The sequence below is a fragment of the Lonchura striata genome, chromosome 3 (assembly GCF_046129695.1).
Source record: "Lonchura striata isolate bLonStr1 chromosome 3, bLonStr1.mat, whole genome shotgun sequence".
NCBI classification, from domain to species: domain Eukaryota; kingdom Metazoa; phylum Chordata; class Aves; order Passeriformes; family Estrildidae; genus Lonchura; species Lonchura striata.
The window spans coordinates 43,252,820-43,324,293 of record NC_134605.1 but is presented as its reverse complement, the minus strand read 5'-3'; the positions used below and the strand labels follow the sequence as shown (position 1 = coordinate 43,324,293).

Here is a 71,474-nt window from a genome sequence, read left to right as displayed (position 1 = left end):
GCTGGTGTTTTGGGTTGCTGGTGGGAACAGCTTGGGAACAAGTGGGAGGTCTGGGCTCACAGCAAGGCAAAAGACCTGCAGCAGGCACAGCCAGAGATTCTCAGAACCACCTGTGGCTACTGCAGCCTCTATCTTGTGGCTGCAATTGGAAAATGTTCAGATTTCAAGACTTTCTCTGGTATTTGTGCCAGGAAACTGGGCTGCATGACTTTCACAGCTAAATTTAGGATCACAAGTATTTCACATTCCCCAAACACCTTCTATGACAACATCACAAAACCCTTCATGGGCATTAGCTATTCTTCTTTATCTTCCTTTGAGATGGAAAATAAGAAGGCCACTTCAATGGCAACAAACAGAGCTATGAATGTTGACTTGCTCATGGTCACAGAGGAAAACTGTGATGGAGGCTTGGTATGGGAAAGGAGAAAGAAAGGAGAAAGGAGAAAGGAGAAAGGAGAAAGGAGAAAGGAGAAAGGAGAGAGGAGAGGAGAGAGGAGAAAGGAGAAAGGAGAAAGTAGAAAGGAGAAAGGAGAAAGGAGAAAGGAGAAAGGAGAAAGAAAGTCAACTTTTCACCTGAACTGCTTGGTTCCTGCAGTCACAGAAACATGACCTGTCACCTGCTGCAGTGCTGCTGGGATTAAGTAGGAATAACACCACCACTACTTCACAATGATTGGGATAAGGAATTTCTGGTAGCTCTTAGTAGATTTTTTTTGTTTTAAAATTTTTCTAGTGTTGAGGATAAGGGCTTCCAGGACAAGAAATTCCTATAGAGAAAACACCCTGCCTTTGGAAATGTGCCTCAGTTCCCCCACACCACTCCGAAAAACCTGTGGCAAGAAAGTAAGCAGCTTTAGCACCTGGACTTCCTGATTTTCAGCACAGAATGTAGTGCAGAACAGGCAGACCCCCCCCAGGGTGCCCTTTGGTTGTGCTCTGCAGGCAGGTAGCCCAGTGACAGAATTGTTCAATGCTAGCAAACTCAAAACCAGTTTAGACTCTTATGCCTCTGCTATTGTAACTATTTCCCGTGATTATTGTTGCTAAAGGGAATTTAAAAGCCTTACAGAAGCAGATACGGTTGCCCTGGGAAACCTTGTGGGCTTCTTTTGGGTTGATCAGCTTCAGATCTCCTTCCTTTCCTCTGCAGGCAGCCGCAGGGAGGTTTGGCAAGGGCAGGACCGTCCTGCCCTTGCCTCCTGCTCCCTCAGCGCGGCTGGCAGCCCTGTGCCTCTCGCATCGCCCCGGCCCCTTCCCCCTTGCCAGCGATGACCTGCCCACGCAGCAGCAGCAGCTCAGCGCTGGCCCTCGCGAACAGCAGCGCAAACTCCCTTTGTTTTGCTCTCAGATTAAATAGTGTCTGCGTCCAGGGGGTTTGAGGAAGCAGCGGTGTGAGATGAAGAGTGAGTCTCCTGTCACTACCATCGATCTGCCCGTGGGAGCGCCTTTGTCCCTGCCCGCATGCAGCAGGGCAGCTCTTCCCCCGGGAAAAGAGCAGAGCTACATCCGTACAGAGATCTCCTTACACACCTGCCCCTGAAGCCACACAGCACTTCTGCTTTGGAGACAGGACAGCCCAGCAGGAGTGCGACTTCCACTGCAGCCACAGCCCAGCTCCTCGTGTTCCGGGAGCCAGGCTCAAGGGCTGATGCCTGCTGATGCTGACTTTGGGCTGCTCATCTCTCAGCGTGTGCCAGAGTCTTCTTACAAGGTGATCTTCCCCCTTTTCCCTCCTCCCTCCAGCAGTAGATTTCTCAACTTCAAAGCCTTGTTTACCCTGGAAGAGAGAGAAGCAGCTGGAAGCCAAGCAGTGAGGGCACAGGGGAGCAGGGAGTGTTTGTTTGGAGCGAGTTATGGGTGGGAGTGGTGTGCCAAGGAAGAAAACTGCTTCCAGGGATCTATATATATGCAGCTCCCCGAGGTGGGGTTACACAGAGGCTCATTCCCGGGCTGCCTGTGGCACTCCCTGAACATCAACAGCCAGAACTGCCTCCAAGCTGCAGCTTTATTTTCAGAGCGTGGCCTTGAGCAGCCGAGACAAGACCGGGTTTGGCCCTGGTCCCTGCAAACATAGAGGATGAACTGCCCAGAGTCACCACAGTGCAGGGTGTGCACACTGCTGGCCCCAGCTCTGCACAGGGCAGGGGAGTTTCAAGGTTAACAGGGTGCCCTGGAGGGGGGAAGAAGGAGGCAAGTGAGGAAATGAAAGATTTCTCCAACATCTGCTCATCCCCATCACACACAGCCCATAGCCCAAGTGGGAGCCAGCAATGCTCCAGCTTTCCCTGCCACATAGCAATCAGCCGCTGCTTTATTTTTTAAATCCTGGACAAATGAAAACCAGTCTTTGCAAGCTGCAAATACAACTACTTCCCAAAGCCTGCAGCCCGAACATTTCTGTCCCTCCAAAATATGTTCTGGCCATGAGGGTCTGAAGAGGATTCCCAAACCTACCAGCAATTCCCAGGAAAGTGTGCAAGGCTGGGGAATATTTCCAGTGGTCCTGTTGCTAAAGCAGCCCACACTGGCTGGCATCTGTCCCATGTGAGATCCCTGCACACCAGCACTGCCTGCAGTTATCCACTGGCTGATCAATAGGTTACAGTCACCCTTATGGACTCCATTTTCCAGCCCCTGGAGAGGAGCCATGAAAATATATAAAACTGCATAGCTCTTTTTTTTTCTTTTTTTTCTTTTTTTTTTCTCTTTTCTCTCTCTCTCTCTCTTTTTTTTTTTTTTTTTTTTTTTTTTTAAAGAAAAAGATCCTGCCTGGTTCAAAAATAAATAAATAAACAAATAAACCCTAACAAGAAATGTTCCATTCAATTCTTCTTTTTCCTGTGGATTAATGAAATAGAAACAGCACAAAATTTTCCTATAAAATAAAATTGTTTGAATCTTTGAAGGTCTTCATTTTAATGCCTTACTTTAGGAGTTTCCTGTGAAAAGCGATGATAATTTTCAAGTGTCCCTTTAGTAAAACTCATTGGATAAATCTAACTGGCCAAATGTCCATGGGAGGCACACAGAGTACACAGTGGGGCTGCACTGATGTCAGGTCTGCGGGGGTGCTCAGGTCCTCCCAGTGAAGCCAAGCCCAGTAAATACTGTGGGTCAAAGTGCTTTTTATTTCTGCAGTTTTGGGACCCAAGGGGAAAAGCATGTTGGGGTGCCAGTTCCCTTTGCACAAAGCCATCACCTTTGTGGGAGGGTAACCCATCCTGGGCCATGTTCTGCTCTCTATGCAGATTTCACTTCAGCAAAATCTGTATCAAAATAAAATTAGGAAACCCCTCCAGTGTGCTCATTGTCTCCAGGATACCCTTTGCTGTTTTGTTCAGAGGCTCCCTCAAGACCTTCCCTCAGAACTCAGGTTTTCCCTTAGCTCCTTATATAATTGAGGCAATGGCCCAGGCATCTGCAGATCTGGGAGAAGCTTGCATCAAAATCCACTTATGACCGTGCCTCCCAAGCTCATCTAAGCAGCCCCACAAAATTTATATTCTTTCAAGGACTCTTCCTCTCTCGAGATTTTCCATCCCTTGGTGATATTTGGACTGAGGGCAGCTTCTTGCATTGCCCACTGGATGTAGACTGAAGTTATGGAGGGTTGTCCAGCACTGGTCCAGCTCTGGATCCAGATGGCTGTGGTGGAGCAAGCAGCGAGCTGCAGCCCCAGAGGATATTTTTGGTGCAGGCAAGAGCCATTCCCCTTTGTTACCCTACCTCCCACAGTACATGAGTGTGCTGCATCCTTCTTTCTATCCCCTTCTACTCTTCTGATGCTCCATTTATCCCTTTGCCTTTCTCAAAACAGAGGATGCTGGTCTTGGGGATCCTCTGGGTCCTGGGGATCCTTTGCCTGATGCCAACAGCACTGTTAGAGGTGCAGGGAGGATAATGAAATTACAGAGAACTCCACAATAAAGACCAAATCCAGACTGCTGTGCACAAGCAAAATTTCCAAACCACCTTCCCAACAATGGGACTTGTGAGCCATATGAAAACCCAGCTCACCTGTTTCCAAACAATCTGTGTCTTCAATTGCTAAAAATATTGAGGAAAACCCCAAGCCCAAATAAAAGGCTGGTATCAGGATAAAGAGAGTGTTTAAGTTGGAAATTAAAACCTGAATGGGATGGTTTCATATGCTGAAGACTCATGGCATCCCTGTTCACTGATTAAGCAACAAAACCAACAAACCAATCATTTCTTTTCAGCTGTAAGAATGTACTTTTGGTCATTTATCTGCAATTGGATGAAATTGGCACAGTGGCTGTGGAGAATACCTGATGCTGTGGGTTAGTGAGACCAAATGCTGCTGCTAGAGGCAGCAGACAATGACATGCCAGTGGCAGCATCAGCCTTTCAGTGCAAGGCAGTCTGACCACCCAAGGACTCATCTCTGTCCACAGCTGTGCTCATGAGGGGTCCTAAACCCAAGTTTGGCACTGCAAAATATAGGTCTTCATTCAGAAGGAGTAAGCATCTCCTGATCCCTTTGATTTTGATCAGTCTGGAGATGAGAGAGAGCTCAGCATCATTCCCCCTTTCAAAAATCTGCCTATTCCGTTGTGGGTTTCAGGCCATAAATGAATATGATATGTGAAAATGTGGAGTCTGTGAATGCTGTCTAACTAATGAGGCTACTATTCTAAGCTAACTTTTAGCTGTGCTTTTAAAACAATCTTTAATTAAATAACAGAAGCAGGTCCTAAAATCCATCTCATCACCTAAGCCACAACTGAACCTGAGATCAAGGGTCAAGTACTGATGTTAATGCTAAGTGCCTCCCAAAATCCTAGCAGGGAACTGACAGATAGAGTATGTGCCACTACACAAAAGTTCGGTTTTGGTTTTTGGGAAGCAACTGTTTTTAGGGAAGCCACTAGTTTCCAGTCTATCCCCAGTCACTGAGAGCCCTTAGGGCTGCCCTGTGGCTCTCCCTGCTCTCAGGCACCAGGGAAGGACCAGGGCACCTCCTCCCACAAGATTTTGCTGTGGGATAGTGCTAAACAAAAGTGAACTCATGGATGGGTTTCACTTTAATGCAAGCAAAACCAGCCAAAATGCAAAACAAAAGCACCCTTAGCATAGCCACAGTAGATCAAAAAGCCTTACTGGGCTGGAAGTTCATCTGAAAATAATCTCTTTTTTTTTCCCCTAGTACTGCTGTCTTCCACGGCAAAAGGACACCCCAAAACTCAGGCACTGCTTTCATGACAGGGTCCTGTGCTCCCGGAGTCCTCTCCCTTAAAGGCTGATGGCTCCTGAACATGTGTTCTGACCCAGGAACATGTGCCAAGCCTGGCAGGGCTTTAGGATGGCTCTAGAGGGAGTGGGGCTCCCAGAGGGAACACCTGGGGGGTGTGTTTGTGTACATGTGTGTGCACAAATGCTGGAAATAAAGGGGGGGGGGGGTGTCTCAGAGCCCACTCGCCCCAGTGAGAGAGAAGCGAGACATGCCAGGAGCATCTTTCCCTTCTCCCAGTCTGCTCTGCCTCCTCATCGGCAAACAGGGCAGACAAACGCCCGCGGCAAGGGGAAGCCCCTGGGGTTTTCCTTCGGGCTCCTGGGGAGTTCCAGAGTACAGGATGTCATCCCGGGAAGGGGTGGTTCAAGGGGGCAGAGGAGGGGGTGGTCCCTTCTCAGGCAGCTCCTCATGCGTGACCACTGGCAAGGGCAAGCGTGTCAGGCAGGGTGAGGAAGTGGCCCTGGCTGCCCTCAGCCCCCCAGGGACAACACGATGGCAGGTGGGTTTCCCATAAGTGGAGTGGAAAGCTCTTTATTTAACCTGCACCCGCCACCTGCCCTCAGCCCCGGCCTTGCCTTCCTCGGGAGCATGCCAGGGCTACTTTTTTGGCAGGCTGAGCCAAAAGGAATGTTTTGCAAGCAAAGGCTGCAGGTAACCCTTTCCGGCCCGGGACTGGCACACTGCAGAGTGCCAGGGCAGCCCCTTGCAGCAGAGTGGTGTGACATGTGGCCACCCCGCACTGCCCTCAGTGCCACCGAACAGCACCTGGAAGGCTGCAGGCAGCCACAGAGCTGGCTCCTCTGGCTGCCGTCCTGTCCCCTCCTAGTCCCGCTCCTATCTGGGAACTGCCCCACCGCCCCCAGGCTACGTCCACAGGTGATGGAAGAACCCGAGGAGCAAATGACGACAAACAACAGCATTAGGGGTGTGACAGAATGACTGATGATTTAATGCTTCTTGAAGTTTTTTGTTTCCTTCCACAGGGCGTTGGTTTTAAAAACAAACAAAACGAGATAAAATAAATTAATTTATGTACACTTTACATACACTGTGTCACATGGAGCTTTGCGGCAACAGTAACCAGAAATCGTTACAAAATAGAAAGTTATATGGCTGTTGCAGGCCCTCGGCTGCCTGCAACCTTGAAGGTTGTCATCCTGAGCGTGGTTGGCAAAGTGATCATGTAAACATGTTTAGAAGCATTTACGGTGGACAATGGATGGGCCAGCTTCATCATATTCCTGCTTTGTGATCCACATCTGCTGGAAGGTGGACAGGGAGGCCAGGATGGAGCCACCGATCCAGACGGAGTACTTACGCTCAGGTGGGGCAATGATCTGGAAAGCACCGGGAGAGCTGAGATCAGTACACAGGACTCTGCTGCGGGGGGCAGGCACGGGGCTGTGCACAGCCCCATGCAGGGCGGCGAGAGGAGGCTGCTCCCAGGAGCTTCCTGCTCCAGCCTTACCTTGATCTTCATCGTGCTGGGGGCCAGGGCTGTGATCTCCTTTTGCATGCGGTCAGCAATACCTGGGTACATGGTGGTACCCCCAGACATGACGTTGTTGGCGTACAGGTCCTTCCTGATGTCAATGTCACACTTCATGATGCTGTTGTAGGTGGTCTCATGGATACCTGCAGACTCCATACCTGGGGGCAGCAGGGGGAAAGAGGCAGGCGCAGGTTAAGTGCAAAGTGAGAGCTCTGTGTGGCGACTCTGGAGAGAGGGAGAGCTGCCAAGGAAAGAGAGAGGGAGGGGGGCACACACCAATGAAGGAAGGCTGGAAGAGGGTTTCTGGGCAGCGGAAACGCTCATTGCCAATGGTGATGACCTGCCCATCAGGCAGCTCATAGCTCTTTTCCAGGGAGGAGGAAGAGGCAGCAGTGGCCATCTCGTTCTCAAAGTCCAGCGCCACATAGCACAGCTTCTCCTTGATGTCACGGACAATCTCGCGTTCAGCTGTCAGGGGAAAGCAAAGGCATCAGTGTTTGCAGAGGATGAACACTTGCACAGGGAGAACTTGCACAGCCTCCATAGGTCTGCTGGGACTCCAGACCCCCAACCACACATAAACTCCCCCTGGGGACTCTTTTTGGAGCTTGCAACGGGGTGAGAGCATCTCTAGAAGTGCAAGGGTTGGAAGTGAGAGGGAACATTTTGGAGGAGAGAATGGTGCTTACCTGTGGTGACAAAGGAATAGCCACGCTCAGTCAGGATCTTCATCAGGTAGTCTGTGAGGTCCCGGCCGGCCAGATCCAAGCGCATGATGGCGTGGGGCAGGGCATACCCTTCATAGATGGGGACATTGTGTGTCACACCATCGCCGGAGTCCAGCACGATACCTGGGGAGACAAGGAGCAGCTGTATGAGAGATATGGCCCACAGAGGGCCCTGCCCTGGGGGGCAGAGCGCTTGTCAGACGTAAGGGACCAGTTCTGGGCGTCCTTGCTTGGGGAAGAGGAGCCAGCAGGACTTTGCACTCACCAGTGGTACGGCCAGAGGCATACAGGGACAGCACAGCCTGGATGGCCACATACATGGCAGGGACGTTGAAGGTCTCAAACATGATTTGGGTCATCTTTTCACGGTTGGCTTTGGGGTTAAGGGGTGCCTCAGTGAGCAGAGTGGGGTGCTCCTCTGGGGCTACACGCAGCTCATTGTAGAAGGTGTGGTGCCAGATCTTCTCCATATCGTCCCAGTTTGTGATGATGCCATGTTCAATGGGGTACTTCAGGGTCAGGATACCTCTCTTGCTCTGGGCTTCATCTCCTACGTAGGAGTCCTTCTGACCCATACCCACCATGACGCCCTGCAGGGGAGGAAAGCGGGGGCTCAGCAACCCCTCCACGGGCAGCAGCACGGCGCTCCCCAGCAAGACAGGAGGGTGCGGAGGGCTGCAAGGCAGCAGGGATCGGCAGCCACGGCTGCGGCAGGGCGTGCGGGGAGGCTCGGAAGGGGAGTGCGCCGTACCTGATGGCGGGGGCGGCCAACGATGGAGGGGAACACGGCCCTGGGGGCATCGTCCCCGGCGAAGCCAGCCTTCACCAGGCCGGAGCCGTTGTCGCACACGAGCGCGGTGGTCTCGTCCTCGTCACACATGGTCTCGGCTGTGTCTGCGGGGCACAGGGCAGCGGGGCTGAGCCTCACGGCCGGCCGGAGCCGCGGGCGGTGGCGGCGGGGCCGGGGCTTACCTGGGCTGGCTGCGGGCTCCGCGCGTCAGGCAGAGAGAGAGGCTCCCGCTCCTCGCCGGTCACTCGTGGCCGCCGCGGCCGCCGCCGAGCCTTTTATCACGGCGGGCGGCGGCAGCGACCGGCCCCCAGGAATGCGGCCCCGGCCGTCCCCATATTTGGGCGTCGGGCCCGGCGCGGCCCCGGCCCGGCGGTGCCCAAAGAAGGCGCTCCTGGCCCCGGCCCAGGTGAGCCGCGCCCGGCCGTATAAGGCGCGTCTGCCGAGCCCCCCCCGCCATCGCCTGCAGCCGGGGCCGAAATAATCCCCCGGCACCTCCGGCCCCGTTAAGGGCAAAGCAGGTGGGGGCGACCCGGAGCCCCGCGGGGCTCAGCGGGGCAGGAGAGGAGCGGCCATCGGCTCCGCGGCCACCACGTGCCGGGGCTTGCGGCTGCGAAGGGAAACGCGTCTCTCCCGGGTCTTTCCCGTGGCTGTAGGTGAGGTCAGGGGGAGAAAAGGAACTGGGAGAGAAGTGACAAGGTTGATCCCCGGTTGGCAGGGCACACGGCGATAGCCCATGCAAAACCCACAATTTTACATCAAGTTAAAGCCGTGCATCGTTTCCTTGCTGTGATTTAAAAATGGAAAATAAATGCACGGGATAAGATCTGTCAGAAAAATGCCTGAAGAGAAGCCCGGTAAAGGATTAATCCTGGTCTGATCCCAGAAGCCTGACGTAGTCGTGAATGCTGGGGCCATTACGAGTGCCCATTGCTGGCCACTGAGCTCGGCCAGGCAATACGGGAACCTCAGCTATCCCTGTGGCTCACCCTTTCCAAAAGGAGTGCGGTCTCACAGGCAAGTCATCTCTGACGAGCTGAAGGTACTATGCAAGTGAAAAGGAACAGTTCATCTCCTTCAGCTATGGGTATTTAAGCAGAGATTCCATGTGGGACACTCGGGAGATTTTACAGATACTTGGTTTCCACCGGAAAGAAACGGCAGTAATGCAAGCAGATTTGCAGCCCTGACACTATGTTGATACAAATCAACCTGCATGATCTTCTCTGAAGACACAACTGGTCAAGTGTAAATCCTTTGAAAATTTAGGGAGTCAGGAAAGAAGGAAGACAGATAGTAGGCTAGAAGCCCTGTGCTGTGAGGAGTCTCCTGCAAGTGAAGATATTTCTGCAGGTGAAGATATTTCCTTCACGCAAGGCAGAGCAGACAGCTCAACAGAGAAGCAGACAACTTTTCTTCTCCTCTGTTTAACTTCTGCATCCTCCAGGCTGGCAGCGTTCGTCTTTACCTCTGGCAGCCATCTAATTCCTTCTGCTATAGATTCTCGATTCCTGTCAAGTTGTTATCAAAAAGTACTCGCCCTGTTCCCCAACTTGTATTATTCTTCAGTTCTGTCATCAACAACTGGCAGCATAAAAATCAGAGGCCTGAAAGCACTTAAAGGCATCACAGCCACCAAATCTATTTACAAAACTGTAGTGCTTCATCGTGGTTTCCAATATATGGTTGCTTGTGTTGAATCCGAAATCAAGTAACAGAAACCCGAATGTCGCTGAAAGATAAACATCCTTAATCCTGCAATGAAATATGATGCAAGCATAAACCCACTCTATCCCTTCTGTTCCCTTTTATTTTCTCTCTACCCCAATCGAGTTTACAGCAAAGTGCCCAAATGGCAATGTTAAATTCTCCCTCCCACTTCTGTGTAAAATATCATTTTCTGCAGGTAGATCTGATGGTTATCTGGATTCACTAAATGAATGTGGTTTTGTCTCAAGTCAGAAAGGAGTTGGAGTTACTTTCCAGTACAAGGCACAAAGAACTCACTATCCACCATGCATAGCTTCTGAAATTGATCATAAATGACAACTGATAAACTTTCCTGCTGCTCTGGCAACAACAAAGGATTCAAATGTGTACCTCCGTACTTGGCGTGCTCTCCATTACTGAGAAAATAACTAAGAAACAACATATATCCTTATTCAAGAGGAGCTATCCATCCCCCTCAGGCAGTTTTAACCCTCATCTTTTTGTGACAAGCTTGTTTTTGTTATGCTTAGAAACAAGCTAGAGCTGTGGCATTTGCCACCTTCCATATGAAGTGGTAAATGAAGGCATCCTCCTGGAGCAGTAATCTGAGACACGAGTTCTGCACCAGCACAGTTTATTACATAATGAAGCCGAGGACAGAGAGAAGGAATAACCCTGAGTCCCAGCCTCTTCAAACTTTCCAACAGAATAGAGAACCAGTTCAACATTACTAATACAAGAACATTAAACATCTGCTTAGACATGGAAGTTATTTTAATGAGGCTTTGTTTAAGTAAACTCATTGTAAGTAGCCTTCTGTTTTGGCAATAGTCAGATGGAAAGCCATTGTATAAACGCCAACTGCCTCCCAACCCAGCAGTGCAGCAAAACAGTTGAAAACCCTACACAGCTCATCCTTTCCCAAATACCTGGATAAGACTTTTACACCAACCATGATAAACAATGAAACGATGGATAAGGGTGATCAGAACCGCTTTCACCTGGAGCGAGCTTTCCAGGGCTTGCCCTGCCACTCCTGACAGAACACTGGCCAACAGTCTAGGAAGATACAAGAGATCCCCAAACTGATATATGGTGGACAGTCAAAGAGATTGCTCTTCAAGCAAAATTCAGGAGTTTAGGAAAAGGTAAGGCAGAACATATTTTGGCAGGGGCAAGCAATCACATCTTCCATTAGTCTCTCTCCCAAAACCCTGCTATGCTTATCGATGTGAAACCACCCTCAAAGTGACATTCAGGCGAACACGTGGAATTCTTCCAAGGCTTTAAACGAGCAACTCCTTTGAAGCCGGAGCTGGGAGTTACACTCACACTTCTCAGCCATGCAAGACTGCAGAAGAGCAAAGTTCGCTGCTTAGAACAATCTTAGAAGATGACTGCTAGTGCATTTCTTTCCCATATTAGTTTGAACCTCTCTACATAAATCTATTCTTCCAAACATGTTCAGACTCTCAGCCCAGCTTACTGTATTAGTACAGGGTGGAGGGGAAGCCACGGAAGGGGAGCTGTGCTTTTAAAACTAGAAACTGGATTCTCTTCAACCAATTTAACTTCTGACCTTCTCAGCTGTTAGATCAAGTTGTTGCAGCAGGCATGGAGCCAGACAAGTAAAACATGAGGGAGTGCAAGTCGCTCTGCAGTCAGTTTCTGGCTCTCAAGCTACATGCAAAATAAAGGTGCAACACATCTGATTCCAGTTACTTTTATTGAAAGACTAAATTTTGCTGTTAATCACAATAATTGAGAAATCAGGTTTTTTCAAAATTATTCCCATGTCAGAGATAACTAACTGGGGTTAAAAAGGAAAAAAGGAAATTTGTAGTGCCTACCAGTAAAGACCAAGGCATGGAAGTACAGAAGGTCATGCTGTACTCCCACACTTTCATGACTGCTTTCGAGGTTTCTTCTGAGCCTAGGCACAACCAGTTACTGTGAATGACTGCATTGTGAGCTGCTAATACCATTTTACATGTATGCTAGAAATAGCTTAAAGGGAAATTAAATGAACAGAATACTAAAATGTTTGGAAAAAGTTTACTTCAACAGATATGAACTGAAAGAATGGAATATTTACTGGACCAGAAGGCTTTGAATGAGAACTGTGTTTTATTCCTTTGACACAGACAAACTGAGTGATCAGTGACAAGCCAGTTATCCTTTTGTGCAAGTAACCTTTAATGCAAAACTGAAAATACTGAAATTACCTAGTTTCTATAGCAAAAAGTGTTGTACAAAGGAAGAGTGGCGTTATCTGAGAGAATAACCTGTGGTTTCTTAAGTAATGTATGCAGTCACCCAACATTAATGTGTTCAGCATTTTCTCTGAACTGAAATCACAGCCCCAGTGGTGACAACTCAAGTTTCCCACCTCCTGCAGTGGGTTCCTGAGTTTCACCCTGCATGTTTATGTATGTATCCTTGAGTCTCAGACAGGACATGTTCCAATAAAATACAGAACAAAACAGCAAATTTATGAAAGACACCGAAAATGAAAACTTTATTTTTATTTCACCTGAAAACACAATTCTGCATCCCCTGACTAAAGCATTAATATCTATACATTTAAGACCAAGTATGTTACTCATACAGACTTTATCACAAAGCTTTAGCAAAAAACCAAACAGAATATAAAAAAGTAAATATGAATTCAGGAGTTCTTTAGAAAAAATATTTTAAAATCCCAGTGAGAATCATTCTTGTCCCTGAACATAGAGTTCATAGTTTGCTTTTAACACATATTCAAAGTAAGAGCTGTATTTCAAGTTGCCGAGTTCGTTTGCTTGAAGCAAGTCCTTCACCTCTGGCAAATACTCACTTAACTGAACTCCTACAAAACAAAACCATTTATTACAATTAAAGTATTTTGCATTAGCAGCTAATATAATTTTTAAGTAAACACCCATGCCTTCCTCAGAGCTAAATTACTGTTTTGGAATTGGGAAGCTCTGATTTCTATTAGACATGTCAAGAAATACAATAAAGCTTAAGTAGCTTGTAAAACAGATTTAATTTTTTTTTAATCCAGTGTTCAGTATTGTAATGATTAAATGTAAAATCCAAGTCTTTATGTAACACTTCACCAAAATAAAAATAGATAATAAAAGAAAAGACAAGAGAAAAGAAGGCTCAGTCATACAATAACTATGTATCAGATGCAACAGTTCCAGTGTAGGGTGTGCAAGTCTTAAAAATGCAAGGGAATTGACAGGATTGAACACACAAAACTGAAACTTTTCTGAAGTACTTAAGTTTTGTCTTTTTCACATGAAGCCTTATGTGTTCTGCAGAAGTTCCTATGCAGTAATATTTAAAACAGACTTTGACTTCTCTCAGAAGTCTCTCATACTGAAAACAGACTTTGCTTCCCTTCTCTCCCTCCCTCCTCCAGCTGTAAATTCCATGACCATAACCTCCTATAGTCAGCTTTAAGTGGGTATGGGAGGTGTATTTTTTTGTTTTGGCTTTTGCAGAGAAAAAACAAAAGCAAAAAAAAAATTTGGCTAAAATAGATTTTTACCAAGTGACAGTCAATTAATTACTATCCTGTATCTTATAGAAAAACCATATTTACCTCCAGAAGATCTACTTTACTGTGCAGTAAGCAATAGCTAAATCTGTTGAGTGCTCTATTGAGCAAATAACTTAAAGATACTAAGATTATAACCAAGAAATCTGCTCATCTCTTACCCCCTGAACAGTTTACAGAGATAGAATTAGCTCAGAATGATTTTAACTGCCTAGTGGAATGAATTTGCTATTACTCTGAGAATTTAATAATGCCACTTTTTACAGATTGATCTTAAGCAGCTTTTGAAACAACAGTTTCAAGACATTCAATTTATTTAAGTACACTTTACCTTCTTTCAACAGCTTTTGTAGTATTTTCACAAATATACTGTCTTTAGACGCTTCAATTGGATCTCCTCTACCATCTGAACAGGACCATCTGCAAGTCAAAGAGTAATTTTGGGAAAGAATTACAAAGACAAAATAATAAGAACACTAACAAGAAAAAAAAAAAAAAAACCACAGGAAAATTAGATAAATTATCAAAAGTGATTAATACTGGTCCATATAGAAGCATTATGTGCTTGGTTATAGCTCAAAACAAGAGGTTTTTTTTCTACCCCATGCTAACTAGTAAAACTGTAATGAAACTGCACTACTATAATGTAGTCTAGTGAGGAGGAGAACAGAAATGTTTCCCACATCTAAACCATTAAAATCCTAACCAAACAACATTATTTCTTTGATAAAATAAAAGTATTATCCATTGAGATAAGAACTACCTATTCTCAGTAATTGTATTTTACAACAGAGGTGATGAAAGTGTAGATTTTTTTTTGGTAGAATAAAGCAAGAGAAGTAATTCTCTAACATGAAAAAAAATAAAAAGAAAACAAATACCAAACACTGAGAAAAGAAATTGCAAGGCCTACAACAGCACACACAGTCACAGAACAGCTTATCTGCTCTGCGATTAAACTGAAAGACTCATGAAATACAAGTCTCATCTATGATACAAAATATTGTTTTAAATGACAATTTTTCATCCTTGCAGAGCTTTACATGAACCAGTTTAAAGTCAACACCAACCCAACTTGTTTTGCTGTGATTCTAACCTTTCAGTTGTTAAAATTTCCTGTTCCATGTGCTAAGCTGTCAGACAAAACTGGTTCTCATATCACTCCCTAAACTACCACAGGCCTGTGGGATGTGCTTGTAACAGATCTGAACCTGGATCCAGAAGCTATTATTAACAAATCCTCTGTACTTCACTGGTTTTACCCTGGATGAATCTTCAGCTCCTAAATGTCTAGGATTACATCTTTAATTCCTCTGGGAAGAATGTGTGGAAAGGAGGGAGGGAAGGGGGATTCTCTCCCCTTGGGAACAGAGGAGAATAGTGAGAACACAAGCAGGGCATCAGGAGCCTACCCAGCAAAGCTCTCCATCCTACCCAAGAATCTTATTACCCAAGAACCTTATCACCATCTGTAACCCTCAGGTTAGAAAAAAACAAGCCATCCTTAAAAATAGGAACTGTCACATCTTGAATGTTCACTTTTGCACACAGGTGAAAGTTAACACCACCTCTCTGTAAGCCTTTGGGAGTCTTGCTGGACTGGAAAGTCAGCTGGGACATTAAGTTTTCTACACACTATTCAGTGTAAAGTCTGCATCTCAAATTGCCTCTGGTTAGCTGTCAGAGTGGCCAAAATTTTGTCAGCATTGTACGTGTTTGAACTGTTAAAATACCACATTCAAAACCCCGTGCTTGTCCAGGGTAGATAGATCATAAACCAATAACTGCACTGGTGCCATGAAGGAGCTCTGAATTCTTCTGTCTTTAAAATAACAGGAATGGAAAACACTTGGAATATTGTGAACCTCTCTCTGCTTATGATTTGTGTTATATATGGACATAACTTATCCATGCAATTAGGAATTATTTCCTTGGCACCACTGCCATTTGGAATCTATCCTATGCATAAGTGTGAATCCAAATGCTCCTTATTTCCGTTTTAATCACAAATGGCACAGTGCATTTGGAATGTATTCTTTCCTCATCTTTTCTTCCTTAGGTTCCTCTTGGAATACTGGTGGGAGTTAGGAAAGTCAGAAGACTTCTGAGAGTTGGAAAGGAAAGGGAGGAAATGCCATTTGCGTTACTTAACCTGGGAAAGAACAGCACCGCTGTTTGATGAGAAGATCCCTGTGACCAACTGGATTCTGCCTGCATTTGGTTTTGAACATCCACAGGAGTGGCTCTTCTAAGCACTGGTTAGGCTTTGATCTTTTACAACCAAAAATGTAGTTTTAATCCAAAAAGGTAATGAAATTGCCAGTGTGATTCAATGGCAAAACCCAAGTAAATAAAAGCTTACAGGAGTGACCTCTGACAATGTTATCTTATTAAAAAGCTTCTACTTGAGATGCTTAAAAAAAAAAAAAAAAACAAACTTTAAAAAGTTCAGCATTGGTCACTTCTTTTACTTCAGGAAGAGATTAAGGAACAAAAGCTGCATGGGTTCATTTCTGCATCAGGTGCCAGGACTGCACAGAAGGTTGCCAGTGAGATAAAACAACAAAGTACTGCAGATTTCTTTTGCTGTGGTTTCACTTTACAAATAAGAATACATGTTCTGATCAAACACATTATCAAACTTTATCCTGTGAAATTAAATATTTTTTGTGAATTAGAGAATAGTACACTAAAATATAATTCTGGAAAAGTTGTGTTTCAGGAACTTACATTTATACTTACCCATCTCTTTGGAGAGCCTTACAGAGAATTTTAAGTTTAAGATCATTTACATCCACTTCTTCTTCCTTCAGTTCATATAAGGAGAAAATACAGGCATATTAAAATTCTAGGGTTTTTTGCAAAGAAATAATCACGCTGTTACACAGATTGAACTGATGAATTAGATTCTCCAATCACCAAACACAATTTTTAACATATGCTGTTCTAAAAGATGATCTGTTTGGATTGTTGAAACACCAAACACTGTTTGTTTCCATTTGAAATCATGGATTCAGACTTTCTACAGTACCACTTGACTGCTGATGACCAACTAACACAGCTTGTAAAAGGGCACAAAAAAAACAAATTGTAAAACATGGTATTCTAGGCAAATTTTATTTTACCATGTGCTAAATGATGAGTGGAGTCAAAGCTCTTTTTTCAGTATGGCCAAGCTAACTAACATGCACTAGTGGCCACATTAAGATATATGTTATATAAACACATTAATAAATGTTTTCAAAGATATAAATTTGATTTGAGAAGGGCAGTTCCTTCATTGCACTGAAACCACCACCTCCAATTTGTGCTGAATGGTTCTATACAAGTTGTTAGGAATTTTAATATCTGTGGGGAAAAAAATTGAAATTTTATGGGTTTAGCATAACATTTATTTTATTGAGATGAAATAAAAAAAAAAACAACTGGAAAAAAAGCAGATGGCAAATTTGTGGTTCAAAGCTATTTACATGTTAGAAAATGGTGACTATCCCACATTACCTTGTGACAATCAGTGAAACTGTCAAGAGGGAAGACACAAGAACTAAACTACTAAAAACAGTTCATCTTTGTCCTGCTTGGAGATAACCTGTAGGGAAACAGGGCTCTTAAAAGAAACTATAGACTATAAATGGAAAGTGAAGATGAAGAGTGTAATTTTTCTTAAATTATCTAAACCACATTTGGCATTATGTCTCCAGTGACTTAAAAACAAACTGAAAAAAACACATCAGGGGTTCCTTTAATTACTACAGACTAAGCTAATGTGTTAATTAACTACAGATGTACCATCTGTAGTTAATAAATAATAATAAAGAAGTCTCTAGGTTAGAAATCGTTCAAAAAGTTTTCCTACCTCATCAATATATTCCAGCAGATCAAGTGCTTTCTTGAAGTCATACTCATTGGCTCTTCTGTTCTCATCACATATGAACAACTATGAAATCAGAGATTAACATGGAGAATTATTTTTAGCTTACAAACTAACGTAACTGGTATCAGGGACAACCCACTGTAGGAAGACCACCACATATTTTCTACTTACATGACCTTCTCATGAAAATATGTCTTGATTCAACCACTAGTATTTTTATAGTAAGGAATATACTTAAAGTTTTAGAGCAGCATTCCACCTACGTGACAATGGTCTGTGGATAAATGATACTGGATACAAGGCTGCTGGGTTTCAAATTTAAGTGCCATTTAAGGCTGTAACATTCCTGGACTACTGTGGCCAGAGCTCAGCTCCACAAATAAGCTCTCTGAATTATTTCAGTAATTAAGCTCAAAGCAGTACTTCAGCACATGTGCTGCCTTTCACCCCTTAAAAACAACAAGCTTCCCTCAGTATTTCCTATCACCCAATTATAAATTAGTAGTTAAAAAAAAATTAATATTAACTCTTTTAATTCAAACATTCTGAGTTCCATTTCTGCATTGCAAGCAGCAAGTCTTAACACTAGTATGACAATAAGAGAGAATTCAGAAGGAAAACTCTTGTGGTGCCAGCACTTGCCAAATCCTCACTGACACTTCCTTACCCTTCCCTAATCCCACAGACAGCCTCACTTAAAGACACGGGTAAGGACTTCACAATCTCCTATTAGCACAGTTCAAAGAAAATGATGAGAATGTAAACAAGGATGCTTGCTTACATGCTAGCTTTTGATTTTCCACAGGATTATAAAAAAAAAAAAAAAAAAATTACACCCAGACATAAGTGACTTCTTTTACAATGTATTGCTGTTATTCATGGAGTATTTTTTGTGTGCATCCCTGGATGGTAAAAAGTGTGGCAAACAAGGCAGAATCAGTAAGGCTACCGATTCCTGGCTGATCCCAGAAAGGAGTGAGAAAAAGAAGTCAGCACTATTACTTATCCCAGTACTGGAACAGTTCAAATTTTTGGTTCATTACGGGCTGGATTTTTGTAAAAGAAAGCGAAAGTAGAAAGACTTCTGGTGCCTCTTTGCAACAGGTGACCAAAAGCCTCTTCCTGCTTCTAGTACTTCCTTGTTCTATCTTGCAACGTCCTTCTCCCCTAAGGTAGAATTGTTTGTTCATTCTGCCTTCCAAGTTCTGCCCTATCAAGAATGTAAAGGAATGTAAAAACTGTCTCACATCCAAAAACTGGTTTAGACCAGTAAATCAACTTCTGGGACTCATCTGATTTGCTTTTTCTTGCAGTAGCACTTCAAAGCACACATTCAACAGAAAAAACTAGGATAAACCCATCATTCTGATGTTTGCTGGTAGAAAGTAAGCGAAGTTAAACTAATTCATACATTAGATCTTTAGGTGCTCAGCAAGTTATATAAGGGATAAAGGCAGTTGTGACCTTCTCATTTATTTTATCACAAAGGGGCAGAAAACATACTGGAAGTTTACCTGTGTAATGAAGAAAACATGGGACACTTACTTCAATGAGCTGAGATGCAGACAGCACTGGCATATCGTTGAGGTTCAACTGTTTCTCTGCCAGGAGTTGTTCGGGAAGTGTCTCCTGATGTAACAAAAAGCGCTCCTGCTCTGATATTTCTTGTAGTCATTTAAGGAAATGAATGTTTCATGTTATTAAAATGTAAAAATAAGTTTTGTGGCACAACAACAACTGTCAAGCCACAATATTATTCAAGCCTACAATCGTTTGTTATGAAGCATTCTCCTTGGACTCTCATCCATGTTCCCAAAGCACATAAATACTTCCACTTCAATTCTGCCTTCCCAGGGAACTAGTTCTTACTTTCCACTCATGCTCCCTGTGTAATTAAAATGCATAACTCTATATTTGCCCCAAAGCTTCAAAATTAGTACAGAGGATTGGATGGAAGCTGTTGCACTGCACAGGAAAATGAGTTGGCTGCAACTTGAGGGAGCTGTGCCATGGACATGTCCCATCTCATGAACTGTTCAATTTTTGACTGTTTTATATTTGCCAGTATGAGCTGCTTCAGGATGAGAAACTTGCTAGTCTGAGATGTTCAAAATGGATTAATATCAACCCTACCCTTCCTACCAACTTCCACTGCATGTTAGAATAGGGAAAATAATTCTGTGGAGCATTTTATCTGTTTAGAGGAATAAGAAAAATGTGGCAGAAATAATTAGTATTTTTTTATCGATAGGAAAGTGATAAACAAAAAGCATAAGTTTTAATAACTATATCATATGCCACACAGAAATGTGTAGCAGAATGCAGTCCAGAACAAATTTTGAGAGTCCTCTAGTCCATAGAAATAAAGCTTTGATTATCTCATTTGTAATTTTAAAATTTTCCTATTTAAAGGTGAAATTCTTCACACCAGCATAGGCATTTTCACAGTGATAAAAAACCAGATTTAAACTTCAAGGTTTCATGCAATGCTATACAACTTAAAAGGCAGTAATACATTATTATTATGAGCTAAAAATAACTTCTAAAGCCTATTTAGTTAACCTAATTATTACCAGGCTTTTTCAACAGGATTTAAGAACTATTCATTTCATAGATGGATAAATATACAGATAAACAGAAGTAAGCTTGAGCAGCAACCCTGAGCCATATTCCAAAGCTTCCCCCTGGTGGCCCACAGCACATGTGCTGCACAAACATTATCTTCCAAGGGGATAGGAACGGCAGAGCAGTGGAACCATTGCATTTGGTAATGAAGCAGGTTAGATATTTGTACTTCTCCTGTTCACATAATTTCAGATAGAGTACAGTGAAACACTGTTATGGTAACCTTCCTAGATACAGAGAGCAAAACCCTGAGAAAGCACTTCTTGATCACAACTGTATATATCTGCAATTGCATTACTGCACTACAACAGTTACAGGATTTCCCTGTATATCCTAAGAGCCTCAGGACTTGAGAAGAATTCAAAACTGAAAGCCATGCTATAAACGGGCTCTAAGAAATTAATTATTTTTTACATTACATCTGAAATATAAAATGCAGATTCATTAAAATATGTTCAGTGTGAATGATTGACAACTTTCAGCCACTTCTCAAAGTGCAGGTCCAGCTTGTTATTTTTGCCAATATTATATGTTAGTAGAAAAAGTGGAAAGGTACAGATTTGCCATGCTCATAGTCCTAACTCGCAGATGAAAGTGAGCGCTGAGGTTAGTGTCTCTTGCTGTGTTCCTTATGCTTCCTAAAATGAGCAAAATCATCAGCCCATTTATCCTTACCACACTAAGTCAGCACCCTCAACATAAAAACCAACAATCTCCAAAATTAATGGGATTCTAATTCAATAATTTAGTAAGTCTTTTCTTCACTTTGCCCTGTTTCTATTCCTTACCTTCTATTTTCTCTTGTAGCACGTCTTCTGAGAAGTCCGATGCTAGTGCGGCTAATTTGCTCAAGCCAAGAAGTGTTTTCTTCTTTGCAAAATATCTTGTCTCCATATTTGCTAAAGTCTGCAATGTTCTGTGAGCCTAAAATTAATAGAAACTGTTAGAAATCAGTTTTGTAAATTAGGATCATAAGGTTAACAGACAAGAATTTTATCTGAACAGAAATCTTGCAGTTATTGTTTGTAATACTATAATCCTTAAAAGTTGTACAATTTGTACAGTGAAACTTTGCATTACACTCTTCAAGATGCTCTCTCTTTCAACAAACTATTTTTAAAATCTTTTAATCATTAATAAAAATACTACCACATTCTCAGATGATAAATTGCAACTTCACACATTGTATCTTTAGGATCTAATTTAGTATTTTCCAATAAAAGCCAGGCAAATATGTTTTGACAGAACACTTTTGCATGCAGTGTTTTACCTCTTAATTTGGGAATTTGAAAAACCAGAACTGTGTATAACTTATGCAATAACTAAATACAGAGGCAGGAATTTGTTTATCACACAAAGGAAGAGTTTCTGAGCACTTACTCAGAAATAAACTATTTACACAGAATGTACTGTATGTTTAAGAATCCTTATCCCCTCTTCAAAGTGCTTTGCCATGACATAGAAAATCTCAATTGACACAAATGGAATATTACACTTTTTTCAGAGTGATTTTTATTTGTTTTGGTTGGGGTTGGTGGGTGGGACTTTTTTGTTTGTTTAAGAGGGATATGGCATTACAAACCTAGAATTTGCATTAGGATAAATGTTTCTGTGGTTTTCATGCTTAACAAATGCGCATGTGGACTGAAAGAAGCCATTTTTGATTTGAAATAGTTTTAACTGTTAAATGAAATGCATTTTTAAGTCTAGCAGAATGATGGAAAGACTGACCAGCAAGAAGAGGGGATGTAACTTGAAAGTCTAGAAGGCAACAAATGATCATGTCTAAAAACAATGTCACATTAATCTAGCCACATGCATATTTGCTATTAAAATTACTTTAAACTATGAATGTAAGTGATTAAAGTTACCAACAGCTTTTTTACTTTCATGATAATTCCAAATTCCTTAGCTTTAAGATAGTAGTCTTAAAAGAGAAGTTTCAGTTTTTCCCTGGCTGGATAACATTACAATGCTATTGAAATTCAGTATAAATCCCCAATTCCATCAAAGTCGTGATTGTGTAGCCAAACCAAACTTCCTCAGTAAAAAGTACTAGCCACCAGCCAGGGATGAAAAGCAGCTCTAATTTCCATTACATGGTGCAGTGGCTTACATGAGATACTAGATGGTGCCTGAAGGGAGGCTTTTGGTACTCAGAAAGTACCTAATTAGTTATCTGCCATCTTTCCCATAACTCACCTGGATAAGCTGTCTTTTGACGGGGAAGAGTCATAATTCGGTAAATTACCTACTTGACCTGTTTAACATGTGGTATTTCCATTTGGCTGTATTTAAGAAACCCTACCTTCTGCAAATCCTGGCTATTGATGTCATGTAACCAGCTCAGATGTTCATGTGCTTGCAAGAAACTGGCCAGCTGTCCATGCTGAGCAACAGGCTGAGATAACAGCTTTCCTCGCTTTCCTTTTTCCAGATACCAGCGAAACAGGAAATCTGAAAAGTTCTGAACATAACAGAAATATGAATGTATTTTAAAAGTTACATTTCATATCTGGTTTGCCTTCTAAGCACTTTATAAAATACAATTGGTAAAAAAAATAGTAAGAACCTTCTTGATAAAACCAGACACATACACACATGACACAAAACAGTGTTGATAAAAATGCCTCTAAGAGTCCTGATATAAAGTGTTTAAAGCATTCATGAGCTCTCTCCAACAGATGCTGATAAACACAGACTCCTTCAATTAAAGTGGTGGAAGTGCCAAAACTACATTCTTCACATTAATACACAAGAACAGCAATCGCATCAATCACAATTCTTGTCTCATTTTCAGACCTGTTTCTTTGCCCCCTTCAAAACTCCATACTTACTATTTCCTTTCATAGACAAGTTTACTTCAGCTGTCACTGTTTTTGAAACATTCCTTCCTACCTACAAATTATACTGTAACCATCCATCTCTCGGGCATAGTTTAAAAACACCTCTCTTTTTCTAAAAGAAAAACCACCTTATTTTATCCTCAAGAACTTGAACATGAAAAAACTAATCAGGATTTCTGTTTGAGATTTAATTTAGTCTTTTCAGGACAATATTAGAGTAATGTTAAATTTAAATTGCATTAACGATTTAAAAATGAAGTCTGAAGAGGCCATCAGTCTATCCATTAGACTTATCTATTCAGCTCTACATTTGTTACAGTAACTTCTTTTCCAGAAGTTTTACATTTCCTCTTTAAAATAAAGCATATGAAGAGGAAAAAAAAAGTAATTTATCCCCTTTGACAGTCAGGCTGAGTATTTAAGATACACTATTTAAAAAGTTTGCTATAATTTCTGTCTATTACTGATACTTCTAGTTTTTGTTATTTAAACAAATTCTATGTACTCTCTTTCCCCAAGAGTTGTGGAAAGCTAAAAAAATGAATCTATCAATTCTCAAATTAACACCTCTTTGTTCCAGTCCAACACTTTTCAAGTAATCTCTACCACCTTTTCCTTAATCTTTCTAGTATTTAAGCACACTTAATTTTTACACTAGATGGCGGAAAAACCATCCAACAAATATGTAGCAGGACACTGCAAAAACCCCCAAAGCAACAGCCCTACCTTCCTACTCTTCCTAAATACTTTTATATTTACATATTAATTACTTTTCCATTTATACATTTAACAATTTCATCTCTTTTGGAAATTATCCTCCATTTTATATTAGATTAGTTTAATAAAACAACAGTGTAATGACAACAGCACCTGAGTGAAGAAATCCCAACATGCTGAAAAATGGTAAGAATGAGAAAACATGTCTGGGACACAAAAAGATCCCATGATAAGGTACACGTAGTACCTTTATTTCTGCTGGCTAGTTTTGCCTGTCCAGTGTAAAATACTCCATTGAATATTTTACAGTGAATATTGACTTCAATATTTTCCCCATTACCCCTGTATGTATACATAATTACAAAACCATTAAAAAAAACAGGGTAAGAAACCCCCAAAGAAATACTAAATTTTGCAACATTTCAGGTGCAAGCTTAATATAAAATGCTACCTAAAGGAAATAGAAGAGACTTGCCTGATCTGCAAACTGAGTCATGTAGCGTTGTAATCTGGTCTGGTTGTCTGTCTGCTCACACATTTGCACCAGGATATCAAAGTCGCAGTATTTCTCTGCTAAAGCAGCTGCCAACTGGTACTGTCCCAGGGAAACTAAGTAACCAAGAAAAATAAGTTTTTATCAAACAAGCTCACCTTTGTCCGAAACCAGAAAAATGAAAACAATTTCAAGTGTTGCCATCAAGGAGATACATATTCCCAAAGGAACATTCCCTGTCTGCATAAATCTCCTGTGCACACGTATGCACACAGACCTACCACCTCTGTCCCACAGCACAAGAGGGAAAAAGGGAATACTAAATGGCATCATGTCTACTATTTCCTCTGGAAGTTAGCATTATCTGCTTTCTGCACTGGGGGAGGAAATTCTACCCATGACTTAACATCTACAATAACAGCCACTTAAATACACAAAGTAAAAAAGCAGCAGCCATGGGCTTCTGACAAATAAGGATAATTGGGCTTGCATTAAAGAGAAACTACTTGGAATATTTCTTTTTGTTCAGTTAAATATGTAAGAGTCAGCAGAAGACTTAGCTCTGTTTGTAAGGAAATATGGACCTTAGACTGAACATAATGTTATAAAATGTATTTATAAGCTAACAGAGCCCATGAATGTGGGCAATGATAATTTTATGAAGCTTTTTCTAAGAATGCTCAAAAATTATCATTAGATTGTTCTATTTATATAATTTACTTCAATTAAAAAAATTAAACTTTTCAAAATTACTAAAATGCATTTACACCAACTTATTTCCATTTTAAAAGGCAGCTTTTCTATGGCTTACTCATTCAGGACTTGACCACATCTAACACCTTAAACAATGGGTACGATAATTAAATAATTTGGCTTCAAAAAGTAACTATTCACTGATAAACACCAAACAAGATTTCAGGCATATAGGTTTATCTCAATTTGCAACAATAGAAACATTCAAAATCCATTTATAGTCTACTTTCAGCCAGGCAGTGCAAAATAAAAACCTGCCAGATAAATGCAACAAGTTAGCAGAAGACAAAAATTCAAGCACCCAAGTACCTAATATGAAGTACACACAAGGAGCGCAGTCCTGGATACTAATTTGTAATCTGCATTTATTTTGTAATTATCTCATTAAATCACAGACCAGCCATTTGTACTCTGAAAGAAGAACAGTGTAAAGCAAGTAGAATTCATACACAGATGCCATCTACTCCGAATTGGTGTCATTTCCTCATCCAACTGACCACTTAATCTTTGCATTACAGAACACGGAGAGCACTCACGCAGAGGGGACAAGAGCTCGGATCTTTTCTGGACATATTCCATTTCCACGCTGCTGTAGCGCTCCTGATCAGCCAGACGATCCACAGACTTCAGCTGAGCAACGTAGCCATCCAGGAAGCAATCCAGGAGTGCCACCAGCTGCTCGGCCACCACGCTGCGGAGGTTGCTGTCCACCTGGGGGTACACCACCTTCAGGATGGTACCGTGCTGACGTGCTATTGCCGCACGGAGGCCACTGGAGGCTTGGGAAAAAACACAGGCAACATTAAAGCAATAATCCAATCACCGCAGCAATCTACAGCAAAGCGCAAAAAAAACCCATTACTGTGTATAATTAAAAAATACAAGGGGAAAAAAGCCAATAAATGTTTTTATTCTGAAAATCAAAGTAATACCATCATCATTCCCACCCTGCAATAAACAACTACTCCCATCTACTTTTACATATTAAACAGGGCCAGGATGTGGTAAACTAAAAGCCTGAACTATGCAGATTTATGCTGCCAACTACCAACAGCAGCTCTTTTTCCAGAAGAAGAGAATTACTTCCACTATTTCTAGAGCAAAGTAAGGGAATACACAAGGAAAAGGCAACTTCTGTTAACCTGATTTAAATATTTTGATATAATCATCAGGACACAAGATCAAGACACAAGAGTTTGCATGGGTCCTGCTTTTGTGAGGAGGAATATGGACTGCAAGACTTCTGTCTTGGAAGCACAAAACAAATGTGTTTTACATGTAGAGGCTACAAGGAAGCTTAAGCATCAATTAGAAAGTGCTTGCTTCTGAGAAGATTTGTTCTGATATTTTTTCACACTACTAAACCATCAAAACAAAACAACATTTATGCAAGTAGAGAATCATCAGTCCTTTTAAAACAGCTATGGATCATATTTTATGATTTATTTTAATGTTATGTACCCCACAGATCTGCCAACCAGAACCAATGCATTAAAAATTTTTATAAAAGTCTAAAATGTTATAAAAATTCTAAAATTTTCTTTCCCAAACTTGTGGTTTTATAGCCAAATTTGCAATGCAAGTTTTAAAAAAGCATCATCAGTATTGGACAAACTAAGAGTTCACTGATTCATCCCACTTCATTTCCCAAGTGAAAACTTCATTTTCACTTACTCTCACTGACAACCCTGTAGCAGCTTTTAACAAAAGTTTAAAACTCAGACTGAAATTCATGTGTTCTGAAACTTACGAACTTGTAATAGTATTTTCTCACCTGTCCATGGAATATATTCAGGTTCTCTTTCTGGAAGTTCTCCTGTTTTATATAAAGTGGCTCTAGACTGACGATACTGACAGGCAGCTTGTAGCATATCCTATTGAAAGGTAAAGATGTCAGTATTTCAAAGTCTACCTCAGTACACGCAGACCACAAAAGATGCTATCTTTTGTAATCCTGAAATGTTCTTTCAATATCCACATTCAATACAGCACTTTCTCAGTTGGACAGAAGGGGACATACTGACTGAGCAAGAAAATGCAGTGCAGAAACACAAGCTCTTCACTCTTTGCTACATATTCATGACTTCACAACTTCCAACGAAGCTGCAACTTCTCAAATTATCTTTAACAGTGGCTCAGGAGGAAAAGGAATGCCCCTAATTCTTCCCAAGGCTGTCTTTTCCTTCCTGCTGTATTTGGACATGTGAAAAGCACATTCATTTTTCTTCATCTCAGTAACTTGGATATGCTACACTCAACTTGTTCAGTGCTCTTCAATGTTTATCTTCCCCTCTTACAAACATCTTGGTTAAGGCAGTTTTGTACCTTAATGATGTTGTTCACATTGACAACTATCTGGGCCCACTCAATTGATTCAATAGGCATATCTTTCAGGATTTGCTCCTCCTCTTCTAATAAGCATTCAAAGATGGAATCTATCTGGGATACCTTGAAGACAGAAAGAAAAGTTACACTGAATACAAACATGTCCGCTATCAGCTGATACCTGAAAGCCAAGACATGTATAGAAAAATAAGTACATTACTATAAACCACATAGCCAAAAATATTAAAAGGTATCAACTACCCTAACGCATAATGAGGTAACCAGCTTATGGTTCATACAATACTTAAAACTACAAAAAATACCTTCTTTCTGGACTTAAATCTGAAAAGAAAAAAATCCTCATTTCTGAAGACAACTCCATACACTTCCGTTAAGCACATTCCTCCATCATCTTCTGGAATATTTAGCAGCAGAATCTTTGTTACATAAAGTACACTGGATAACATATCTGCTTTAAAATAGCAGACTATTATTTCTGTTTTCTTTCATATTTATTTTTCTCCCTTAGCAACTATTGTTCTCCGCAGTAAAAAACTTCCTAAGAATAAATGTTTTGTGCATAGTTCTTCTCAAGAAGGAAGAAAGAAATAAAGATGGAGCACTTGACTGGAATGCAGCATAAACTGAGAACTAACTTAGTTTGACTAATGCTAGAGAGGACAAAAATTGTAAGTGACTGAATTAATATAATTCCATCCAGGACAGTTCATTAAAGCAGCTCTCCTATCTGGAAAGCTTAATATGCTTCAATTCATCCTTCAAAAATGATAACTTAGCATGCATCTTCTTATGTGTCAGAGAATTTCCATTGTCTTTTTCATTGCTTATCCCTTTTGGGCAGTGGGAAATTTACTTACTTTACTTCTGCTACATAAAATATGTCAGAAATTGCATTTTAGCTGCAGCCACAAAAAAGTATACACAGCAAAGTGAGGAAAATACTACCACATTATCCCTATTTATTTAAAGGGTAGTTGTGTAAAGCTGAATTGACTTCTACAGTTTTACAGAGAGAAGTTTCAAAGTACATTTCAAAGCACTGTAATATTTACTACATTCAGGGCTACACAGTAATTCAGGAACCGCAGGTTTCTTACCTCCCTGAAGAACACATCAGCAGGGGTAAGGCTTGGTGGAACACCACAATCTCTTTTGTTTAATGCAATTAGTATAGCAGCATTCACCAGCTCAGGCAGCCTGGAGTGGTGATTCTTGAGAACAATAGCTGCTGCCAGTTTCTCTGCGTGCTCACAGAGCAACAGTCGGGTGGCCATCGGCATTCCTCGCACTGGAAAACTGCCCAGACGCTCAAACACACCAACCTTTTATTAAAAAAACAAAACAGAACACCCCATGCACTTTAAACAGTGTTCTAGAGGAATCAAGACAAAGTAATAAACTGTGTGTGCTGATACCAAAAGAACAGTAGGACTCACCTGATGAAGAAACTCAATGAAGAATGAATGTGCTTTTGTCTTATCCTCTAGCTGATGAAGAAGAATGAGAGACGTGTTGCTGAAACCAACTGCTTCTAAAAAAAGTAAAATCTTAGGTCAGATCACTTGATATCTTAATTTCTGGGTGTTTTGTGCCTCTGAGGTAAACTGATCTGTCAATTTTTATAGCAGTACTGCACTGGTACTTTTTACAGTATATGCACACACATTTATATACTGCTTACCATGCTATTTTTAATCTGTCTTTTTCAGCTCTATCATGGCTGAAAAAAAGCTTTTGGAAGAAATAAAGTATCTTTAGATCAGTACTATTCTGAAATATTCAATTAATTATGCTCCTAAAATAGCAGCTCACAAGCATATTCTAGTCTTAGTAGGATTCAGACTCATATTTTTATCCTTGTGATGGACTAGCTATTGCTAAATTTATTATGCCCTAGACCATAGCTACTAGAAGCTACAGTGTTAACAAACATTCAGCTCTAACTGACTCTGCATCCAGATTTTTTGTATAAATTAAGTGTGCTTATAACATCAAGATAAAAAGATAAAAATCTTGGAAGAACTATCACTGAGCAAACTTAGCAAGACAATTTCCAAGAAGCTATCAATTTTCATTTCTGGCTTTAGCCAGGAATAAGCACAGACAGGCTGCCAAATTAAAAATAAAGTTGGTTCAGAAAATAGTGAAGATGTGATGCCTGACAATCTCCAACTCGCTGCCCCACAAAAACAACAGGAAACATCATCCATCTGTAACTATTTACATGAACTTTCAAATTAAGCCTCTACTCTGTAACTGGCAACTACTGCTAAGAAGTTAGAAGCCACTTTCAAATGAAAACTTGTAAGAGACACCAAAGCATCAACAAAGAAATTTCTTGCTGAAAACATATCTGCTTTAATCCTTTATGTACGACAAATACTCATAAACCAATTTCTCTAGTCCTCTTTCACACAGATACAAATACCAAAGCCCCAGAGGAATACGAGCTCACTCTACCCAGGATCCAAGGTGACCAGAACTGCAGTCACACAGAGCTTATTTTTTCATTCTTAGCCCTTTTGTCATTCTCGTAACACATCTATTTTTTGGAAAATGATTCAAAACTACACAAGGAATCATGGAAATTCTAGGGTAACACCACCTGATCCTTACACAAAGTATCCTTCTCAGAAATATGTTTTCCTTGCTGTTTGTGTTTACTACATGAGAAGAACTAATCATAGCAGACTGCAAGCTTATGTGGTAATATCAAAAGATGCATCTTTAAGTCTTTTTGGAAATGTATCTAGTGGTGATAGAGGGCATATTGACTGAACAAGAAATGTACGCCTTCTTTGCAAAGCTTAAAGTATAATGTTATCTAGAATGTTATAGATACTACAGAAAAAACAACAACAACCAAACAAAAACCCAAAACAACAACAAAACAACCAACGAACCAAAACCACAAATTAAAAAGCTCAAAAACCAACATGTTATATTTACCTTCTGGTACAGATTCAGCCCATCTTGGATCAGAGGCAGGGTAATCATCCATTAAATCCACACTGATCTGAGTCACTGCTCTATCCAGTTCAGCATCAGACTCCAGATCTGCATTACTTGGAAAGAGCTCGATTACCATGCTTTGTGCATTGACTATATCTTTCCTGAAATAAATGAAACAAAGTATGCTAAATAAAATCAACCGACAGGATCACAGAAATAAACCCCCCACAGTTAGCAGGATTTTCTGATACACTTTTTGTGAAGTTCTTTAGATTATATACATCAAGCATTTTTGGAACTCTCTCTAAACTAACTGTAGATAAAAGCTACTCCAATTCTTTAAAAGCAAGTAGGCTGCACAATTTATAAATCAAAAAAGTACAAGTCAGGAGTCAAGGCACACTTTATTGCCTCTATTATTATTATTTAAGAGAAATGACTCATCACACAGAACTAAGCCTGAACGTATCTAGTAGTTAAGTCACTAAATTTCTATGGCTTGCTTTAAAATTTTCTCATTTTCTCAGTCACTCCCACTAATGGCAATAGAGAGGAAGCTTGTAAAAGCTCTCAGGAAAATGCTTCAGCAAATATAATGCATTGTTTTTATTTCCTATAATTTCAAAGAATCCTCTCTTATTCATATCAGTAAGTAAAAGAGCAAGAAGCAACCAAACACAGACCTCCAAGGTATGAAGGTGTACTTCTATGTAAGAATATACACAAAACCCAGGGATTTGATTTTGTGACTAAAATATTATAGTATTCTGACTGAGAAGGGATATTGTCAGTCAAACACTGGAAGTACTTACATTTTTCATGAAACTTTCAGTTTAAACACTTACATGACCAAGATGTCTACAAATTTAAAAAAACCAAAAAACCCAGCAGTGCATCCAGAAATTGCACAAAGGTAAACTAAACAAAGGATACTTTTGAAAAACTGGAATATACTGGATCTTCTATTAAAAAAGAAAGTCCCATCTTTACTACCCAGCAGGATGTGTTTCTAAGGAAATTACATAGGACTTTATTAGCCCCTTCAAATCATGAATTTCCCTCAAAAAGGGTCAACTTGATATTTCCACAGAACTTTCTATCCCCTCTAAACATCACTAGTTCTATAAAGCAGCCAGAGCTCACTGTACAGCTGGTACACTCTACACTTCCAGTGGCTGCACAACCTTCCATTATTAGGTCTGCATCAACTCACTGGCCATCTGGACAGGCCACCGCTACATCTGTTCTGTGGAATACTGCTCCATTCATTTTACCAGACTATTTATTTCTGGGAAAAAAATCAGAGTATCTACTATATACATAAAATTATTGTTTTCTTCTAGTTTCATAAATATAACCCAGATTTTTATTGTAATAACTTACAACTTTCATACTGTTTCACACTGTTTTCCTTACTACCTCCCATTTCCTTCTTGTTTCCAACCCCCTTGTACATGTCCTCAATGACATCATGTTTGTTAACCATGCTCTCATGACACTTCTGAACACATGCAGAATTTCTCTAAATTCTGTACCTGTTTACAGATCTTGGATTGGTATCCTTTATTCTCTAAAGGAGAATAAAGCCTAAGCCCCTTCATTACCTTTTACCTCACATGAAGTTCTACAGCAAAAGCACTTGTTATCTTGGACCTCTTCTTTCCAAGTTTTAAGACACTTTAAGATTAGTCCTAAGAGAATGTGTGGGTTGTTTGCCTTGTTTTTTAAACACAAAAATACTGACAACAATCCCCTCTACTATAATTAATCTAAGCCTACAGATCTGTTTATCTTCTTATTTTTCCTTTTCCTCCTTTGTTTACATCGCTCATCTCATATCAAACCTTTCAAAAGCACTACATGCCTTTTTACACTCCAACTGTTTTAATAAGGATAGTTTGACAAACAGGGTATTTTGTTCCACTAATTCTTCTATATCAGCCAATCGGAAAGAAAAAATCATCCTGCCCTAATTCTGCCATACTAGTTAATCTTCATAGCCAGTATATTCAAAAGTATTACTGAAAACAGCTAGGCAAATAAAAATGAGACTGAAAAAGCTTTTTCAACAAAACACCACTTACTAAAGAATAAAAAAGTCAAAATGAAAAGTTGAAAGTTGTTTCACTGGCACAAAGTTACCCATAGAATTTACACAGAGCAGGTGACAAGTGACTGAGATTACAGAAGTCTGCTCCTTTCTAGCACATAACCCTTCTTCACTAGCCCAAGGCGTATTTAATGCTTTCCTAATAAAGATGTGTGTCATTAAAAAAAGTTGCAACTAAAATAGCACAGGAATATCCTAACCAAGACAGTCTCTTACTCAAATACCAGAGTGCCTTCAAAAACAGGAAACAAAGTCTCAAAAAATGAAGTGCAATTTCTACCTGCAGTACTGTAGAAAAGCAGCTTTCAATAATTTGGTTTTATCTTCTTGGGCTATAACTTCTAGCCTACCAGTTGCATCAAATGCAGGACTCTGAAAAAGCAAAATTAAAACTTCAGCTGAAAGACAAATAATAATCTTCATTATGAAATGAAAACAGATTTTTAAGTAGCCATGCCACAGATATAAAATAAAATCACTGGAAGCAGTTGTGTTTATTATGTCAAACATAAACCTCCAAGATACATTATAATGAAATTCACACAGAGGTTTGACCAAAATTCACACTATCTGCAAAGGAACTTACACCAACTTATTCTGCCCATCAGATTTTTAATGATAAATATTTGAAAATTCAAACCCACAATTTTTGACAGGATTTAAAAGGTATTCCTAAGTACTATCATCCACAAAAGCAGTTTAACTGCAGGCAAACTTAACTAGAAACTAGTTTGTTAAGAAAAACAGTTTCATCAGCCCACAAAGGCCTTCCACTAAAATACCAGTTAATAATAACTATTGATTATAGTGTAATATTAGACCTAGTGATTGACAGCAACACACCTACAAAGAAAAAAAATGCAAATTTCATGGAAACCTCAGCTGTGAAACAAATGGAAAGAAAAAAAGCTACTCAAACTAGCAGATGTAAACATTTTTGTTTTGAAAACTGCCTTCATAACAAGTGTTTGAGTCTCTATTTAAAAAAAAAATTTTAAAACCCAAACAAGTAAGAATTTCCACAGTGCAAATTCAAAAGTGACCTAAAAGACCACTTTATTTGTACTCTGTATTCAACCAGGCAAGCAAATAACCATTACCTCACTTCTTGGTCCAGCAATAGAAGAGGACAGGGCATCTTCAAGGTCTTCAGGAAGCACAGAAATATTTTCCCTGAACAAGATAGTGAGAAGTCCACTTTTTTTGGCAAAGAAGATGGGAAGGCTATTACAGGAACCTGCTCCTAAAATACTATCTCCTAAAATAAAAAGAGGGGGAAAAAACCAAGCACATAATTACCACTTTATTTTATGGCCAAAACATAAGACCTCATTTACAATTATTGACTTTTATCATTAATCAAGCAAGAGTAATTGATAACTGCGCCTGACTTAGAAAAACTGTGGAATTATTTGCTACTCTAGATGTAGACTTCCAGATACTGCAAGTGTTAAAAAAAAAAAAAAAAAAAAAGAAGAAAAGAGAGAAACAAAGAAAAAAAATCCAGATTCAGTTAATTCAAATTCTACATAAGGATCGATGTTCCTGTTGTACTTGAAAACACCTTTGAAGGTCATGGATGACATACTTAGAGACACCTGGCACTAAGTTTACTTCAAGGGAAAAATCAATCCACAGTGAATGTTAGGAAAGAGAAAAAGCAAAGAAAAGGCCCGACAAGCAAAACCCCCCATCCTTTCATTTAACAAGAAAAGGGATCTGCTTCATTTTCATTTCAAACACTGTAGAGCAACAATACTGGGTGTCACATCAGCATTTCCCCATACACCCACGAGACATTCCCAACTCGAAACATTTAATAAAGGAGCACAAGTATGACACTGCTCTCTGCGATAGCTAAATACTGTAAAAATATTGAATTAAGAGGTACCAACAAAATGTGATTTCCCTCCACAGCAAGTTACCTTGTATGCCAAATATGATTTTTTCCTGTGGTAATGAAATTCTGCCAGTTCCAGTGGAACAAGCAAACACTTCATCTTCCTTGTAAAGGTAAGCAGCGTGGCTGAAGTAATCTGGGACTACCAGGCAGCACAACACTTCATCTTCTGACTGAAAGGGTTGAATACAAACAATATCACATATGTAATCAATCCCTTAAATATTTAAACTTTTAAACGCTAATCCATGAAGCCTGAACTTGTTTTAATTTTTAACAATGAGGTATGGATGTAACTTATAACCTAAAAAAACAAACAAAATCACTTTGAATTTGCCCTAAAATTTTAGATCCTGTGTTTTTTTCCCCTTCCATATGCATTATATTCTTGCTAATTTCACATGGAGACATAAATAAACAGATCAATTATTCAACAGTTTTCACATTCTTCTTCCACCTTTGAGCTTTAAGATGCCATTACAGGCAGTGGGGAGAGAGGGAAGAGTGGAAGATGTTTACCAAAGCAATCTAATCCCCAGGTTTATGCTTCCAGAAGACACAGCACAGACAATGTACTCCACACACAACCAATGTCTCCTCCCCTCCCAGCAAGCTAGCTGCCTAGCAACGACCAAAAACAGATCCTGTAATTCCTTGTCCCACAACAAGAGTCTCAGAGTTTGAGATCTGTTCTAAATGGATTACAAGAGCATATTATAAAATCACTCTGTAAAACTTTTTTCAAAGACAGCAAAAAAATTGAAATAAATCAGATTACACTTATTTTTGAGGGTTTCATCTTACAACTTAAAATGCAAAGCATAAACTTTTATATACAGCTAGTATTAAACATTAAGAGATGCTGGTACACATTTTCCTCAGAGTATTACAAATACATACTTCCAAGGGAAACTGATTTTCGTTTAGACAAAAACCTGACACAGAACATAATCTTAAGTCAGTATCAGAACCTCCATTAGCATACCTGAAAACATGGATTATATTGTGTGACCTCCACAACAACATCATCAGACATCTGACAGCCTTTATCTTCTACTGTTATCAGAGTGTAGTAGACAAGACATGGACGATCTCCAGGATGCCATGCTGCAGCAAGTATGACCAGTCCATCACTATTCAACAACAGATATCACACCACTGAGAGATGATTATCACATATTTTATTTGCTCAAAAATTATTACTCAAAAAAAAAAAGTTTTCTAACTACAATCTCAACTAGATATTGTTCAATCTTGTATTCTTTTAGAAAGAAAAACTACACTATTTGTTCTTCCAAATTACTTTATTAACAGTATTCATATTGCAGTACAAAACTGAACCAAGGCAGTTGTAATTTCATGTAATTAAGTCAAATGCAACAAATACTAAATTGTCTGCACCTGCTGGAACAAGTTACAGTTGCTTATTTTTTATCTTTCTAAAAATCAAGACAAAACAAATACAAAATCCTGATAAAATGACACTAAAAAAAGTAAAGAGAATTTATATATTAGGTAAAGGATTTGTAATGCTAAAAAGATGATAGCATTAAATATAGGATAACCTAACTACCTAATATAAGGTGCTTATTTAATCAACAGTTCCACTTGAGTAAAATTAAACTACAAGTACTTACATGAAGTTTTTGCAGGAAAACAGAATGGATTTATCTCATTAATGAAAGTCTTACCAGATCAAGTGTACTTCCTTACCGATTCTGTTGCAAATCCATGTATTGTATATTTACTCCTCCTTTAATATCTTCATAGTTACTTTCAGATCCCTAAAAATAAAGAAATACATCTCATCTGTTGTGTAACTGTATATAAACAGGCTATCAATTAAAACAAACACACTAACCCTTTCCAGTTGAGCTGGCTCTTACCCAAATTGCATCTGTAATATGTTCTTTCAAGATCCTGTTGATATCCCAGCTGAAAATGTAACGTTCTGATGAATCATCAATCTCCCATTTGTTTAGATTTGAACTTGTTAGCATGTAAAAGCTTGATCTCTCTCTATCCCAAAGAACACTGGAAATCTGCATTTGAAAAATGAAAAAGCTAAAAAGTTAGAGGAAAGCCTGATTATTTGGATAGAATAATCTAAACCACCCTCTGTCCACAAAAAGAGTCCTTCCCTTGGGCAATCCACAAAAGTTGCACTCAAGATGAGCATTATGATAACTTCCAAGAGGAGTCTTATTTTATAGATAAAAGAACATCTACACTACAAATATTTCTTGTACTTCCTGCCATCTTCTGTGGCGTTCATTGACAAAACTCAAGCCAATCATCAACCCTCAGCAGTGCTAAGTCAGAAAAGAATTACAGGCTGGTTTCTTCAATGAGGCTATCACTAGAAAGGGGCAGGACATGCAACCATTGCATATTCCCCAGGAAAGACTACTATTTCAAAGTTGCCTTTTATTCAGAGCTAAAGACTAAGCCAGCATTTGCCTTCACAAAACATACAAATTTATTTGGTTTCTGTTGTTGTTTCAAATTTCAAAGAAATATAAGTAACATAAATGAACTGAGCAAGTCGTGGTTTTTGTCATCACACATCCTTACACATTTTTTTTCCTTTCTTAGACACAAGCTAGAAATTACAAAGAGAAATTAAAGAAGATGAATGCTTCTCAAGCTTACCACAGCATCATTTCCAGGAGACAATATACCCAGAAAAGAAGAAACCTTTCTACCAATTCCAGAAAACATGCCCTGCCCCTGTGGCAGGGCATGTTGATGAATCTTGCCAGAACTATCAGGTATCAATCGGACTAGTTGACCTCTGGAAGATGATAAAATAAAGCTTCCCCCCTAACAAAAAGAGAAAGCAACTACATTTAAAAAAGCAACTACATTAAAAAAAAAAATCACATTCAAGAAAACTCTACTGTCAGCTAAAATTCTTTATAACAGCTCATACGGGTAAATACTGAACAAGACACAAGGCATCCTTAGAAAATGACAAACTTCTCATGGCTACTTGGCACTGGCAGAGACTCATTTTCTTAGCTTTATGTGACATTTTTATCCATGAAGCTCAATTTCAGTTAAACAACAGAACTAAACTCTCACATAATCCTTGGGATCTAATGACAAAAAATAGTGTTACCTTTGCCATATTTATTGCAGATTTAAGACTAATAAAATTGAGCACACTTTCCCATCTTTAGATTAGGAACAAAACCAGTATTTTAACATAAATCATACTGTTTTACCTTTACTGCTGTGAGGAAACTGCACAGAGAGCCTCCAAAGTCTGTGAAAGTGTCTGTATAGGATCCTTCATGTGCAAGATTGGGCCAGTAGCGCACAGAACCTTCACTGGTAACAACCATTATTGCCAGAGACTTGAAGTGAAAAGGTAATTAAGAGAACAGGCAAAATTATGATGATGATGATAATAATATTAAATCAGACTGCAGCTTTAACTTAAACAAGTTGTTTTACACATCAAGATTGTGTATGACAAAGACAAGAAAGTAGCAAATACACATGGATGCACACTGATAAACCTTGAACTGAGTCACAAAAACATTCTGCAGCAAAACTTAATTTGTGCAGGGTATGTTACATACATTTATTTTCCTAATCAACATTTTCTACTAGTTTTTGCTCCTGATAATTCAGGATCTGGTGCTGAAATGCAAACAAAACTTACAGTTGTAAAGGGCCTGTGGAGAATAGTTCAGATGCCAAGAGTGAAAAACTACTATGAAAGACTTCAAATGCAGAGTATAATTTAGCAAAGAATCTGCTCTAATGTCTTTAAAAGAAATATCAAATCACAAGGCAGCTCTTCTTTTCAAAGGCATAGGCCTACAGTGTAACTCAGGGAATCACAGATACCAAATTAAAAGTGTGAACCAAGAGAATGTTCAGGTAGAGATTTAGAAAAAAACATTGTACTTAATCTAGTGGTTGTCAAAAAAAAAAGTAAAAAATCACAAAACAGTAGAATAACTGTAGATGGGAGTTGTTATAGAGCTCCTTGGAGTTTTCGAACCAATTTTTTACTAGACACTGACTTTCAGTTCACAAGTTAAACACTTATGAAATTAAAAAATACAATAAATAAAGTATTAGAGTTAGGTGTATTACTTCCTCTTAAAATAAGTCAGAACATTTCAGGTTTCATGAGATAATCCCAAAATACTAAGACTGTATGTTATCATCTGGAAGAGTAACACAACAACAAATCAAAAGAAAAGATCATACTACATATTCTGTGCTGCAGCTTACTTCCAAGGACAGCTTCTTAGCCAGTTTTATCAGAGCATCACATATATTAACTGAAATCTAAGCTAAAAATGAGATGCTCTTTTCATGAATTATGGTAAACAGGCACATTAACACACTTTCAGAACAAAACCGATCTTTGAACTTCACACCCTCTAATACAGTAACTCAGGAAAAAAACCACTTAGGAGACCAATCAAGACAGATTAAGTCTGTCCTTCCAGTTTCAGCTTTCTTACCAAGACCAGCTGAGGGAGGGTGCTGGGGTTTGCCTCTCATCTAAGGATACTGGGAATTAATCCACTGAACAACATTTTCAGCCAGCAATTAAACTGCACTTGGTCAGACCCCATTTTTGATTGCCCTGCTGTTTGTTAACACAACACCTCTTAGTTTACTGCATTTTTGTTTGCTATGAAAGCATGTCAAGTAATCCTTAGAAAAACTATTATTTAATCTGATCCTGTAAGATGCACACGGTGCAATTTAAAAGGATTAGCAGAAGTTTATTTCAAAGGTATTTACTGCCAGCTATCAATCCTGACCTTTTGAATAGATAGCATACCACCAAATGTTTTCAAATACTTTGAATACATCCTTTTGACAAAAAAGGATATATTCAAAGTTATTCTTAAGGTGCTTTTAAACACTAAAATTTAAGATTTGGTCACCTGAAGAGAAGGTGCTTCACCTGAAGAATTGAGACAAGATATAGCTGCTAAACTAGAACTCCATTGGAAGTCACTGGGTGGCAGCTGCAATTCCTTGCACAGAGATAACTGAAAGAAAGAAAGAGATGTCATAATAAATATGAGACTGGAAAAACTTATTCCTCTGCCACAAAATCTTTAGATGTTTTGACACTGCTAAAAACTACATTTCAACTAATCCAGACACTGTGTAAGGGAACAAAAAAAAAGTCACAAAATAATTTCAACAAGGTTGTAACAAACAGCTATAAAACATCTTCAAATTTTCAAATATCACTGGTTTTCTTTAGTTATTTCTGATTGTTTCTCACAACACTATAATATTGGATTATTTCTATTGGAGATTATTTGACCATTCTTTAACACAATATTAAAAAAAATTAAATTAGAAATGGTTGAGAGAACTTATTAACTACTAACAGGGTAGAGAAGGGAAACACACCCCACTCCCCTACACCCTTGAAGTTAAACAACCAGAAAAATTGTAATCCCTTGAGAAATCTCTTCAAGTGCCAGAATGTGTACACCTGACACTCCTCTGTAAGTGCAGGACCTATATAATGAACATACCTTGTCTTGATTGAAAGAAAACTGATTTTGTAACTCTGATTTTGTTTTTCTCCGACTATCACTGAAATGATGCTGAAAGAAATACTGTCCAGAGAGGATACAAAAATTCTTGACCTAAGAAATCTAGGTGAAACGTATGTTCAGTAACCTCCGAAATTAACCATGTTTTTGGGGTTTGTTGCAACTTGAACATATCAACCAGATTTCAATTATCAAAATAAACTTTGCCAAGACTATCTAACCTAAGAGCTACACCCATTAAAATATGAAGAATTAACCTTAGTGCCAAGGTGACAAAACAGAAGAGAGGAATATAAAAATTATAAGCTCTCTCAAAAGCCTGAGTTTCAGTTACTGTTGTTAACATGACTTCATATCAATCCTGCTACTTTTGAGGAAAAACACACAAACTCCAACTGAAAAAAAAACCCCAACCCCATAATTGCGTTACCAGTTGAAATAGCATAAAATACAGACTTTCCATCTTGACCCTTCAGTTACCTTAGCTACTGCAGACTGACCAATCTTCCAAATAATCAGCCTCTCCTTATGAACTAGCCAGGCCCATCCACTTTCATCCACTTGAACGCTCAGCTGGTCATCAGCTACATAAAAAAGTAACTTCTTTAAAGCATTCAGATGTTTAAAACACTGCAGAGCAACATTTAAACCAATAAACTTTCATTCTTAAATGAAAATAAATATTTTCTATTAAATTAGTTTCCATGTTAGAATGTCCATCTATTTGATTAACATATCAAATTACTACATCTTGTTTAAAAATCCATTTGATAAACCCTCAACCTTTGAGAACGAAATGACAACCCCAAAACCCATTTCCTTGTATTTAGAGCAGATTTTAAGAGCTTTGTAAATCGCGCAACAATTTTAACATTATTTTTCAGAAATTTATTGGGTTCCTCTTATATCTACTATAAAGGAAAAACTTATGCACAGAGAAAAAACTGTTTAGGAGACCAATTTCTTGAACTCAGGGAATGGTTTGTATCACTAGGGCTTTTGGAAGAGATAACAAATGGGAATTGAAATAAAGAAAAATATTAAGCATCCACTCTAGGACACAGCAAAATCAAAACAAGTAAAAAAGGTAAGGAAGAACCAGTAAGTAAAAGTTACCAAAAACCTACTATTGGCTTTTCTTGTACCCTTGGTTTTATACAATAAATTGCATAAGCAGCACCTGAAGGGTATTTTCATGCATTCACACCCACATGGGCATTATTATAATTATTGTTACATATACAACCAGGTTGGATTCAAAGCAAGGCACAGACATTTTAGCTTCCCCTATAAAATCAGCATTTCAATGGCATCAACAACACATTAAGAATTCTCTCACCTGTCAAGTTTCATGGAGAAAAATAACATCAATTCTTACCATCAGCCTTCTTCAGGGCTTCCATAACCTTAACAGGCAGAGAGGACCCAAAGGCCTTAACATCATAGTTAATAGTCTCAGTTGCTGTAGGAAGCTGGATAATTCTGGTAGGAGTCGCTCTTAAACAAAACAAAAAGTTACAGTCAACTTTTTATTGCTTATTCATCAGTTTCAGCAGACATTTACTTCACAAGTATCTATTTAGAAACAGATTTATGTAAAATAAACATGCTTTCTCTGGGAACACCACCTAAAGCAAAAATTTGGTGGCTTCCTTACAAGTTCCTAGCTGTCATCAAATTCTTCATTTTTAAAGAACTGACTTTGAATACGCATTACTCCACCAGCAACAAACTCACCGTTCAACCTCTCTACACTCTGGTTATCTACAGAATGAAGACATTCACAATATCAGAAGAAGCTCAGCAGAAGCTCTTCCCTGACTGCAAGGACTAGTTCCATCCCTAGCTCTGGCACTGCTGGGCAGCACACGCTGTGCAACACTTTGAACAGCCATGGCAGCTTGGACCCAACAGCACTTCTACCACCCTTAGCTTGCTGCGGAGACTGCACTGACTACCATTTATAAAAGCTTCATTGTATCTTTCTCCACCTTCTGACTCTGGAACAGCACAGGTCTGTGTTGTCCTCTGGACACAGTGAGGTGGGCAAATTTATCTGCTTTTACAAGTTAATGCCCTCTTTTTATGTCTCCTCACAAGTGAATTGATGCCTCACACCTCCCTGTGTGAAATGGCAGAAGTTGATATATAGCTAGTAGACATTCCTGGCACCCTGAAAAAATTATTATGCAGACTTAAAGTAAAAGTTCTCCAAAACTGAACACTGGCAATCCTCTTTATCTTAACTGTACGACAAGTATCTTCTCCTGAGAGAAGAAATTATGAAGCCTGAAACTGGTCTGGGGCTCATGCTGTACCTCAGGGAGAAGACGGGGGAAGAAGCTGGGGAGAGACGCGGGTGTGAAATGCCTGAACTTTACTATTTTAGCTTATTTTTAAACACAGAAGTTCTTATAATTTTCATATCTCATAATTGTATCACACGGGGGTATATTTGAGGAACTCGCGCATTTAAAACCTAGTATGAGGTATTCACACCGCTGGACACGGAGCACCGTGTATGTGCAGCTTTAATGTACAGTACTGTGATATAACCCAGGCTGGCTCGAGCAGCTAACAGCGAGGCCGGGTCTGAGGCGAGGGGCAGACTCACCGCGCCGAGAGGGAGCCGCTCTTCCGCGCCACCGGCGAGAACAGCACCGGGGAGGCGGCTGCCGCCACCACGGGCAGGCCCTTCTTGCCGCTCGGCCGGGAGAGAGGGCTGGGCGCGGCGCTGCCCAGGGTCCTGCGGGCCGAGCCGCCCGGGGTGCGCGGGGAGGCGGGAGCCGACGGGAACATGGCTGTGGGTGCGGGAGCGGCACCGGCACCGCGCTGCCGCCGGGCGCCCGCGGAGCGCGTCACCGCGGGGCGGGGCCGCGCGGGAACAGCCGGCAGCCGAGCGCGGCCGAGAGGCGCCGAGCGCGGCCGAGCGCGGCCGAGCGCGGCCGGCAGGCGCCGAGCGGGGCCGAGCGCGGCCGGCAGGCGCCTAGCGGGGCCGAGCAGGAGCCGAGCGGGGCCGAGCAGGAGCTGAGCGGGGCCGAGCGCGGCCGGCAGGCGCCGAGCGGCACCGAGCAGGAGCCGAGCGGGGCCGAGCAGGCGCCGAGCGGGGCCGAGCGCGGCCGGCAGGCGCCGAGCGGGGCCGAGCAGGAGCCGAGCGGGGCCGGCAGGCGCCGAGCGGGGCCGAGCGCGGCCGGCAGGCGCCGAGCGGGGCCGAGCAGGAGCCGAGCGGAGCCGAGCGGAGCCGAGCGCGGCCGGCAGGCGCCGAGCGGGGCCGAGCAGGAGCCGAGCGGGGCCGAGCGCGGCCGGCAGGAGCCGATCGGGGCCGAGCGGGTCCGAGAGGCCGCAGGGCCGGCCCTGAGGGCGGAATGGCGGCCCGGGCTCCTCCCCCGCGCTGCCCGCCCTCAGCCGAGCTAAACACGGGCCTCACTCACCGGCCCTGAAGCTCCGTTCTTCGGGGCGCTCCCAGAGCATTCACAAGGGTGGGCTTGGGTACCATTCCCCGCCGAGTTCACGCGATTAGCTTGCACTAACCATCTGAATATGACCAAAAAGCAGCTGTTCAAAGACTATTTGGAAAGACGTATTTTCCAGCCTTATCTTTAAAATAGCCTGTGCATACCTGTGTTTGTCCCCACATTTCTAATTAAGTAAATAAATAAATACAGAAAACCATTTTCCATACAGACCTTGGCACGTTTCACATCTACGCTAAATAACAACCATGCACGACAGCTATTCTGTGGTATAAAAATAGATTTTAGCCTTCAAGGGGAACTAAATGCTCAATGGCATCAGTTAGCATTAAAAAGCTTTCAGAAGGTAAGTATGTACCACACTTGGGGAAGAAGTTGAGTTGAATGTATAGTATTAACAAAGCAAATCAGTTAAGATAAAATTAACTAAAAATAGAATATTTTTAAAAATTGCATAACTTTTCAAAACCATGGTTTTTGATAATAGATTCAGGGCTGTTAGACTTTCTATGTGGATTATGGTCCTCTATGACTGAACCCAAATGGTGACATTCAAATTATTTGAAAAACTGAAGGCTCCTTTTCACAGCTTGTTCCTAAAATATTTGAAACGATGCAGCATGAGAATTATGTTTTGCTGATTGAACCCTATCTATACGCAGCTACACTTCCTCAGGGAATTAGTCGGCTTCCTTTGGCTGTCTCAGCCCTGCAAGAGCTCCATCTTTACAAGATACAATTCAACATTCAAATCTAATTTTCTGCACAAAAATAGTTTGTACGGATACCAGTTAGAGACTTAACCACTTCTTGACTGTCCCATAAATATCCAAAAAAGTCTTCTAAACAATGTAACTGTTATGACATACATTTACCTTTTCGTGGACTAGAGCTTTTGTGTAGCTTTTCACACTTCTCTGTCAGCTGCACTACCTGCCAGGACAACTAATGAACAAAAGACATGAAACACTCATTCAGTTCAGCTGGAAGGAATTCCTGTAACCTGTGTAAATACAGGAATAAATGGGCTCATTGGATCTCAAATAAGGAGAAATCACATGAGTGAGGATTAAAGCTGCAAACCCCTCTAAATACATTAATAGTCAACAATGAAATTAAACATTGGGTCGGGAGTATTTTTTGCATAACTTTAGTACAACATATGCTTCTAGGAAAATTTTATCTGAAGATACAATCACATCTGGATGTAATTTTATTTTCATTCTCTAATAGTTTCACTGTATTCCACAAGGTGCCACTCATGGGACGAACATTTTAAGCTTGCCCAACACTAGGTATTTCAGCTATTGTGAATCAGGTCTTCCAGCATGGATGAGTTTTAATGTGACCTGGGAAGTTTCTAGCTTTGTAAAATCTTGTGGGGTTTTGCATCTTCAGAAATTCTATTGAAAGACTCTTCAATCAGAAACATGAAGCAAACTCTTCACTCTCAAACATATCCCCCTGCAGTTATTCAAATTAATGTAATGCTGCTATTTTACTAGTTGTCCTTGAAAATGTTGTTTACTAGTTGTTTCTAATAAAGTAATTAGGCAAAACTCATGATTTCTATCACTGAAATTTTAATTAACAATACAAAACTTATATATGCCTTAAAAAGGACAAAAACATATATGGGAGGGCATGTTCTTTTGGATGCCATCTTAGAGAGAAAGTGAAACTAAAGAAATGAGAAAATAGAAAACGGAAGAAAATGCATGAAAATTTTAGATTTTCCTATGTGACTTCATGTGGTAATTTGTTAACAATTGTTAAAAACAATTTCCTTTGTCCTTTTGTAAAGAAAGTTTTTTTGTTTGTTTGCCTTTTTTTCCATTGGGTGGTTTGTTTTATTAAAGAACTTTCCTCCAACTTGTGCTTTCATACCCTTTTCATATGTAATTCTCTACAGGAACTGTAGATGGGGATCACAGTCAACTTCAGAACACATAATCACATTGCAGAACAAATGGTATCTGGAAGGACAGCGCAGTGGAAGTCCGACAGAACTTTCACAGTGCGTTTGTGTCATGCATTTTTGAATTCCATCATTTTAAGACTCATGACAAGCACAAAACATGAAAGTTCCTTGGAAAGAGAGAGACAATTATATGAAAATGATAAGACTGTAATTTAATTACCTTTAAAATACTGAATTTACTTGAGAATGGAGCACATCTTCATACAATGCATTACAGCAAACAAGATTCTAGACAGTTTCAAAGTAACACAAGCAGAAAAATCTATGCCCTGAAATGATCTCAGTGTGACAGACATTTTTAAAAGTTACAATAGTTACTAAAAAGCTTTCAATAAAAAGTTTAAACACATTTAAGTTTCAAAATAATATTTTGTACATTTTGGAAAAATATAACATTTACATAACTGAAACATAAGTTATAGTCTTTGAAGTTTGTAATTATTCATACATTGTCTCATACGTTTTCTTTTAATATATCCTTTTCTCTGGATTGTAAATCTAATGCAAAAGTATCATTATTCTGAAGAAAAGCTTGTTTCTGCATCAGTTTCCTGAAAAGTCCATTTGGATTTGCAAGTAGTTCCTCATGTTTCCCACATTCAAGAATTTTACCCTGGCCAAGGACTGCAACGGAATCTGCATTTTGAATAGTAGACAGACGATGAGCAATAATTAGGACTGTCCTCCCTTCCATCAGCCGGTCCAGAGCCTCTTGCACTAGATACTCATTTTCAGCATCCAAAGCACTAGTAACAAATGGGAGGGGATGGGAGAGAGGAGAGGAGGATATTTGTTATTGTAAGGCAGGTTGGTTTTGTACGCATGAGGCTTATTTTGCCAAAACTGCAAACCCTCTCTATTTGTGGTGATGATGAACCACTGAAACTGCAGGAAAGTTTCATGAACATGCTCAGTGCTCACATCTAAGTTACAGTCATGACGTATTCTCAAATGCAAAAATAAGCATTGGAAAATAACACCAAAGAAAATCAGTGGAAAAAAAAATCAGTTACACTGCACAATAAGCCTAGTTGTTTTACACTAGGATCTAAACTTAAACTACAGAGCCAAAAAAGCCTTAAGTAGATGTTTCAAAATCATGTTACACAGTATGAATTTAACTCAATGAAAAATCACAATGCACCAGCTATCCTTTCTGCTTTGCATAAATCTAAATAATGTATAATGATATGGAGAGAGAGAAAGAAAGAGAGCGAGTTCCCAAATCTGAGTTTTACAGGTACATAATTTCTAAGTTTCTATTTCTTTTCTTCTTACCTTGTTGCTTCATCTAACAGAAGAATTTTAGGATTCTAAAAATAAAAAAATTAAATTGGTTATAATAACAATTAAACAAGATCTGAATATTCATATCAATAGAGAACAGGATTCATACAGTTTAAAACTCCAATTAGGAGTACCTACTTCATCAAAAGAACTGAGCACCATTCAAAGCATTACTTCTAAGAAATCTAAATGCTAAGAGGACAAAACAAACAACACTCCTCAATTTTCAAATTTTCCAAACTAAAATAGCAGAATACTATTATGAGATAACCATTTGAAAGATACGAACTAAAGAGGGGAGATTATTTCTAAGGCATTCTTGGCAGCATCGTGGTCAAAAGTTCTGTGTTCTGATGTGGCTCTTTCACAGAGGCTCAGTTACCCTCTGCTTGCAGTCTGCTACATAAAACTGTCTTAGTAACTGAAAGTAACAAAGCCCTACCAACAAGCAGTATTTCATTCACAGGTAAACACATAGTACTTAAGAACTAGCATTTAAGAACTTCTCCAGTTAGATTATAAAAAAAAAAATAAAATTGCCAGCACACACATCCCTTAGAAGAATTCACTACTGAATTACAGAAAATAACCCAAACTTCCTTGATAAAGTTGAGAGTAAAAGCTTTAAACTTTATCTGGGACAGACAGGACTCCACTGCATCCCCAGATATCCCAGTATATCAACTACTCATTTATTTTTTACCTTTTTACTTTTACAAAATTAAGTCTTTAATCCCATGAGCCATATAAAATGCATGGCTTGAAATACAGTCAGCTTTTTAGCATTTGTGGTAAAAACAACAGGTATCATGAAATGCCTATTAATCTAGCAGAACTGAACATGCCAAGATGTTACAGACACCTCTGTGGCTTAACATGAATGTAAACTGTGTTCAGCAAGAATCAAAACTTCCAGCTGAGCATCAACAACAAATTGCCTCCCTGCAAGGTCCCATGGCTGTCCCTGAATCAAGCTCTCTATTGTTCTGATCCTCAGAAGCCCCCTCAAATTGTGCAGCACAGAGCCTGCCCTGGAACTAGACCCATACCCGTAAGAAAAACATGACACTACATTGTGCCTGAAATATCACCTTGTTCCAAATCCAGGCCACCCCCCCTCAAAGCTAAGACAAGGCATCTGAATTCCTAGTAAACTGCAACCCAGATAAATTAGCCCATGAATGATAAAGCTCTGAACACAGACATCATATATGCTTTAATAGTACCACATTCTTAAAGTCTTCCTTCATCCTTGACCTCATCTTACGGAAGTGGGCCATTATACAATGATTTAACATCAGTCTTGGAAAGAACTATCAAGAAACATGGCTGAAAGATAGGGAGAAGCACTGACATTAAGTAAGCTGTCATTAGTTAAGCCACTCAGCCCTTTCAAACTTCATTAACATAAAAGATACAGTTTTCCATTTTTAAAATATGTTCCTACCTCTCCCATTGAAATACCTCCTCTTTGTTAATTCTTCCTGCCTCCCTCCAAGAAGTATTTAAATATTTGTTTGGGGGCTGGCTTACCTTGAGCAGAGCTCGAGCAATTGCAATTCGTTGCTTCTGTCCACCTGGGGAAAAATAATCAGTAAATTGAAATAGGAAAACAGATGTCAGGTAATTTTAACTGGACTGAATGCCTGGACTGAGCAGAATTAGGCCCATATACTAATGGGGAATGGAGGTGAGTATTCTCTAAATACTTATGGCAGGTTACAGCTTGGAAAAAAATGTGGTAACAAAAAATGACAGAATTTTTACACCACTCAATAGCATCAAGATTTTTAAAATAAGCAACATAAAAACGTACCTGAAAGCAAAATGCCTTTTTCTCCAACTACAGTGTCAAACCCTTTTGGAAAATCTCTGATAAAACTAGCAGCATTAGCTATTTCAGCAACTTTCTGAATCTCCTCTGCAGTCACAGTAGAAGGATCCTCTGCACCATAGGCAATATTTTCAGCAATAGAACAGGAGAAGAGAATTGGTTCCTGACAAATGCAAACACATAACTAATATGGTAGATCTGTAATTGTATGCATGTGTTATCTAGTATGCCAGATAACAGATATTCCACTTAGAATATCCATTAAAATAATATGTAAGATAGAGTTAATTCAATTAAAAACTAATAAAAAAACCCTCCTCCCCTAACACCAAAATGGACAGTGAAAAACAATTCAAAATTAAGTTGCTTTTTTAACTGACAAAATATAACTCTCAATTCCTAGTATTTTAGGAAGACTTTAGGAAGAGCTATACATTCAAACATCAAAAGCCCTTCCTTTGCCACATATCATCATAATGGAAGGGATGGAGCACCTGTCCTGTGAGAGAAGGCTGAGAGATGGGGCTGTTCAGCCTGGAGAAGAAAAGGCTCCAGAGAGACCTGATGGTGGTGTTTCAGGACTTAAAGGGGAGCTTTAGAAAGATGGAAACAGACTTTTTAGCAGGGTCTATTGTCATAAGAAAAGGGATCATGGTTTTAAACTAAAGGAGGGTCGGTTTAGATTAGATGTAAGTAAGACTTTTTTTATAATGCACATAGTGAAACACCAGAAGAGGTTTCCCAGAGATGCTGGATGCCCATCCTCAGAAACATTCTAACTTAGGCTCAATCACAGATGGGGCTCTGAGCAACCACATGTAGTTGAAGATGTCCCTCCTCAAAGCAGGGGAATTGGATTAGATGACATTTAAAGGTCCCTTCCAACCCAAACTATTCTATGATTTGCAACAGTGAAGATTCTTTTCTTAATCTCTACACAGATTTTATGGCATGTGCATTTAATTTGTATTCAAGCTTGTAATAGAGAACTGTGAGATAGGACAAGTGATTAGATGACATTTAAAGGTCCCTTCCAACCCAAACTATTCTATGATTTGCAACAGTGAAGATTCTTTTCTTAATCTCTACACAGATTTTATGGCATGTGCATTTAATTTGTATTCAAGCTTGTAATAGAGAACTGTGAGATAGGACAAGTGATGTACAATGGCAAAGTGTCTGAAACAAGGTAAGTGAGCTTTGTTTAAAAAGTAGAGTTATGTTCTTTGAATACGTATTGACGTCCTACTGGCAATTTAAATGGAATAGATTCTTTCAAGAAGAAAAGTGCTAATGTGCCAACAGGGAAATAATTTCTATACAAAAGCTTTTGGTGGCATTATTACATAAAGAAGTTGTTTTGAAATGCACCAAACACTCAGTTACTCTTATTTTAAGACAGAACATTAAGCAGAACATCAGCCTAAAAGATAATTATACTGTGAAGTATCTGGGGAGACAAGGGAATGAACATTTAAATTGATGAAATAGCTTATTTTTAAGACACTATTGACTTCCAGAGTATAGAGGTTGCTAGGAAGGTGACACTATAAAACTAAGTGCGTGCAAACTGTGCTGTATTTTCATGCTTTCCTAATTGAAATTATGATTTCCTGGAAACTACTCATAGCACAGAAGGTCAGTTTTTTAAATGGCTGCGTAAAATATGATTGTGTGACTTCTATCAATACAAAAGGTAGTTAAGTGTTAAGAATTTTGTAACTTTCTTCAACAAATTATAGCAAGCATTAGGTTGATCATACCTATACAATTTGCAGCAATTTACCTTCCAGTCTCCACATGCACACTTTTCTTCTAAACTAACATTTTGTATCTCTGTGATTATGTAAAAACAGACTACAGAATACTGGAACTAGCTCTAAATAGTTATTTTTAGAACAAAGCATGTGCAACAGCACTTATGGTGAGATGGAAGAATTTCACTGAGAAGCAAAATGATTTATTTTTAAAAAGAAGGAAAGTGAGGAAAAGCTAGATGATCACAAAATTATTTCATCCCCTTGGATTTTTTTTTCTTTCTTACCTGACTTACTGTTCCAATCTTTGTCCTGAACCACAGTGGATTTAATTGACGGATATCGAAGCCATCGACAGTGATAGTACCTTAAGTTAGGAAACAGTAAAGTCAAGTGTGTTTGACATGTACTGATAGAGTCTGAAGGAACAGCTGAGAACGACAACCCCTGGGGAATCACACACTGTAGTGGTGGATCAGAAATGCAAAGCTATGCAGGCACTACCACAAGGTAACCATACACTCCAGAAGGAGACATGGACCACAGGCACAGGAACCCCAACTGTTTATAAGGTTTTCTGAGATGCAAAGCATTAATTGTTGCAAATGAGAGCTATACACAAACCATACCTGAGATTGGATCATACAGCCGCAGCAGAAGGGATACAATCGTCGATTTCCCTGTACCACTTGGGCCAACGAGAGCCATAACAGAGCCAGCTGGAATGGAAAGGCTGAAATCTTTGAAAATTGATACTTCTGGACGTGTTGGATAGGCAAATTCAACATCTTTGAATTCCAAAGCACCTCTGAATACGTCTTTGCCTAATGTGATTCCCTCTATATAACAAAAAATAAAATACAGAAATGTGAACAGAAACAAAAATTAGCTCAGCCCTCCTAGAACTTGCTTTACAGACACTCAATAGAAGTATCTATCTTCACATTCAATCTATGGATAACTGCAAGCCACAATTCCGGACCACAGTGGTTATATTTCAGCCATGAGAGAATCAGTGTGGTATACCAATCATTCCTGAATGTAATTTCAGGTTGCTCACCAGCACAGAACCTGTAGGCTACCTACAGCAAGAGGGAGAATTTGCATCTTGCTAATACCTAACCACTAACAACAATCACTTCTCATAGAATGATCTGAATTAGTGAACATACTATAAACAATTAAAGCTTTGTAAATTAGGAGCAATGAAATAAAAAGGCATTGGTGAAGGCCAAAGTCCAGTTACCACAGAACACAAAAAAGACAAACATTGCAAATCATTTATTGCCCTTTCACCAAGCCACAAAAGTCACCTGAAGCACCCTCCTCTGAACAAGAGCAGTTCCTGTCACTGGAATAAAGCTGCTGCTAGGTTTGTTGCACTAACAGACAATTTTTAGTTTTATTTTCTTCTTTCAGTGGAAAGCATATTTAATAAATTCAAATACCAATCAGAGGCCTAACTCTTGGGCAACAGTTCACTGAAATAAAAATTTCACTTTTCCATTAATTAAACCACGATGAATTAACAACTACCAAAGTTAAATAAAACCAGTTTATTTCTGGAACACAGCATTTGACTTAAACAAGTATCTTAATATCATTACTAGACAAACCTTATAAATATTTAAGACAAAGAAACAAAATTTCTTCAAGCCCTGTTAAAACCCAGTTACACGTATCCATACAAAGCAAATTAATTGGACTGCATTCCCAAAATATGAAGTTCCCACCAACTTTGTAAAAACTGGCAATACTAGAGCAATACCCGAGTCATGTTTGTTTGTGCTGGAGAAGCACAGCTCAAACCCTTAACTCTTTTCAGATGCAGCACACAATTAACTCCCAACCAGCCACAGCATAGGGTAGCACATGCCTATGTCTGGTTAAACAGTAACTGTGGGTAGGAAACAAAGATACCCATAAGTAGCAATCAAGATTTCGCTAGTTCTGCTCTTTTTTTTTTTTTTTTCCAGGTTTCCATTTCTTCTCCAGGCTTTCAGTTTGATGATAGTAGCATTAGAATGGAAAAGGCAAGAACATACAATTCCAGATTCTTTCCTTGACTTTAACTGATGGACACACACATTGTAATGTTTCCACAATAGCCTGTAAACCTCCTTTTCAGAAAATAAAGTGTTTGCTAAATCCTGTGTTAGCAGTATAATCTTTATTATTACCACAGTCTCAGTTCCAGTTATTGCACAGTCTATCCATGGCCCGAAACACTGAAACTACTGCAATACAGGAAGTCTGCTACCACAAGACCTTCCTCTATATATCATGGTAAAAATATCTAAAAGCTACATACTTGTCTCTTGTTTGTGTTCTAGACACAAGAAAAATGACATTATTATTTGTTCCCAAGATATCTGTTGTCATCAGCAACAACCAGAGCTCTGCAAAAACAAAATCTTGCCCCCTCAAATAAAGAAAAAATGTGGGTAGTATTACTGCATGGAGAAAGGTGCAAATCACTCCAAAAGCAACACCTGCTGTAGCTGCACATCCATACTATTCCAAGAAACAGAAGTCCCCCTATCAGCCCTACCCTTCCTTTTATTCCCCAGTCATTCCTCAGTACCTGACTCCTATGGCAGAACAACTCAAAAACTCAGTTTAGTATGTGTTGCTGAAAGGCCTCAAACTGTGTGCCTGCAAGTTAGAATTCATATCAACATGTCTTACTATGGGCTGATTTTCACTGGATCAGCATGAAATGTTTAAGCTTGCAATACTCTTAATGAAAACCACCTGGTTTTGAAAGCTTCTCTGATCATTTCTTAGCCATTAGAGACAAGCACAGTAAACCGTTCAGTAGACATATGAGATACAGCCATCTCAAAGAGCTCCTCCCTCCTCTACTTTTTCTTCTTTCCACTCTTTTCACTCTAAAGCTGAATCAAGAGGAAGTAGTGATGACATCAAGAAGAAATTCCAAAAGCTAGAAACTACTATGTCCTCAGTCACATAAATTAGAAAGTAATATGATTTAAAATCATATTCTGAATTAAATAAATAAAAAATAATTAAACCAAAAGTAATTAATTAAGCTAAACTTTTGGCTTCTAAAATTTTTTATTAAAGTAATTTTTCATCATCTGTTTCGTGCTTAGGTAAAGGCAGAAGGATTATGACTATATTTAGTTTCTTTGAAAGTGATGTAAGTCATTACTTAACAGTGTTACACACACTCATCTAAAGTATTGCTGACCCATAAATCAGAATCAACCTTTAAATAGTAACAGACCAAGAACCCACCATTAAATGGAAGTTGGGGTTTTCTTTCAATAAGTTCCCAAAGACGTCCACCAGCACCTAGACCTTTCATGAGCTCAGAATAAAAGGAACTTAAACCTAAACAAAAAGCAGAACAGTATTATTCATTCATATTCAATGGATGACATAGAAGAGATAAAATTAGCATTATACTTTTCAGCAGCAGCATTGAAGGATCAGATATGTAGAGGATCTTTTATTCCAACAAACTGTTAAACTTGTTAAATCCTATCTAGTCTCATTTGAGAGCTGCCAATAACCCTTATTCACCGTTCTTCCTTATATCTGTAAACAAATCACTCTGAAGAAAATGTGAATACCCTTCAGCTTATGTATGCCCTTTTTCATTCACCTGTCAGAAAGAACAGCATCCAACTTTAGGAAAATGGCTTTGCATTCAACCAGCACATAGTACTGGGTCCCAGCTCTTAGCAGATATCTGAATAATCTTGAAAGTAGCTTGGCTGAAGGGCTTTCCAGCTGACATAAACACAGAAATGAAACACAGAACTAAAAATGGAGTAGTATATGGATATAAAATGTCCAATTCCTTAAATTTTTGTGTGCCATTCAAAAGAAAGATACCGATTTAACGATCTTTGAATTCCTGTAAAGCACTTAAGACTTATTTCAGTAGGCCAGAAAAATGAAGGTGCACATAAAAATATGTATATCTAAATATACATATAATGGATTTACTGGTTTATTTCTGCAGAGCAAGAAGCTCATCTCAAGGTCACAAATCTGTAAGTGTAGGCAGGGTGTTTCATCATGCTGCTGCTAAGGACTATCTGAAAGTTTGCAACACTAGTCAGGTGAGTAGCTCTCTGCTTGGAAAAAAGAGCTGAAGAATCACATCCTAGAGCAGGGGAAGGCATAAGCCTCACTGAGCAACTTCAAACTCAAACACTGAGGTTTGCAAATTCACAACCACTCATAAACAAAACACTATATAATATGGACAGCAAATACAAATTAGAAAACATTTCTGTTTTTCATAACCTATGTTCTGTGTTGGGAAGAAAACACAGCAAACTTACAACAAAGAAGATCAAAGTCACCGATTATGCAATGAACTTCACAGTTGCATCAACTCCTATATGTATTGATGACATATACAGGGCAGACTTAGCATTTAGAAGATTTATATGCCTTGTAGGCACATAGGAAGGCAGGTCTCTTGTGGCAAGACACCTCTACTTCAGAATCCCCCTGAGAATGAGCTCTGTGCAGAACTACATTCTAAATAATCTGACCTAGAATTTAAAAATATGTTTTTATAGCAAATGAAAGTTAATTCAATGGTATTTTTAGCAGTGCTTCTAATCTTAATTTATTTAATATCAGCTTGTCCCATGTTTTCAAAGTGCCAGGTATCTCTCCATTGACCAAACTTCAATGATTTAAGCAGAAAAGAAAGGGGGCTGGTAGTTGGAATGGGTGCCACTGGAATTTTGATATACAAGGAAGCAGGTTTGTTATATTTTGCCCTCAAGCACGTCTTTGTGCTCCCTGTGATATCAGGCCTAGTCTTAAAAAAGAAAAAGCTGCATTGTCCTCCTAGTCTATCAGAATTAAGAGGGTTATTTTAAAGAATGCTTCCAGTAAGTTGTAGAAGCTTCTGAGCAACTTATCTTCATTTTTGCCTGTATGCAGCCATGAAGACACCTTTGACAAAAAGATGAACAGCTTGTTGCTGGGTCAGTAGATTACAGTGTGTGGGCTTCTGGGATGAGTCAGTGAGTAAGGAAAACCAGAAGGTTAGCACTGAGTGCAGTATTCTGCTGGCGCTTTGTTTACTCTTCCAGTGGAGGACACTCTATACTGAATTACAGCTAAATGTTACATGCCTTTCTAAGTAAAGTATGCTTAATATAGACCCAAATATTTCATTGCTTTACACAATACAGGAAGTATCTTAATTTAGACCTAAAGAAAATTAAAGTAATATATACCATCACATGCACACATTGAAAAAAAAAATACCTTTCTTTTGGGGGAAAAAGAAGCCTTATATTAAGTTACAGATTATTATTTTCATTAACTCTTCAGAAGAAAAAAATTATGATTCCTTGAGTAGTTCATTCAGAACATTTTTTAAGAAAGTCAGATTTTTTAAAGAGCTTTTTCCCTCCCACCCCTATAATAACTATAATGCTTTCAAGTGAAGAAAACCTAATTTCCCATTCCATACCTCCAATGCTTATGCCAACCCAGAAAGCATACATGAGGAAAGATGAGAGTTCACCAACTGTCATGTAGGCACTGCCCATTAGTAATCCTCCTTTGTATAACACTGAGAGGACAATTAAGTTCCCAGAAAGGCCAGTCTAAGGAAAAATGAAAAAGGCAGATTTTGTCACATACATTTTAAATTTCACCCTCTAAAATGCTGTTTCAGAACTTTCCTTATAATGAAAAGAACTCTCACAACTATAGGTATCTAGGCTTTTGGAGGTAAATTCAACAATTCTAACATAAAACCAGCCAACAGCCAGCCAGACATCCAGTGGCACAGTGCTATCCAGCAAATGTTCAAAAAGCAAGCAACATTTTTGGCTTTTTTCTTCCCCATGGTAGAAAGGAACACTAAACATTGTTTGCAACCATCGTTACCAAGGAAGAATTGATAGTCTGCAGTTATGTTCCAGTTTTAGAATTCAATTAGACAAACAGTTATGGAAAAATCCAAGCCTCCCTCCCCTACCTGCGCACTTCCCACCTTCCTATCCATTGATGCTCCTCTCACTGGGGAGCCAAACCTCTAAATGCTAAGGGTAGGGGAAGGTTTCCACTGGTTTAATTCCTTGAATAGAAGGTGTGGCCTCAGATAAGTAGTCTCCAACTATGGGGTGTGGTGCAGAAATTGAGGCTTAAAGTGACTTTATCATACTGTTTTATCTTGAGATGCAGTTTCACAGCAATTTAGACTTGTTTAAGTTCAGTCTTCCCACAGTTTTATGTATGTTCAATTTATTCTATTTATTCTCAATCATTTACTTCCAGATTTTTAAGTACCATCGGGAGTTTTAAAATAATTGACACTTTGCATAACATGGTTGGTTTACTTTCATTAAATACACTTACTGCTCCAAAGAAGCCTGCCCGAGCTAGTGCCTCTTTTTTAGCCAGCTGCAGCACATAATCAACTTTATTTGTATACTTCTCCATTTCAGCCACTTCTTGCCCAAAAGCTCGAACTGTTCTGATGTTTCCAATACGTTCTTCAGCTAACTGCATTGAAGCAAAGCACAAAACAGAACCACAAAGACACACAATTTGAAATGCTCACATTACAGAACATCTGAAAGTTAAACCAATATCACTTCACTAATCAACATATCTTTGGATAGCACTGGAAATTTCTCATGCCTTCCTCTCCCCACCCCAAACCCCCTTTTTTAAAATTCTATTAAGTTAAAAGCAAATCGCATGCCCAGGCAGTTAAAAAAAAAAAAAACACCCCAAGATTATCTTAAGTGCTAGCAGAGACAGAAAAATATAAAAAGGTAGTAGTAGTAATAATAGTAGTCGTAATATAAAAATTCAGCGTGAACAAAACCCATAGGGAAGTTACTATTCACAATATGCAATAACATCATGGAAAGGGAAAAAATGCATATTCTGTTACGTACCAAGTAATGCAAAAAAGCCTGCAGTTATTACTTAATTCCACTCATTTGATCTAAGCAATGCTGGGAATTAATTTAGCCCAACTACTAATGTCTCATTTCAACTCAGTATTTTAACTTCTAAACAGCGAAGTATTAATTCTAAAATACCTCAATTGTAACCAATTACACAAAGTTGTTAATGGACATTGTGATGGTCTTAATAAAAACAAGTTTCACCCTTTCTAAGTAAAAGTATGAGACAAAAAGTAATTCTCCTTTCATCTCTCATTCAACCTGAAAATTTGAATGGAACACAACAATTGCTTGTTCATATGAAGTCCCACACCTGGTTTACAAAGGCATGAGCTTCCCACCAACAGTCTGAAGAAGACAAACAGAAAGATTGGGCTAATCTTCCTTTTACACAGTTCTACAATGGACATCTCAAACTTATAACAGCTGACAACTGTGACTGTTTTAACTACAGCTTTCCTAATTATATTTCTGTGCTTTATAATAATGTTTCCCCACCCTAAGCCTTTGAGGAAAATGTTTAAGAAACATTTAAGAGCTGACAGTAAGGTCAAGCAATCAGGGATGCATTTCAGGGACAGACTTGCTAGAAAAGGAAGCATTAATCTACTATGCTCCTGATGGCTTCAAGCTCAAAACCATAATCCAAGAAAAGTAGTTTCCAAATCCAGGTACCAACTTCCACAGGACTTTATAGGCTGATTTTTTTTTTTTTTTTCTCACAAAGCTAAGGCCTAAGCTCCTTGTAATTTCCTACATTTACAAATTCTCAAGGCCTAGTATCTCTGTGTTATATTGCTATGGACAAAGGAAGCATGGTTGTTTTTGAGATCTGTGAATAAGTGTTACTGACATTTACCTGCCATACTACTCAGGTGCAAAATTAGTGTCAGAACTAAAAGTACAATTTTCTTCAGAAGATATGTACACAGAGCATTACATGTACGTTAGACCAACTTCAAAGTTAATTAGAAAGGTTACCTGTGTTGCTTCTGCAAGTGAATCTTGAGTCATTTTAGTAAGCTTTCGCAAGTATCTGCCATAAATCACAGCCAGGACAGCCAAGGGTGGCACAACACTCAGAACAAATGCAGCAAGGCTAGGGGAAACAAAAAACTAGAAGAAAAAGGTATTGTCAGAGTTTAGCATTCAGATTAAAAATAATCCCTGAAGTGTAATTTCACTTGCTACTTTTCTAAAACTAGTAGGGATTTAGTGCTGTCATGCTTTCATTTATCACGCTTTAATTTTTTTTCCAGGCAGAATATGCATTCTTCCACAGCATTTGGGAGGTTAGAACAAAGGACTATAAACAAAGCCATCTGGATTTAATTTCTAGCTTTCTCACTGGTTCTCGGTGTAGTCTTTGTCAAGCACCTTAACCTGCCAGTAAACAGGCCCACCAAGAAATCTCTTGGGGATGCTGAAAGACATAAGCTTTACATAGTTTCTAAAGTGCTTTCACAACTATTAAATGGTGTAGCTATTAGATGGTGTAATACTCTGAGTAGATGGTGTAATACTCTGAAGCTCTGAGTAGAGAAATATCATACAGTACTTCTGGGTAACTGAGGAACAAACAGATGGAGTCACCAGTACTCCTTAGCGCCCACGAATGGGTGGAACAGGGCATTTAATTTATTGCTGCAAAACTTATTACTTATAATAATCATCATTAAAGCACCTAAAGAGGTTCTCTTCATAAGATTTACTGACAGTAGATCTAATGTGTTGTAATTTCAACTTGCTTTCTGTATTGAAGATAAAAGTCTCCACAAAGATCCAAAATCAACGTAATTGATAGACTTGATAATTATTTAATAATAGTATCTTCTTCCTTTCCTTGGCAAGCTTTTATAGTCCTCCTCTTACAACTACCTCATGGCAGTATTTTGGGGCAGAATATATTATATAAAGTTATTTAATTTTATCTGTGGTAAGATAAAGCCTTAGAGTCCCTTTGTAAGAGAGAACAGAAAGCCATTCTTATCAGCAATTCTTATCAGTGACAAAATATTAAAGCTTTAAAGCTTCATAGTGGAAACTCTTAACAGTTTCTAATAATGAAAATATTGGATGCTTATTTTTATGAAAATATTATTTGCTGTCTGTTTTTAACTCCAAGTAGACAGCAGAAATTACCACATCAATGCATAAGCTTAAAAAAATTAAGGCCACAAAAAAAAACACTCTCAAAAGAAGTCAGATGTTAATGTAATCTAACTGACCACCAAGGAATATTAACTGATGCCCTGCACTGAAGCCTTCATTAACAAGGCTCCTACATAAACATATTCTTTACTGACAGACTAAAGCAGGAATACTAATACTTGTAAAAATCCTCGGCATTAATTAGATATGATGTGCCCTTTGCTCAACCAGAATCAACCAACTTTAATGATAATTTTCTATCAGGCCCTTCATACTGTATTTTACCTGCAACAACCATGGGAATGTTATCACTGATTTTAGTATCTTCAGAAATAACAGAATTAATTGATTTGCCTACTACATTTTGCTTGATAACTTTGGGTAGAAACAGTAGTTAATGTCAATCCATCATCCTCCAAATTTTGCTTGTGAACAAACATCAAGTTGGCTGGCTACAGGCACATCACCTATTGCAATAATCTCTGCATCTGTTGTAGAGAAACAATGAAATACACTTGTACCCAAGAACACACAATTGTTGCTGGACTGACTGACTCACACTCACCTAATAGAACTGGAACAAATGTGAAACTACAAGTAGTGTCAAGCAAGTAAGAGACCACCATACCATCATTCCAACCCCCACGGATGCTTGTGCTCCTGCCCTGAGTCCATCTGAAAGGTTTTCAGTCACTGAGCGGCCCAAAAGGGCTGTATCTGAAGATAAGCGATTTATCAGCTCTCCTGTTCTGGTCTTGTCAAAGAAAGCTATTTCTTGCTTCACAATAGAGGAGAACATGGTTGCTCTCAAACGATTCACAATTCTTTGTCCTGTCAAAAACATAAGTCAGACAAGCATGACACAAGAGACTTTACACAGACACCAACAATACAAAAATCACAGGATTGTACAGCACTGAACAAGGCACATTACAGGGAACAGAGTCTGGTAAGATGTGTTAGATAAAATCTTGAAGATCTCACCTAACAGCAAATAAAAATGATCAATTATTCCAGCATGTTTATCTTTACACTATTAGTTCACCTTGCTCTGGTTACAAAAAATCTAACAATTCCAAAAATCATCTCTTGGCCATTGCCAAGAATTTGTTTAAGATCCTGACTCTGCAAAACACAAGATGACTCTCAGTACCACTTTTGCTTCTGTTTTTACCTGCAGTCTGCATGAGGTAGACACGTGTAGCATTAGCAGCACCACCACATAAAAAGATTCCACTCAGCAAGGCACACAGGCTGGTCAGGCTGTCAGTGAAATCCTCACTGGGATTTGTATAAATAATGTCAATAACTTTCCCCATAAAGAAAGGAGCTGACATGGTAATGACACTGGAAACTGCCAGAAAGCCAACAGCAGCTGCAAATCAACAAGAAAAAGGAAAGTTATTCTGAACGTACATGATCCTAGTACAAATGAAATTATTTTTTCATGAAATGATTTTTTTGAAACTTCTATTAAGCTTGCAAGTGCCAATTGAAATAATCAGCAGTCTTTTACACCCAGTTCTGAAAGGGGTATTTTAAGCCACTGCATAAATTAACTTAGCAAGCCACATTTTAAGAGTCTGGAAAGCCTTTGTATATAATCACAGTCCTGGAATCACTTCTCTTGTCTAATCTTCAACAGCACCATCCAAAAAAGGTTAACTTTTCACAGGTGTCACCCTTTGAGAACACTGAAAGTTACCAAATTCTCTCACACAATCCTTCAAGTTCTGTTTGGTTTGGGTTTTATTATTCATACTTGTCACTGTATGGAAGCTTCCAGCTGTCTGCTTCTGAGGTAACAATGGACTGAAGTAAAGATCTGATCTGAGAACTATGCAATTTTATTGGGGAAAAAAACCAAACAAACCAGAAACCAAAAAAAAAACCCAAATTTTATTTCCTCTTAACTGATACATTTTAGAATTTATTTTTCTCTTAAATTTTATAAACACTCATTTTGTTTTACTATTTACTATTGTTGGCCTAAAAGAAAAATAGTGTAAGTCTTAATTAGAAATATATTTTCTGATGAGCAGAGCTCTTGAATTCCAGTAGCAGGATAACCAATGGAACAGCCTGTGTAGCTTTTTGAAGGTGTATCACAAAGTATGAAAATTACACTCAACTAAAACTTAGCCTTTTGAACTAAAATCTGCAAAGAAATTTCTTGAGCCAACAACAAAGTTTAATTCTAAAAAGGCAAGCCACACTTGGAAGGCTGAGAGCTAGAAAAAAACCACATCTTAATTGAAAACTGAACAAACTTGATACGAAAACCACAACAAACAATGACATTTATATAGCATCATTTTCCAAGAACCAACCACACACTTACAGCAACCATTCATACGATTGCTGGAAAACTACTAGCAAATAATGTCTTTGAAGACAAAAAATGTATTGTACTGAAAGTCCTGAAGTTTAGTTCCATTCTACCGAGCTTCTTGTATCACTTCTATGATACAGCCAGCCTCCCTATTGCACACTGCTGTAAGCAGTACTTCTAACACCTGACACAGATGGTTTGATGCCTCTTACCACCTTCTCATACACATGGAAAGCTTTGTTTCAGTTTCTGCTTGAAATGTAAATACAGTCATGTATTTATAAGGAAGAATTCAGAGTACAAAAAATGCATAGCTGCAGCCTGTGCTTCTCAGACAATATTTATTTGCAATCTTTCCCTTGTGTTACAGTCCAACCAGCAAGTGTGCAAAAGATAGAGGATTTGGATCTTTGACTTGAAGTTATAGAAACTATAAGAGAAACCAGAGGAGAAAGTAAAAAACTTTCTGGTGCAAACTTATTGATCTATGCCATAGGCACATCTCAAAAGGGTATTACTTATTAGCTAAAAATACATGAATGACCTTATTAACAGCCTGGCAGCACTGGTGGATTCAAGTTGTGAAGCAGCAGGGAAAAATCCAACAAAACCCAGGTTATTTCCTGTCAGGAAAAATGGTTGGTCTCCAAGGCAGCTGGAGATGGACAAAAGCATTGATTATAAGCACAGTACTGCATGGCAGCTCAGTCTCCATTAGTCCAGACAATTTCTGAGTTATGGATGAAACAGTACATATGAACTGCAGATATAAATATTGACAGAAGGAAGAGGACTGTATAGCTAAACCTGTCATATGTTTCTGTCTAGTTGCTTGAATTTATCTTCAGTTCTTCATTCAAACTACCACAGGTTTCACTGTAATTACTTCCAACAGCCTTAACTGAATTAAGAGCAAATACTAGTACCTAAAGGAAACTGAAAACTACTGAACTAGGCAACATAGATATCTTTATTAATTTAATCGCAAATCACATGTAAAATCAGGTTCCCTAACTGAAACTCATGCTGATTATACCAGCAGATCAACTAGAAAATAGCACAGTTGCCAAGTGGCTGCTCTTTTCTGTTTCTTTTAAAATGTTGACTAGTTGAAAAAATAGGAACTAGCAAACACTCATTGCATTGCCTCCTTCAAAGGAGCTGTCCTGGTGATAACTGGCAGAAGGGAGGAGTTCAATGTGTTCAGCAACCAGATACGAAGATACTCCAGTGACACTGAAGGTTGTTGCTGATAGAAAAAAAGGTCAGAGAAAACTCTATAGTATTAGTTTCACATGGCTTACTCTGTTACCCAGAAAATTACATCAAACAAAGACCCAAAACACACTCTCTTATTTTTAAATTAATTTTTGTAGGTTCTGAGATGACAATAAAGAAAATGTGAGGCAGATCAGTGGAACTTCTGAGAGTTCAAAGTGGCAACAGGAGCATGACAAGGAAAGCTGTCTGCAGGAGCAGCTGAGCAACCCTCTTGGAAATGTTATGCAAACACTTTGCTTATCTGCTTGCACAGAAATCCAGATTACTGCCCAAAGTGATGCCTTTATCACTATTAAGATCAACACACTCTCTGTTAAGGCTGACATGGCTTGCTTCTTGACAGCGAACCTGCGAACCTGCAACTTCCTAAGATGACAAGGTTGCCAAATGATAAAACACAACATTTACAAGCAATAACTAGGCAGAGCTATCAGAAACCTCTCTTCAGAAAGTAGACTAAGTGACTCCAAAGAGTCATAAATTAATTTTCTACACACAAAACCAACACCAAGACAATGAATACTTCTAATTTTGCTGTTTTATAACAGAGCACCCTTCTCACCAAGTATAGTATAGTATGTGGAAATGTATGAAGACAAAATACTTGCAAGCCTGTTTGGTGAGGGGCTGTTTTGAATACAAATACATAAAGATTTTATCACAGATGAATTAAGATCATCCAAGCCAATCAGGGATAAAAGACAGAAAAATGAGGTATTGATGAGATCTGGCACTGCACAGTATCCCAGAAACAGGTCTCAGTAGCTAGATTTTACTATTTCATAAGCTATGAGTGTTACCTCCTGAAATCTTTTAGGTCCCGTACTGGTTTCATTTAAATATGGGGGGCTGGAGGGTCAGAAACAAACTTTGGATTTCTGAGAAATATCCTTCTGCCAGTAACAATTAATGTCTGTCCTTAACCAGTTATCTGTGCAGTTTTATTTAATATGTGGGGGATTTTTAAGCTGAACACTGACTGGCTTTCCACAAGGGCATTTGGAGTGCCGAATAAAACCTACCACATTATAATGTACATTCAAGAAGATTGGGCTCTTCAATTGTTCTTTATGGGAGGAAGATGTACTGGTAAATTTTACATTTTTTGGTCAAATAAAGTTCATTTCCTTTCGTGGACACTGGACCACAACATATTTGGGTATCAGCTGATACCTGCAAAGGTATCAACTCTGTGAAGAGGCAGCTCTGCAAATACTTACTACAAGACAAAAATCTTCTTCCAGAGTACACTGCAAGCACTTAATGATGTTCTGTATAGTTCTAGGTTAGGTATGAGTGGTGTGGTTTTCTTTCTGTGTTAAAGTAAATTCATACATGACAACTGCACTGCATCTATTATTATGCAAAAACTTTCTAGAACCACCCTCCTTACATTAAGAGCAACTGTGTTACTGTGCTCATAAAAAAAAAATACAGTTCACAAAATGCTAGAAACTAACAGAATAACTCTAGGTTTAGAGGAGAAAATATGGCTTCTTTTTTTTAACGTGCATTTAACAGTAAAGCATTTAACTTGTTGACATTTACCCCGTATAGAAGACAGTCTTTATGTCAGACCAACCTAGCTATTATTCCTCCTATATCCACAAATAATGCAGCAACAACATTCCCCAAGGAAATTAAGGTCTAAGCACTTAACTGATCACAGTGGTAAGCAGCTATTGTTTCTGCAACGTCTTACTTAAGTAGTTTCGCTAACAGTTCACCCCCAGTTCAAAATAAACAATCAATTACACAGAAAAAAAAAAACAAACAAACTTTCTGTGATAAAGCTGCAAGGCTGCTAGGACCTTTTGTAAGTTTCATACCAAAAATTGAGAAAATCAGAAGGAAAACTATGGGAGAAACAATAAAAAGCATCTAGCTTATATTTCATTGGCGCATCGCACATGAGAAAACACTCAGTGAGTTGCCTCTACATATATATACATATAGGAATTGCGATTTTAAAACCACAAGAATTGCCTTCCAAAAAAATTCGATGTGCATCATTTGGTGTAATTTTAAAATACAATAAAATCCAATTATGAATAAGGCAGTGCTCTCCTGACTTAATTGAAATTTTAATCCGTAGGAAAACAGCTATTACAAACTTGCAAAAAATTACCAAATAAAGTATCTGAGATAACATTTCTTGAATGCCTCTAAAGAAGACCTGTGTACAAAACAAATCTTACACTATGCACATAAAGTTTGATAGAGGGAAAGGGCACACTTTGCTATGGGATTAAAAATGTCAGAATTCCTTGTGCTTACTTTACAATTCAATACAACTATTGTTTCCTTCGAGTGTGGTTTGGATAAAGTGCAACAGACAGATTCTCACGAGGAAAAACAAGGAGGCAGGAGGATATAAAAGGGATCATTTTGAAAAGGCATTTTTGTGGTCTCACACACACACAGCAGGATTTAATAATTCCAACAATAGCCCTGTCCTCTTCCCCAAGACTTGAACTTAGCTGAAGATGCAAGTTTACCTTACCTGACTACACCAGATCGTCCAAAGAACTCCTACAACTACTTCTCTCCTTTGTTAAACCTGGAAGGTATTAAGGAACTTACAAACTCCTAATCACTACACAAAACTATGGTCACTAACACAGTGAATTCCCACAATAGTATTTGGGCTTCTTTTTAGCACTTTAATTGCAAACAACAAAATTTAACACACATGTCCCATTTAAAATACATTCATAGCTCTACCCCACTGTAGAAGTAATTGGACATGGAACATATTACACTGATACTCTTTTTTGGGGGCAGTATGATATTTGGAGCCTCCAGAGGGTCAGAAGCTCCCTCTGCAAGAGGCGCTGTGTGCTAGCACATGGGAAGTCTGGGCCAGAGCACACCCCTTCTTCCTGAACCATTGGATGGTGAAGAGGTCCTGCACAGAGCAAGATGGGACCTTCTCCTCTGCTGCCAGTCATGAGGGGAGCAGGTCACCTTCACCTCTGTACCTGCACCTCATCAGCTGACACCACTTCCCCAGTGCACCAAGAGGGGTGAAGCTAGGCTTGCTCAACTTCCTCATAACTCATCCTCTGCTCCCACGGCATTCTGCTGTCCTCACAGCAACCACTTCACCTTCTGTGACTGTGAATTTCAACTCACAACTGCAAGGAGCAGACAGACCATCACAACTCATGCTATGTGAGATGCCAGAAAAGGCACACAGCACTACACACTGGTACTGCTACACTCCTATGTTACAAGCCACCCGCTCTATAAAACACAGAAAATCTGGAAGAACTCAGTGAACTAAACAGCACATGTAGACCTCTGAAGAGATCTCACACCATTTGCTTAACAGTTACATGGACTCAAAGAGGAAATTATATGTTTTACCCTTGGTTCATTGTTTCATATAGTGAAACCATTAACCTTCCTCTTTTTTTGAATGGAGCAAACCCAGACATATTAGGTTTTTGAGGACTAGGTTCTCAAGTACAAAGCTGCAACAGGAACAAAATGCGACTATTTTTACATATTTCAGATACAATGGGTACATGCAATTTCCCTACAACCACCTACAGTGCATTTTACCCATATTTGTTATCCCTGCACTGTAATGACCAAAAGCATTTTCCCTGCCAGCTTTTCCATCACTCCACCTAATTACATCTTAACTACAACTTTTCCCTTAAGAAGGGTGTCAGTAAAGAAGAATCTTACATAAATTCACTCCTCTCCTACGGTGAAGACCAACTGAACACTGAAAAAAGCAGTTACTACATTTCCATATTTTTTCAATCTTCATAACTTGATATCATCAAGTTGTTGTGTTAGGGTTTTTTTAAACCTTTTAATTCGGGCTATTTTGTTATCTCAAAAGACAAAACTGCATGTAGCTGGTTTTTAGTAATTGTGATAGCTGATTACTTAAATAAAACCATCAGCAGACTGCACAGACTAAGGATGCTTTTCTCTATTTCAAAACATAATTACAAACAAGCATATTATAACCCTGCCTGTGATAAACAAGCTGGCAGCGAGTGCCCAGTAAAGTGAACTAAATTAAATTTTCAGATACTTAGAAGCCTTGGGTCCTAAAAGCCAGCCTTAAAATAATTGATTTATTTACTTGATGAAATTTAAATGGGAAAACCACAGTATTTTAAAACTTCATTGTAAAACCAGCAGGTAGTCTAAAATCTATAAACATTCATTTGGACCCAAATTATGCTGGCTATATAACACTAACATGTAGTGAAACTTGTAAATATCCAGTGCGAATAAAATCTTGCGCAAAGTATTTTGTATTCCACAAACCACCTCTTTATATGTACAACTACCTCATCTCTCTTCTCAAACACCATTTATTCATTCTATGGGAACTACCTAAATTTTTACAGAGGACTACAGGTACTATGAGACAGTGTACATGCTGTCTGCCAATAAAGATACCTTAGAAAACTCAAAGCAAATAATAATTTGACATTGTTTTCTTACCAACAGCTATTATAGTATTAACCCATGAGAAGAAATGTCAAGAAAAGTTTGTTTATACTACGCTGAACATATCAATGTTAAGGTGTAATTTAAGCCACGGTGTTTTGGTTTCACCGCATAGACACTAGAAAATAAACAATTTTCAAAACGTGTTACAAAAGTTTTAAGCAAAAAAAAATATTGGAGGCGAGAATTCTGATTTATTTAAAAAAAAACTCATCAGGTTACCTTTTTTACTTAATTTCATGTAGTCTTGGCCCCAAATTTATCACAGGTAGATTGTGAAGCCAACGCTGAACAAGCACAGAGGCATTAAACAAACGGAACCGAGTTATTTTAACTTCCAAAAGTTTTGCCTTCCCTTAAAAACCAACAGATTAAGAGATGGCAAAGTGAGAAGAAGGGGGATAATGTATGTTTTTAGCTTTTCACACGTATGGAAGGCTCGCGCCAAGACTCCGTGCCGTGCTGGGATGCTGCCAGCAGGGCCGGTTCTCCAGGGAAGCACGACCTTCTCCTTCGCCGCGGCGGCGGCCGCTCCGGTGGCGCACCCCGGCCCCTGCAGCCCCTCCGGGCAGGGCGCCCGCCGCCCCCTCCCGCTCGGGCAGAGCCCCGGGGCGGCCCCGGTACCTGTCAGTCTCCGGCGCTCGGGGTGCGCCAGGGCCAGCAGCCTCCGAGCCTCGAAGCGCGGCCGAGCGCCCGCGGTCCCCCGCGGCGGCTCCGCGCCCGCCGCGGTGCTCAGGGAGCGCGGGGCGCCGCCCGCTGCCGCCGCGGCGGGGAGGAGGTGGCGGCGACAGGACGGGCAGCCCAGCGGCGGCGGCGGCGGCGGCGGCAGGGGGTGCGCCCCGCACCTGCCGGGCGGGCGCGGCGGGGCGCGGAGCCCGGCGGCCGCGGCGGCCGCCCGAGCCCAGGGGGGCGGCGCCGCCCGGCGCAGCAGCGGCAGCAGCCAGGGCAGGCGCGGCGCGTAGCCCGCCATGCGGCCGGCACGGCGCCCGGGCTGCTGCTGCGGTCGCGGGTCCCCGCCGCGCGGGTCTGCGGCGGGAGGAGGAGGAGGAGGCGCCTCCGAGCCGCCGCCGCCGCCCATGGGCCGGCGGCCGGGAAGCCGCGGCCGCGCGGGCCCGGCCCGGCCTGCGGCGCGCCGATAAGGCTGCGGTGTCGGCCTCCCCCGGCCGCCCCGGCCAGCGCCCTCTGCCGCCGCCCGGCCCGGGAAAGGAACGGGACGGGGCCCGGCCTGCCGAAATGGCGCCCGAGAAGACAGAGGGGACCTCGCTAATGCGTATAAATATCTCAAAGGCAGGTGCCAAGGAGATGGTGCCAGACTTTTTTCAGTGGTGCCCTGTGAGACAGCGAGGAGCAGTGTCTGTAACCGAAAGCCTAAGAAGTTCGATCTCAGTGTGAGGAAGAACTTCACTCTGAGGGTGGCAGAGCACTGGAACAAGCTGTCCGAGGAGGTAGTGGGTTTTTGCTGTCTGGAGACGTTAAAAACCCACCTGGATGTGTTCGTGTGTCAGCTGCTCGAGGTGACCCTGCCTTGCCATGGCGTTGGACTCAAAAGCCTCCAGCGGTCCCTTCCAACCCTAACAAGTCTGTGATTGTGTGAGCCTGCCCTGCCCTGCCCAGTGATGGCAGACCCACCTGGGAGGCAAGGGGAGCTGAGGCAGCTGATCCCAGGAGAAGAAAGCAGGGACTTGGCCTGTTCCTCTCTTCCAGGCCCACATGGGGGTCACAATGTCTCCAGTCATCTCAGGCTGGCCACCAGACCTTCTGACCTGTGTCTATGGATTTGGTCTTGGTCCAAGCAAGGGAAAATGTCCATCCAGAGGAGAGCTGCCTTTTGGGGACACCATGTGCCTCATCCCATGCTCAGGCTGGTGTCTAAAGGATCGATATAAACTGGCCTTACATGCCTATGCTTGGGCAAGAGCCCACAGGATTAGAAGGACTATTGACTTCAAACGGAAAGAGGAAATTTAGGATAGATATTAGGAAGAACCTGTCGTGCAACAGGTTATTCAGAGTTCTGGATGCCCCATCCCTGGAAATGTTTAAGGCCAATTGGGATGCAGCTCTGATCCAGTGGGAGGTGTCTCTGCCTATTGCAGGGGGGTTGGGACTAGATGGTCTTTAAGATCCCTTCCTACCCCTTAACATTACTATTTTTTTCACATATGACTACTCAAGGTGTGAACTATTTACCAAACAATCTCCTGCCCCAAATCTGATTTAAGAAAAAGAAACTGAGCTTTCCTGAAGCCACACAGTACCAGCAACCAAAGCAGGGAACCAACTGTCCTGTTTTCCTCACCAGAGTGCCCAGTATAGGGATACCTGTACTTCAGTTTTAAATTTTTGGTTCAAGCTTCTGTATAAATTAGTTAACATTGGGTTGTGAGACTAGGTTTGCCACAGTGGTTTGAACAATCACACTTTCAAGTCTACAAATGAGTAAAATTGTATTAAAAGATAACGAGAAAACATGAACAGGTTTTTACTACAGCAAATGATATAGCCAGTATTTAGGGAAATCAAGGTGTTAGCACACCCAGCAACAGTGCTGAAGAATGGAACCTCATCGTGGGAAAACCACCGTAGCAGTTTCCCTTGATATTTGAGTGAATTAGCATAAACCTCCCTTGATACATAAGTGAACTCCCATAAACCTTCCTTGCGGGAGAACTGCAGTGCAAAGGCAGTAGCTCCACAGCCTCACCCCCAGTACCTGGGATTCCTCCTTTCCCACACCCAGCTTTCCTGCCCTCTATAATGTTGCTCTTAGGCCCTGCTAGGAGGACATGGTGTATATACTTAATATTAAATCACAGAATGGGTCAGGCTGAAAAGGACCATGGGCGGTCTTCTGGTCCAAGCTCCCTGCTCAAGCAGGGCCATCCTGGCACAGGATTGTGTCCATATGATTCTTTAACATCTCCAGTGAGGGAGACTCCACAACCTCTCTGCACAATCTGCTGCAGATGGAATTTCCTGTGTTATTGCCCCATTGCTCGGCACCACCGAGAAGAGCCTGTGTGGATCCTCTTTACACCCACCCTTTAACTATTTATACGCATTAATGAGGCCCGCTCTCAGGGGTGTCTAGAGCCAAAATCCCGTAGCCGTTTCCCAGTGCCCGGGGCCCTGAGGGCAGGCCTGTGGGCCCTTCCCCGCGTGGAGTGCCGGCCGGGCCGTGCTCCGTGTGAGGGGCGGGTGTGGAGCCTGGGCTGCGCTCGCCCCATGCCTAGGTTTAGGGCGATTTGGTTTTTTTTGTTTTGTTTTGTTTTGAGTAAATCTCTCCCGTTGGAAAATGCAGTGCAGCACGTGGCTGCTTCCAGCAGGCCAGGAGAGGGTCCGGGCGGCGCCTTTCGGCAGGATCGACCCGGCCAAATCCGCGTTTCCCAAACAGACGGGAGGAATCCATTGGTTTGGGAAAGACCTCTGTGATCATCAAGTCCAAGCTATGACCAAACACCACCCTGTCAATTAGACCATGGCACCCAGTGCCACGTCCGGAAGTTCCTTAAACACCTCCAGGGACAGTGACTTCACCACCTCCCTGGGCAGCCCGTTCCAGTGTCTAATCACCCTTTCTGTGAAGAAATTCCTCCTAACGTACAACTTTAAACCTCCCGTGGCACAGCTTAAGACTGTGCCCTCTTGTCCTGTTGCTGGCTTCCTGGGAGAAGAGGCCAACTCCCACCTGGCTGCATCTTCCTTGCAGGTGGTTGTAGAGAGTGATAAGGTCATCCCTTGAGCCTCCGTAGGCTAAACAACCTAATTTTGAATAACTGCTGGTGTAGTTTTGAGGCAATACTGCACAAGGCTATTAAAGGGAGAAACACTCAAATAGTATATTTTAGTGAGAGGGTTGGTGAGTTGACCCTGCTGTGGACTGAGGAGCCTCACACCACTGCAGGCTGTGTGCTGTGCTGTGCTCCAGGAGACTGCATCCCCCACACCAGCCCCAGGATGCCTGCTCCCCATCTCTGAGGGAGGGGGATTAAATGGGGTCTGGGACACAGGACAGAGCAAACTTCAAACCTGGGTGTGATGTTAAGGACCAGGGTCTTGCCAGACCTGCTGCAGCACTGGCCCGTATGGGGTGCTGCAAGGTGCAGAGGGGAAACCCAATGAGTGCAGGGGAGGATACAGGTGAAAGCACCACAGGAAGGGCACACCCAGGAAAGTTTGCAGAGATGAGAGTTTATGTCTTGCAGTGAAGCTTCAGGTGCTATCAAACCTCTACTGTCCCCAGGTTATCTGAATGTGTGTATGAAAGCTGATGGGTTAGATGTAGAT

General features: G+C 40.1%; 3 protein-coding genes across 5 annotated transcripts; all 3 read right to left on the bottom strand.

Moving 5' to 3' along the window:
• Positions 1-6,176: 6,176 nt before the first annotated feature.
• Positions 6,177-8,564, bottom strand: ACTA1 (actin alpha 1, skeletal muscle). Its single transcript, XM_021527132.2, has 7 exons — positions 8,450-8,564; positions 8,229-8,371; positions 7,743-8,067; positions 7,439-7,600; positions 7,026-7,217; positions 6,726-6,907; positions 6,177-6,594 (listed from the first exon to the last, which is right to left on the bottom strand). Exons 2-7 carry the CDS (start codon positions 8,355-8,357, stop codon positions 6,451-6,453), a joined length of 1,134 nt encoding a protein of 377 aa, XP_021382807.1. The 5' UTR covers positions 8,358-8,371; positions 8,450-8,564; the 3' UTR covers positions 6,177-6,450.
• A 3,588-nt stretch (positions 8,565-12,152) lies between these two features.
• Positions 12,153-42,504, bottom strand: NUP133 (nucleoporin 133). Of its 3 annotated transcripts, none has more exons than XM_021527133.3 (26): positions 42,301-42,504; positions 41,065-41,183; positions 40,167-40,270; positions 39,057-39,164; positions 37,365-37,496; positions 36,790-36,960; positions 36,024-36,179; positions 35,851-35,921; positions 35,123-35,270; positions 34,163-34,310; positions 33,338-33,495; positions 32,518-32,609; positions 30,125-30,288; positions 28,612-28,706; positions 28,273-28,497; positions 27,155-27,277; positions 26,604-26,703; positions 25,366-25,608; positions 24,059-24,192; positions 22,329-22,487; positions 20,809-20,944; positions 18,941-19,059; positions 17,378-17,458; positions 16,264-16,328; positions 13,853-13,941; positions 12,153-12,822 (listed from the first exon to the last, which is right to left on the bottom strand). In XM_021527133.3, exons 1-26 carry the CDS (start codon positions 42,483-42,485, stop codon positions 12,686-12,688), a joined length of 3,462 nt encoding a protein of 1,153 aa, XP_021382808.2. In that variant the 5' UTR covers positions 42,486-42,504; the 3' UTR covers positions 12,153-12,685. The 3 variants fall into 3 exon arrangements, with proteins under 3 accessions (XP_021382808.2, XP_077638233.1, XP_021382811.2); XM_077782107.1 differs by having other exon boundaries at positions 28,612-28,703; XM_021527136.3 differs by lacking the exon at positions 36,790-36,960.
• A 2,773-nt stretch (positions 42,505-45,277) lies between these two features.
• ABCB10 (ATP binding cassette subfamily B member 10) lies at positions 45,278-68,157 on the bottom strand. The gene is made up of 13 exons (XM_021527137.3): positions 67,812-68,157; positions 60,270-60,470; positions 59,724-59,926; positions 57,926-58,060; positions 56,385-56,531; positions 55,492-55,627; positions 53,280-53,375; positions 50,648-50,857; positions 50,306-50,385; positions 48,244-48,424; positions 47,961-48,004; positions 46,419-46,453; positions 45,278-45,886 (listed from the first exon to the last, which is right to left on the bottom strand). Exons 1-13 carry the CDS (start codon positions 68,155-68,157, stop codon positions 45,595-45,597), a joined length of 2,106 nt encoding a protein of 701 aa, XP_021382812.3. The 3' UTR covers positions 45,278-45,594.
• Between the last annotated feature and the right edge of the window lie 3,317 nt (positions 68,158-71,474).

Coding starts and splice junctions, on each gene's coding strand:
- NUP133 (XM_021527133.3), bottom strand. CDS start 42,485: ATGTTCCCGTCGGCTCCCGCCTCCCCGCGCACCCCGGGCGGCTCGGCC. Junction 28,707..30,124: donor GGCTGAATCTGTACCAGAAG/GTAAATATAACA, acceptor TACTTTTTTTAG/AAGCAGTTGGTTTCAGCAAC. Junction 26,704..27,154: donor ATGTGAACAACATCATTAAG/GTACAAAACTGC, acceptor ACCTTTCAATAG/GATATGCTACAAGCTGCCTG.
- ABCB10 (XM_021527137.3), bottom strand. CDS start 68,157: ATGGCGGGCTACGCGCCGCGCCTGCCCTGGCTGCTGCCGCTGCTGCGC. Junction 55,628..56,384: donor GGGCAGGCTTCTTTGGAGCA/GTAAGTGTATTT, acceptor ATTTTTCCTTAG/ACTGGCCTTTCTGGGAACTT. Junction 48,005..48,243: donor AAAAGGCATTTTGCTTTCAG/GTACGTTTTTAT, acceptor ATTTTTCCCCAG/GTGGACAGAAGCAACGAATT.
- ACTA1 (XM_021527132.2), bottom strand. CDS start 8,357: ATGTGTGACGAGGACGAGACCACCGCGCTCGTGTGCGACAACGGCTCC. Junction 8,068..8,228: donor TTGGCCGCCCCCGCCATCAG/GTACGGCGCACT, acceptor CCTCCCCTGCAG/GGCGTCATGGTGGGTATGGG. Junction 6,908..7,025: donor CTTCCAGCCTTCCTTCATTG/GTGTGTGCCCCC, acceptor TGCTGCCCCCAG/GTATGGAGTCTGCAGGTATC.